General features: G+C 40.2%; 1 protein-coding gene across 6 annotated transcripts in view; it reads left to right on the top strand.

Moving 5' to 3' along the window:
* The window catches only part of CREB1 (cAMP responsive element binding protein 1), a 448,507-nt gene extending 447,574 nt beyond the window's left edge, over positions 1-933 (top strand). For all 6 annotated transcript variants that reach the window (XM_053698635.1, XM_053698634.1, XM_053698636.1 and 3 more), the window contains one exon: positions 1-933. This exon is cut by the window's left edge and continues 175 nt beyond it. The gene's annotated coding sequence lies outside the window, so the exon portion shown is untranslated.
* Positions 934-72,089: the final 71,156 nt, after the last annotated feature.

Consider the following 72,089-nt stretch of genomic DNA (forward strand, 5'->3'; position numbering starts at 1 on the left):
ACTGCATCTGGTGATACAGACTGATTTGACCACAGCTAGGCAAACATTATTATTTTTTATTATTATTTTTGTAAACATTTATTTTTTAAAAAAATTCCTCTTCATTATACACAAAACTTCCTGACCACAACAACAGAATTTTGCTCTTTCTTGCTTTTTGCATTAAACTGTGAAAATTTCTAACGCCTCCCACACTAAGTAAATGACGTCGCTGGCTTTCAGGACCCTTAAGATTATCAAGAGGAAAAGACTTTATTTTATTTTTTTGTACCAGTTTTGTTCGATACCCCATGCTGTTCTTACTATGTTTGCTAAGCACTGTTTGTGCAGGAAGGGCTTGTATACAATGCATTTCAGGCCACTTGACTTGGCTGTGTATAATTATACTGTAGAGTGCGGACTGTTGAGTGAAAAAAGGACCTCTTTTATCTCCCATGTTGCATCCATCACTTATACTCTTGTATTTGTGAGTATACATCATCTGTAACATTGAGTTGGTATGAAGAAATGGTAAGCTTGATAAACTACCAAACCTGATTAACCATACTTTATGTCTGTTAAAAATCCACAAGTGGAGAAAAGGAGCTTTTATAGCCTTCTCTTTCAAATGGAGGAGTCTTCATGTTTTGTTCTTTTGGCTCGAATCGCGATCATATCATCCCAGTGGGAGGAATACCTTCTAAGCACATTTAGGTACAATTAACAAAGTTCTGAGACTGGAAAACTGAAAAAAAACACTCCTCTTTAAACCTATGAAACAAGCTAAATTTTTGTAAAATTTGGCATACAAGTTTCTACAAAACCAAACAATTTCTGAGAGCAGAAAAGAAAAACAACTGTGTGATTTTAAACGTGTGCAATTCTTCTTTATGTACTTTTTCTTTAAACACAAATCCCTATCACCAGCAACCCACCATAAAAATATTTGATGGATTTCTGTGTATATGTTTATGGAAGTTGTATGTTTCCATCCCTACCAAGCTGGCATGAAGAAAATGAAAATGTGTAAAAACTGAAAATATTGACTTTTACCTTTCCTTAAATTTGTTATTTTGTAAATATCCTCACTTGCAACAGATAACTGGTCTCTGTCTCTGCTCACAGTAACATTATATATATATATATATATATATATATATATATATATATATATATATATATATATATATATATATATATAGGAAGAAAAAAAGTTTATAGAAGATTTGTGTTTGGGATTGTATGTCTTGTAAAATATTTTATGTTAAGTAGAATTATGTACTATTTGAAATACATTTTGTATTTTAAAACTATGATGTACTGTGTGCATCAGATTATTTGTTTCTTTGCATGTACAGATTTCTTTATGCTGTACTTCTTTATTTCTGTGTATGTATATATACATGCACATATATAAAATAAATGTGTGTGTGTGTACATACACATGCACACAATTATGACATTTCTTACCATGTTTTATTGAGTATCTCAAAACCAATTAATAGTGTTGTTTTGGTAATTTTAAGGTGGTTATTACATGTATTTCTCATACTCTTCTATTACTATTTTCAGAGCTGTTGGGTATATGTTTTTGTGCTTTCTTGGGTTAGGTAAGAATTGAAGAGTTTATTTTTTCCCTCCTGATTATTAATGAAGAAAGAAAATACTACCCCCTGCCCTTATTTACTGATACTACAAAGATTCACCCAGCCTCAAGTAGTACTGCCTGCTTTGGATCCTAACATTCAGGGCACTGACAAAAAAAAAAATGTCCTGAATTTTAACCTGAGATGTATTAAGAGTGGACTCACTGTCAGTGGTCTATTCCTTCCTTAGGTATCTCTTAGTATTGTTTAGTTTTTTTTTTATTTTTATGTGGGTTATATTTAAGTTGGAAGATATCTATGTACTGCAAACATTTTCCATTTTAATATTTTTATTTTCACTCATCCCAGAAGCCTAATTTTCAGCTGTTCTATATATTATTTGTTTTATAGGTGTCCATGTTCAATTTAGATATGGTTTATAATTTAGTTTCATGCCCTATAACACAATGTCAGCCACTGGCAGGTTAAGGATGTAGTGGGTAAGCTGGATTTGCTGCTCTGACAGACATTTTTGGCATGTACAATAAGCGGCTCCAGTTTTCCTCATCTTACTCATGCAGTATTCCTTACCTGTACATATAAACATGATACCGAATGTTAAACAGTTTGGCTTTTGTAGAGAGCTTGTTTGACTTGTTTTGTAATATGTTACAAGAAAAAGAAACTTGGTATTTTAACGATCATTAAGGATGATTAACAGTGAAAATCCACTTTGTGTGTTAGAATGTGTTGCTTGTTATGATGAACTCCTAAGAGGAAAGCTAGTGTAAGTAATGTAATACTGTTGTCCTTCACAGGTTTAAAGGGATATAAAGCAGTCTGTTTCATTGTTGTAATAAAAAAAACACTAAGCTGTGACTTATAGTTATTAATAGAAATCATTGTAGTATGTGTTATTAATCATTTTAAAAGGATTTTACGTTTTTGTTCACTTCATTTGTTCAGTGTCCATTATTTCCTGTCACAGCCCATCAAAGTGGCTGGGGTCTCTACAGGAAGGCTTAAAGGGATAGTCTAGTCAAAATTAAACCTTTATGATTCAGATAGAGCAGGCAATTTTGAGCAACTTTCTAATTTACTCCTATTATCAATTTTTCTTTGTTCTCTTGGTACCTTTATTTGAAAAAACAAGAATGTAAGTTTAGGAGCCAGCCCAATTTTGGTTTAGCACCTGGGTAGCAAAAATGGTCTGCCTCCTAAGCTTACATTCAAATAAAGATACCAAGAGAACAAATAACTAATAATAGGAGTAAATTAGAAAGTTGCTTAAAATTACATGGTCTATCTGAATCATACAATTTTAATTTTGACTAGACTATCACTTTAACTAGCTTGATGTGATAAATCTTGAGCTGGTTTAGGGAATGCAAGAGAAACTGGAAGTTCAATTTGCCCATGCTTAAAGGGACAGTCTACAATAGGATTGTTATTGTTTTTAAATATAGATAATCCCTTTATTACCCATTCCCCAGTTTTGCACAACCAACACAGTTCTATTAATATAGTTTTTACCTCTGTGATTACCTTGTATCTAAGCATCTTCTGGCAGCCCCCTGATCACATGACTGTGACTATTTAAAATCTATTGAGTTGTATTTAGTACTGTGTTGTGCTAAATCTTAAATAACTCCCCGGGTGTGAACACAATGTTATCTATATGGTCCACATGAACTATCAGTCTCCTGTTGTGAAAAACAAATACACAAGCATGTGATTAAGAAGCTGTCTATAGAGCCTTTGAAACAGGCAGAAATGTAGAGGTTTAAATGTTATAAAGTATATTAATCTAACAATGTTGGTTGTGCAAAGCTGGGGAATGGGTAGTAAAGGCGTTATCTATCGTTTAAAACAATAACAATTTTAATGTAGACTGTCCCTTTGAAAGAGGCAGAATACAACAAGTTCAAAACATGTCTGGTCTCTCATCTCTTAGGGCAATGGCTACACTGAAAATTTATGCTCAGTTTGCAAGAAGATAAGTAGGTTGTTTTTTAAAAAGTGTTTTTTTATGTTTACTTTGATTTAACATATTTGTGTTTACTAAAGAAACATTGTTTCATATCCCTTTAAGGTGGAGAGATCCGGGGTATTGCATTGTTATTTTTATCATTGTTCTATAACTTTTTCCTACCTCTACCTTTCAAAGTTCTAACAGGTCAAATTGAATTTAAATGCATATTGATTAAATATTTTTTATAGGTTTACTAAACAGACTAAATGTTTCTTAATTCCAAAATACACATGCACATATATACATTCTTAAAGGGACAGTCAAGTCCAAAATAAACTTTCATGATTCAAATAGGGCTTGTAATGTTAAACAACTTTCTAATTTACTTTTATCACCAATGTTGCTTTGTTCTTTTGGTATCCTTAGTTTAAAGCTAAACCTAGGTAGATTTGTATGCTAATTTCTTAGACCTTGAAGGCAGCCTCTTATCTAAATGCGTTTTGACAGTTTTTCGCCACTAGAGGGCATTAGTTCATGTGTCATATAGATAACATTGAGCTCACGCACGGGAAGTTACCTAGGAGCCAGGACTGATTGGCTAAAATACAAGACTAAAGAACTGAAATAAGGGGGCAGTTTGCAGAGGCGTAGATACAAGGTAATTACAGAGGTAAAACCTGTATTATTATAACTGTGCTGGTTAGGCAAAACTAGGGAATTGGTAATAAAGGGATTTCTATCCTTTTTAAACAACAAAAATTCTGGTGTTGACTGTCCCTTTAACTTAATCACATTGTGAAATTTATCCCACAGAGTATGCTACATAAAATGATGTTACAGTGGTCTGTTTAACCACAAACACAGTAAAGGTATTTGCAGTATGAGATGGAAACAGCTTCTTTTTTTTTGCCACAATGGGAAAGATATTAAGGGGCCTATTTATGAAAGGCTTGTCAGACGTGATGTGCGGATCAAGTCCGACAAACCTCGCTGAATGCAGAGAGCAATACGCTCTCCGCATTCAGCATTGCACCAGCAGCTCTTGTGAACACGGGCCCTCAAGCTCCATACGGAGCTTGATAAATAGGCCCCTAAAGCTTGTTTACACCATTATTTCTTCTTAAAGACACGATGAGTCCACGGATCATCTTCATTACTTATGGTATATTCACTTCCTGGTCAGCAGGAAGAGGCAAAGAGCACCGCAACAGAGCTGTTAAATAGCTCCTCCCTTCCCTCCCACTCCAGTCATTCTCTTTGCCTACCTTAGTGATAGGAAGCAGGCAAAGTGAGGTGTTAGTTTAGATTCTTCAATCAAGAGTTTTTTGTTTTATGAATAGTGCCAGAGAGTGCTACTTTGTTCTGGGGGGTGTAGCCTAGTCCATATCAGGCTCTACAGTAGAGCTCTGGTGGCTTTAGGGCTATGGGAACTGGTGGGACATAATTCTCACTGCGCCTCCCATTTTCAGCTGCCCCATATCCTTCAGCCTGAGATTATTACTGACTCAGCATTGCTTATCTCTCAGGCCAATGTGAGGGAGAGGACCTCTCAAGCTTGGGAACTGCCCTACTGCCAGGCAGTGTTTGAGGTAAGTGCTGCCTTTTTCTGGGATCTAAGGAGTCTCAGTGTTTGTTTCATTAGCACTACGGTACATAAGGGGTTAATGGTAAACCTTATGTGGGGACAGTTTCAGACTTTCAGAAAAGAAGTCTTACTTGGGCAGTGGTTAGGTGCAGTTATGTTGCTAAGTTTATTTTCACTAAAATGGAGGGCTCTGGTGGTTTCACTTTAGTTTTTTCCCTGAGAGGGAAGCAGAGACTTGCAGCACGCCCACAAATGGCGGGACTTCCTGTTTTTTGGAGCCTCTGCTTGTAGCACCATTTCCAAGCATTTGCAGGTCTTCAGATGTGCTGTACTGGGGTTTATCTGGGCTAGAGCAGCATGTAGAACACTTTTCATGCGCTTTTAGCACAGATGCGGTCCTAGTTCGTTTTTTTCTGGCAGGTTGCAGTAACGGATCGTTTCTATAAGGGATCCGGTAGCATTGGTTAAGGTAGGAGCACCTCAGCAGGTTGCTGTGGTGCAGATCTTTAATTATTGCTTAAATTTTCTAACCGTTTTGTAACTACAGCAAAATTAGCAGTTTGTCAAGAGAAAGAAAAAACGTTTAAATTTAAAGAGACAGTAACGGTTTTTGATAATTTTATTTTGTTATTCCCAGTATTTTTTCTGCTCAATACCAATATTTTATGTGAAAAAATGGACCAAGATGAGGTGCAAGCTGTTTCATGTGCTTTATGTCTTGATGTAAATGTGGAACCACCAATCCCTGTATTGGAAGGACTGTGAATTTTAGGGATAACATTTTTGCTGAGCCAATCTCCTCTCAGACAGTTGTTGTCCAAGAGTCCTCTGATGAGGGTCAATTTCTGCAGCAACTTTCTCCCCAAGTGTCCCAAAAATTATCGCCTTCACCAGCAGGGCCCTGCATGTCTACTGTAGTTCCTTCTGGAGTTTCCACTACATGACATAGCTTCTCTTATGTCTACTACTATCTCTGATGCTCTGTCTGCCTTTCCAATGTTGCATGGCCATCGCAAGAGAGATTCCATTTCTGCAGTTAGCGAGGTTTCTGATGCTGTGGTAGCTATCTCAGAAGTCTCTTCTCATAGATCTGAGGAAGAGGTTCCAGCTCTGGCATCTTAAGGAGAAATCTAAGATACAGAGGAGGTGTTTCCTTTGACCGACTCAGAAGTGGTATCTTTCAGGTTTAAACTGGAACATCTTCGTCTCTTACTTAGAGAGGTTTTAATTACCCTAGATGATAGTGACTCCACAGTGATGGTTGTCCACCCAAAGTCTAGCAAATTAGACAGATATTATGAGGTACCTTCCTTTACAGATGTTTTTCCAGTTCCTAAGAAGGCCTCTGAAATTATTAATAGAGAATGGGAGAGACCTGGTATTCCTTTCTCTCCTTCTATTTTCAAGAAGATGTTTCCTATAGCTGACTCAGTTAAAGAGGTTTGGCAAACTGTTCCTAAGGTAGAAGGAGCTGTTTCAACCTTGGCTAAGAAAACTACTATCCCTAGAGGATAGCTGTGCTTTTATAGATCCGATGGACAAAAAATTAGAGGGTCTACTCATGAAAATGTATGTTCACCAGGGTATGCAGTGGCAACCGGCGGTCTGTATAACTACCTTCACAAGTGCGGCAGCCTACTGGTTTGATGCTCTGGCTGATGCCCTCAGGTGAGAAACTCCCTTGGACGAGATCCAGGACAGGATAAAGGCTCCTAAGCTAGCTAATGCCTTTATCTCGGATGCCACCCTTCAAGTTATTAAGTTGGGGGCCAAAATTTCAAGCTTCTCTATCTTGGCTCGCAGGGTCTTATGGCTGAAACCTTGGTCTGCGGATGTTTCATCTAAGTCGAAGCTTCTAGCTGTCCCTTACAAGGGGAAGACCCTGTTTGGTCCTGAGCTGAAATAGATTATTTCTGACATTACAGGAGGTAAGGGTCACCTTCTCCGTCAGGACAAAAAGATTAGGCAGAAAGGAAGACAAAGTAATTTTCGTTCCTTTCGCAACTTCAAGGGATTCTCTTCCTCTTCTCCCTCAACTAAGCAGGAACAAGCTAAATCTAATTGGAGACCCACCCAATCTTGGAATAAGGGTAAGCAATCCAAGAAGGCGGCCAATGACAACAAAACAGCATGAAGGTTTTTCCCCCGATCCAGGACAAATGGATCTGGTAGGGGGCAGACTTTTTTTGCTCAAGCCTGGGTTTGGGACGTTCAGGATCCCTGGGCTATAGAAATAGTGTCTCAGGGATACAATCTGGAGTTCAAAATTTGTCCTCCCAGGGGCAGGTTTCTTATTTCAAGGTTATCTGCAGACCAGACAAAAAGAGAGGCGTTCTTACATTGTGTAGAAGACCTCTTAGCTCTGGGAGTGATCGTTCCCGTTCCACCTCAAGATCAAGGTATGGGATTCTATTCCAATCTGTTTGTGGTTCCCAAGAAGGAAGGAACCTTCAGACCAATTCTACACCTCAAGTTTCTCAGAGTGCCATCCTTCAGGATGGAAACTATTCGTTCCATCCTTCCCTTGATCCAGGAGGGTCAGTTTATGACAACAGTAGATTTAAAGGACGCGTACCTGCATGTTCCCATTCACAGAGATCATCACAGGTTTTTAAGGTTTGCCTTTCTAGACAAGCATTTCCAGTTTGTGGCTCTTCCTTTCGGTCTTGCCACGGCTCCCAGAATCTTCACAAAGGTTCTGAGGTCTCTTCTTATGGTGCTTCGTTCAAGAGGCATTGCGGTGGCGCCGTATCTGGACGATATCCTAGTTCAGGCGCCGTCCTTTCAGCTAGCAAAATCACACACTGACCTGGTAGAGGCTTTCCTAAGGTCACACGGGTGGAAGGTGAAGAGAAAAAGAGCTCTTTAGTTACTCATACAAGAGTGACCTTTCTAGGGACTATCATAGACTCTGTCTATGAAGATGTTTCTGACAGAAGTCAGGAACTTAAAGATTATCGATACTTGTCGAGCTCTGCAATCTTCTCCTCGTCCTTCTGTGGCCCAGTGCATGGAGTTAATAGGTCTGATGGTAGCGGCAATGGACATCGTACTGTTTGCTCGCTTTCATCTCAGAGCTCTGCAGTTGGACATGCTCAAACAATGGAACGGAGCTTATTTGGACTTCTCCCCTCGACTTCTATTGGCACAGGAGACAAGGGAGTCTCTTCTTTGGTGATTGTCTCTAGATCATCTCTCCCAGGGAACATGTTTTCGCAGACCATCCTGAGAGATTGTGACAACAGATGCCAGCCTTCAGTTGTGGGGAGCAGTTTGTGGCTCCCTAAGGGCTCAGGGGATATGGTCTCAGAGTTTCTTTTGACCATAAACATTCTGGCACTGAGAGCGATCTACAATGCTCTCCTAACCTGGCCTCAGCTAGCTTCGGTTCAGTTTATCAGGTTCCAGACGGACAACATAACGTCAGTGGCCTACATCAATCATCAGGGAGGAACAAAGAGTTCCTTGGCGATGACAGAGGTTTTCAAAATAATTCAGTGGGCGGAGGCCCGTTCTTGTTGTCTGTCGGCAGTCCACATCCCAGGGGTGGACAACTGGGAGGCGGATTTTCTGAACAGAAAGACCTTTCATCCGGGGGAGTGGGAACTTCATCCGGACATGTTCTCCAGTCTGATCCTCAAATGGGTTCAGCTGGAGTTGGATCTCATGGCATTCAGGCAGAATGCCAAACTTCCCAGGTACGGGTCGAGATCCAGAGATCCTCAGGTGGAGCTGATAGATGCTCTGGCAGCCCCTTGGTCCTTCAATCTAACATATCTGTTTCCTCCGTTTGCTCTCCTTCTGCGAGTGATTGCCCGGATCAAACAGGAAAGGGCTTCAGTGATTCTCATAGCACCGGCCTGGCCTTGCAGGATCTGGTATGCAGACCTGGTGGAGATGTCGTCTCTACCTCCTTGGAGGCTTCCACTTCGAAAGGACCTTCTAATTCATCCAAATCTAGATTCTATGAAGCTGACTGCTTGGAGATTGAACGGTTGATTCTAGCCAAGCGAGGTTTTTCTGACTCAGTCATAGACACTTTGGGGCATATTTATCAAGCTCCCAATGGAGCTTGATGCACCGTGTTTCTGACGAGCCCACAGGCTCGCCAGAAACAGCAGTTATGAAGCAGCGGTCACAAAGACCGCTGCTCCATAACCTGTCCGCCTGCTCTGAGCAGGCGGACAGACATCACTGCAATTCAACCCCATCGGGTTGATTGACACCCCCCTGCTGGCGGCCCATTGGCCGCGAGTCTGCAGGGGGCGGCGTTGCACCAGCAGCTCTTGCGAGCTGCTGGTGCAATGCAGAATACTTTGAGCGTATTGCTCGCCGTATTCAGCGAGGTCTGTCGGACCTGATCCGCACTGTCGGATCAGGTCCGACAGACCTTGATAAATAGAGGCCTTTGATTCAGGCTCGTAAGCCTGTCACTAGAAAGATTTATCACAAGATTTGGCGTAAATACCTTTATTGGTGTGTAGCCAAGGGCTACTCCTGGAGTAGAGTTAGGATTCCTAGGATTTTATCTTTTCTCCAGGAAGGATTGGAGAAAGGATTATCTACAAGTTCTTTAAAGGGTCAAATTTCAGCATTATCTATCCTGTTACACAAGCGTCTAGCTGATGTCCCTGATGTTCTGTCTTTTTGTCAGGCCTTAACCAGAATTAGGTCTGTGTTTAGACCAGTTACTCCTCCATGAAGTCTTAATTTAGTTCTCAAGGTTCTACAAGGGGTTCCGTTTGAACCTATGCATTCCTTAGATATCTAGTTGTTATCTTGGAAGGTTTTATTTTTGGTAGTGATTTCTTCTGCTCGTAGAGTGTCTGAGCTTTCAGCATTACAATGTGAGCCCTCTTACCTTATTTTTCATGCGGATAAGGTTGTCTTACGTACGAAATTTGGATTTCTTCCCAAGGTTGTTTCTGATCGGAACATTAATCAGGAAATTGTTGCACCTTCCTTGTGTCCTAATCCTTCTTCAAAGAAGAAGCTCTTACAAAATTTGGATGTAGTTTGTGCTTTAAAGTTTTATTTACAGGCGACTAAAGACTTTCGCCAGTTTTCCTCTTTGTGGTATTTTCAGGCAAACGTAGGGGACAGAAAGCTACGGCTGTTTATCTTTCTTTTTGGCTGAAGAGTATTATACGTTTGGCTTATGAAACTGCTGGACAGCAGCCTCCTGAGAGGATTTCGGCTCATTCCACTAGGGCTGTTGCTTCCTCATGGGCATTCAAAAATGAAGCTTCTGTGGAACAGATTTGCAAGGCTGCAACTTGGTCTTCTCTTCACACTTTTACAAAATTTTACAAATTTGATACTTTTGCCTCGGCTGAGGCGGCTTTTGGGAGAAAGGTTCTTCATGCAGTGGTGCCTTCCGTTTAGGTATCCTGTCTTGTCCCTCCCGTATCATCCGTGTACTCTAGCTTGGATATTGGATCCCATAAGTAATGAAGATGATCCGTGGACTCATCGTGTCTTTAAGAAGAAAAGAACATTTATGCTTACCTGATAAATTTATTTCTTCTTGGACACAATGAGTCCACGGCCCGCCCTGTCATTTTTAGACAGGATGTTTTTTATTGTAAACTTCAGTCACCTCTGCACCTTGGTTTTTCCTTTCTCTTCCTAACTTCGGTCAAATGACTGGAGTGGGAGGGAAGGGAGGAGCTATTTAACAGCTCTGCTGTGGTGCTCTTTGCCTCCATAAGTAATGAAGATGATCCTTGGACTCATTGTGTCTAAGAAGAAATAAATTTATCAGGTAAGCATACATTTTCTTTTTTCTGATCTCTGCTCTTTCAATTTTCTTTCTGAGGAAGATCTTTCCAAGCTCAGGAAAGTTGTCCTGGTTGCAAGCATAGCATTTCCATGGAAACTGAACTTTGTCTGTGCAGTTGTTGTAACATTTTTTTGCATAACGTGCCGTTGAAATTTCAAAACTATCTACTGTTTATTTTTTCGCTTTGATGTCAGTTTTCAGACTATTCCAATATTAATGTTCTAATTCTGTTCAATTGTAATGTAATAACAAGAAACTTTACTTTACATGCTTGAACTAGTCAAGACCGTTAACATTTGTTGAAAGTTACCAAGTATACTAGGAAGTCTGAGTTTACTATTCATTAGAATTCCAGAATCTTCTTTGGCCTGTTGGTTTTATTTTGCAATTATTATGGCCTCCGAGTTAAAGTGATGGTAAAGCCCAAATTAATTCTTAATGAATCAAATAGAGTGCAATTTTAATGAAGTTTCCAATTTACTTCTATTATCAAATTGTCTTTGTTCTCTTGATAACATTTGTTGAAGGGTAAGTCTAGGTAGGCAGATAAGAGCTTAGAAGCGTGCACATGTCTAGCAGTTGATGAAAGCAGTGTTTGTAATAATGTATATCATTGCTCACCTAGGATTCCACTTTATCAAAGGCTACCAAGGGAACTCAGCAACTTTTTTAATAGAAATAAATCAAAATTGTCAAACATTTAATGCTCTAGCCAATATATTTAAACAAACATGAAACTTTTTTCTTTCATGATTCAGATACAGCATAAAGTTTTAAATAAGTTTCCATTTAACTTCTACTATGAAATTTGCTTCATTTTCTTGGTATTCTTTGTTGAAGGAGTAGCAATACACTACTGAGGGCTAGATGTCCTTTTAAGGTTACACTTTTTTAAAAGAGAACTCAGTCTTTTATCTTAATCATCAAAGGTTAGGTAGATTAATTCTGCATGGTAACCACTCTTGAGATACTTTCCCAAATCCTATTCGATGCATTGGTGTCTTCATAGTTAGAATGTTGTAGGAACGTCTGGTAAAAAATGTTTGCCCCAGACCTATGCAAACTCTTCTTTTCTTATAAACCATTCATTATGGTTTTCTCACAGCTTATCATTATGTATTGTGTGTATATATGTAAAGTAATCTACTGTTTGTTAAATCCATGGAGTGTGACTAGTTTGTGGACATTACATTATTATTCCTCTGCACCTTGGTACGGATAATGGAAGTGTGAATGCACGGATTTGGTGTTGGAGATATATATATATATTTATATATATATATATATATATATATATCCTCTCTCTTCTCTCTCTCATATATATTATATATATATATATATTATATATATCTATATGATATGTGCATCTATATTAGACATGCATTCATTAGTTTTTGATGGAAACAAATGCGTACGAAGGCAGCCAATTGCAGCATTCGACTCTTTAGAGCCAGATTTCTTCTTGTGAAAATGCAAAACACTAAGATCTGTGCAAATCCAATACACTTTACCAGTCAAGAGAGAAGTTAGTAGCCCAGGTATTTCCAATCACCTGAACATTACAATAATTAGCCTCCTTTTCATGCCTCTCTTCAGTTATTGGTAGTCTGCCAGATCAGCAGAAGTGGGATATGGATAGAAGGTTATTGGCTTTACTCCATTAGTGCCCAGCTCATGTATAATATGGAAATACAGGTGCAAATCCCCAAATCTGGTATTCCAATATCCAGACTTTATTATTATTATTTTTTTTAAATATAAAAAATGTACTATTTGTCTCTACCAGTAAGTCAATCTTTTCTGCCTGTGTCTTTGGTTTGGTTTTTGTTATAATATGCAAATGCTAGTCTATATTTATTTAAACAACTTCCACCTTTCTAGTTAAGAGTACTGTCCTATCTTTTTGATGGTACAATGTATACACAAAGTTTAAAAAAATTATGAAACTGCCTTTGTATAAACTGTATTATGACATGTAAATGTTGCTTAAATAGCATAAAATATTGTTGTTTACACTTAACCCTATCCTCTTTCTAAGCTGTCCCATTTTACAGATGCAAATATACAAATCACTGTTCTGGTCCCAAGCAGTTTGGATAACGGGTTTTGTACCTGTACTGATTTGTCTGCATTTTCACATTACATATGCCCTGAACCTGTAGTGCACATCCCAGACTGAGTGCTCTAAAGGTGCCTATGTCAATCCTCTCTGCCCAGTAAGATCATGTTGAATGGAAAGGTGTCTATAGGGACATGTTGCGTATATGCTAAAGTAATGCAGCATATCTCAAAAAAGAAAAATAGAGAAGACTTTATCTATATGTAAAAAAAATTATACTTTACCTAAAAAAAAAATTCAGCTCACTAGAGTAAGTGCTCAATGCTGAGCTCACACTGTGCTTTACTGTGATCTTGTGGGATTTCATAGTAACTTTCCTCAAACTGAAGAGGGAAATAAGTTAACTGTTCCTGCATATGCCAGATGCATGCTCCTTTGCAATTCCCAGACAGGCATTCTGACTGGATGCATAAAGTTTCTTAAAGGGGACAGTCAACACCAAAATTGTTATTGTTTAAAAAGATAGATTACGCCTTTACTACTTATTCCCCAGCTTTGCACAACCCAACATTGTTATATTAACATATTTTATAACATTTACACCTCTAAATTTCTGCCTTTTTCTAAGCCACTACAGACAGCGTCTCATCACGTTTTTTTATTAGCTTTTCACAACAGGAAACTGCTAGTTCATGTGGGCCATATAGAAAACATTGTGCTCACGCCCGTTTGTTTATGAGTAATTGGCAAAAATGCACGTTATAGATAATAAATAAAAAGCCATGTTATCAGGGGGCTGTCAAAAGAGGCTTAGATACAAGGTAATCTCAGAGGTTAAAAGTATATTAATATAACTGTTAGTTGCGCAAAACTGGGGAATGGGTAATAAAGGGATAAGCTATCTTTTTAAACAATAACATTTTTGGAGTAGACTGACCTTTTACAATGGGATTTGGCTTCTGAGGAAATTTTGAGGTAAAATATCGAGAGATGTTCATGTGATATTTTCTAGCCAGCATTTTTGTTTTCAGATATGTTGCATCACCGTTAAGTTATTCAACTTTTGGGTAACGTACCTTTTAATCAAGTTTAAGGTTCAAGTAATGAGATTTTTTATAAGACAATATATTAATACATTGTTTTAGAATGTTTTCCCTTCACAATGCATCAGAATAGAAGTTATAAGCTATAACTAAGATTTGTAAAGTTTCTAACATACGTTTTACATTAGCACAGCATAATTTTTTTAATGACTGTTAAATATCTCACGCTGTGTAAGACTGATTATATATTTTTAAGCATTATCAGATGGATGGTGTTTTATATTCTACTACATAAATAGTGACCCTAGAATTGGTAAAATACAGAAAAAATATGCAAATTATTAAAATGGGCTTTTTTAAATAATGTACTGTTACAATCTTTCTTTTGGGAAATGTTGAGCTTTTAGTTGTTATGTTTTATGCATCTAGATCTATGATGTTTTACTGTCTAGACTGTAAGCTACTTTTTTTTTTTTTTTGCATAATAATATGAAAGGTAAACTTCTTTTTGTTACCCACCAAGGCAGCATTCTCAATTTGGTTTTTATTACTGTTTTATTGCTTTGCTTTCATTTTAATAACCATGAATACATAATACTTTTATAGATCATACTTTTACCAGATATGCACCAGAAGCTTGTTACTGTATGAATTTGTTTAAACTTTCTGTTGCATTGCTTCCTATGTGCTCACTCCTATTGTTATATTTTAGCCTTGTTTTTTTTTTTTTTCTTTCTTTTTTTTTAAGCAAGACCATCACCAACCATTGCAGTATTAAGTGTTGTCCTATTCATTACACATATTCAAGAATATTAACCCCACTGTCAAAGTCTGAAAAGCCATACCTAAACATAAGTTATAAACTTGATGACAACAATGAGAAAGTTGTATGTAAACAAATGGAAATTCCTCTTTAAAGCAGAGCTTCTTAACACATTTTTTTTTTTTTAACCTGGGGCCCCTTTTTGGATTATAATATAGTCAAAAAACCCTTTTTAGATTGCATTAGATTTTTGTAAAGTTTTTTTTTGTATATATACATCAATATACCACACAACTTATAGGGGGTTATTAGTCAATTCGACATTTGTAGCCATTGCTATTCACAAACGGTTAGATTTTGTCTAATTCCATGTAGGCTTCTCTGAAGCATGTGGCGATGATCAGTGCCAAGAATTTAAAGAGGTACAGAATTGGTTATGTGCCTACCTCACAATAAGCAAAATATTACTTATAAATACACAAACACACACTGTACAATATCAAATTTTGTGGGGACCACCAAAAATGTTTAAGGGATCTCCCTGGGGGTCCCAAACTCCTGTTTTAAGAAGCACTGTTTTAGAGGATCATGGTTTCTCTGTATTTTAGGGCTTGCTCGGCTAACATTTTACCTAAATAGATCACTCAGACACATTTTAACATATTTTATACATTTGTCCTGTTTTGTTTTCACTATATATATATATATATATATATATATATATATATATATATATATATAAAATGTATTTAATCTGTAGCCATTTTGTGAATATATTGAATTTTTTTGTATGTATATGCAAGCAATGTTTTTTTAATATAAGCATTTCAACTGCCTGTGTCTTTTAAGAGAAAAAAATTAAAAGAAAAAAAAATCAAATGTCTCTTGTTTACAAAAACAAGTATTTTGAAATGCCCTCTTTCAATGACTTTATATCTATGATTGATGGTCTAGCTATTAGTTAAGTTGCAGTTTTCAGAGTATGCATATAAACACCTTGCACAATACTGCCTATAAGTGTCTTGAACATAAACACCCCTGTTAAATACCCCTGTTAAAAAGTCAGGTTTCTGTGATGTAAAAAATGAGACAAAGATAAATGATTTCAGAACTTTTTCCACCTTTAATGTGACCTATAAACTGTACAACTCAATTAAAAATACAAACTGAAATCTTTTAGGTAGAGGGAAGAAAAAATATAAAAAATAAAATATGGTTGCATAAGTGTGCACACCCTTAAACTAATACTTTGTTGAAGCACCTTTTGATTTTATTACAGCACTCAGTCTTTTTGGGTATGAGTCTATCAGCATGGCACATTTTGACTTGACAAGATTGGCCCACTCTTCTTTGCAAAAACACTCCAAATCTGTTAGATTGTGAGGGCATCTCCTGTGCACAGCCCTCTTCAGATCACCCCACAGATTTTTAATCAGATTCAGGTCTGGGCCATTCCAAAACTTTAATCTTCTTCTGGTGAAGCCATTGCTTTGTTGATTTGGATGTATGCTTTGGGTCGTTGTCATGCTGAAATATGAAGTTCCTCTTTATGTTCAGCTTTCTAGCAGAAGCCTGAAGGTTTTGTGCCAATATTGACTGGTATTTGGAACTGTTCATAATTCCCTCTAGCTTAACTAAGACCCAGTTCCAGCTGAAGAAAAATAGTCCCAAAGCATGATGCTGCCACCACCATGCTTCACTGTGAGTATGGTGTTCTTTTGGTGATGTGCAGTGTTGTTTTTGCGCCAAACATATCTTTTGGAATTATGGCCAAAAAGTTCAACTTTGGTTTCATCAGACCATAACACCTTTTCCCACATGCTTTTGGGAGACTTCAGATGTGTTTTTGAAAAATGTAGCCTGGCTTGGATGTTTTTCTTTGTAAGAAAAGGCTTTCGTCTTGCCACTCTACCCCATAGCCCAGACATATTAAGAATACGGGAGATTGTTGTCACATGTACCACACAGCCAGTACTTGCCAGATATTCCTGCAGCTCCTTTAATGTTGCTGCAGGCCTCTTGGTAGCCTCCCAGACCAGTTTTCTTCTCGTCTTTTCAGCAATTTTGGAGGGACGTCCAGTTCTTGGTAATGTTACTGTTGTGCCATATTTTCTCCACTTGATGATGACTGTCTTCACTGTGTTCCATGGTATATCTAATGCCTTGTAAATTCTTTTGTACCCTTCTCCTGACTGGTACCTTTTAACAATGAGATCCTCTGATGCTTTGGAAGCTCTCTGTGGACCATGGCTTTTGCTGTGGGATGCGACTAAGAAAATTTCAGGAAAGACCAACTAGAGCAGCTGAACTTTATTTGGGGTTAATCAGAGGAACTTTAAATGATGGCAGGTGTATGCTGACTCCTATTTAACATGATTTTGAATGTGATTGCTTAATTCTGAACACAGCTACATCCCCAGTTATAAGAGGGTGCGCACACTTATGCAACCACATTATTTTAGTTTTCTCTTACATTGGTGTATCCAGTCCACGGATTCATCCTTACTTGTGGGATATTCTCAATCCCTACAGGAAGTGGCAAAGAGAGCACACAGCAGAGCTGTCCATATAGCTCCCCTCAGGCTCCGCCCCCCCAGTCATTCTATTTGCCGCTCTAACAAGTAGCATCTCCACGGGAGTGTAAAGGGAATGTGGTGTTAGTTTGTAGTTTTTTATTTCTTCAATCAAAAGTTTGTTATTTTAAAATAGTGCCGGTTTGTACTATTTACTCTGAGGCAGAAAATGATGAGGATTTCTGCTGAGAGGAATAGGATTTTAGCACCTTGTAACTAAAATCCATTGCTGTTCCCACGCAGGACTGTTGAGTACCAGAGAACTTCAGTTGGGGGGAACAGTTTGCAGGCTTAACTGCTATAAGGTATGTTCAGTCAATATTTTCTAGTCAAGACTTAGTAATGCTGGAAGACTGACAGAATCCCCATGCGGGGAGGAAGGTAAGCCATATTCTGAGACTTAGTATAGAAGGAAGGCTTATTGAAAGGGCTCAATACACTGGTGGACACTGTTAAGGGGCAATCGATAATTTTTTAAGATAATCTGACATTATACAAGTTTTATATTGCATTTAAAACACTTTTTGGGGTTTTATTCCGCATGGCATATATTTAGACACCTATTTTGGCTTGGGAAGGCCCCACAAACTCCTGAGGGAAGATGGATGGGGCCTGAATTTCGCGCCTCAGTTGCGCAGTTGATTTTACAAACTGCTTCATGCAGATACATGTGAAGGGTCCAAAGATTACTTGAGGACTTCAGAGAGGCTTATTTTCGATCAAAACTAATCCCCAAGGAAGGTAGGACCACAGCAAAGGCTGTGGCATGGTTAATTTGCTCCGGTTTGGGCAGTAGGGGGTTAATTGACTTGAAATTTACTGTGCAATCATTTCAAAGCATTAGGATCATATGGTGAAAATTTCATAAAGATTGGATGATTTTTGGAGGTTTAGTAAAAAAGTATGCGCTTTTTATTATTTAAAGGCACAGTACGGTTTTTAAAAAATTGTATTTTACTGTATTTGAGTGCTGTCTAAGTCTGTTTAACATGTCTGAGCCTACAGATAGACCTTGTTCTATGTGTTTAAAAGCCATGGCGGTGGGGGCGGAGCCAACATGCAATGAGACAAGACGCAGATCCTTGAAGCTCCTGAAAACAAGCTTAAAAATGTTTAATAATTTAGGGTAATTTACCCCAGGAACATATAATCTTTTTAGCGAAAGCACCTCCTATGAAACTAGCACCCTGTGGCAGTGGAAATATGAATGGGAACCCTTTGCATCTGCTTGCCAAGAAACTCACAGGGCAAACTACCGCTAGGTCTGAGAGGCTGAGAGGCGCCATTTGAAACTCATGTGTCTATATTTCTGAGACTTTCCCGAGGTGAGATACTCCACGTTTGTTCCATACTACAACACCCGGATTAGTGATTGCAACGTCACCTCTTAGCCTCGGCTACTCCGACAGTACCTACTATATACAGAGAGCAATGGTGACCCCCGTCGCCATTCTAGAAGTGATTGGCTCACTGCTGCAGGAGTACCGATTAGCCTTTCTGGGTACCTTGCAAGAGAAAGTTATACCCCTAGAGCTGAATACTATCAGAGCGCATGGCGGAGGTGGCAGGGCGGAAGGGCCCCCGCCATTGCTACCTGCCGCCCCTACAAACATCAGTCAGCCGACAGGAGAACACGGAACCACGTGGGACTATCGGCTAGTCTCTAGCTCGGCTTTTCTGAAGAGGTCAACTTTTTCAGATCCAACGGCTCAAGCTTTCAATAGACATACTAACCTTCTTGCCGTTCAGCCATATAACCCGTGTGCCGTCGAGTTGCAGGCGCTCCTGGAACAGGCTTCTGAGAAGGTAACGGTGAGAGCGCAGCTGGTTCTGTTCTCCATCGAATCCCGGTTCCACAACATGGCTCCTACTGCTGGAAAAAGAATCTTTGCACACTTTGTAACATCAAGGCTCCAATGTGATGTCCCTAAATATTGGCAGAAATGCGGAATTGGATAAAATGGTCTAAGGACTTCGCTCCCTTGCAGAATACCCTTTTTTATTTAGCTCGGGACGCTTCTATTGACTGCTTTCCACATTACAACAGCCATTTCATGATAAACTCAGGTTGGAAACATTTGGCTGCCCCCCTAATTACTGCCCTAATAGGTTTTAATTCCCCAACAGCCTGTTTTTCTGTGTAGGTTACTGTTCTAGACCTATGTTTATATTTCCCTACCTCTAGGTTTAGCGTTTGATTACTCCTATATAATCTCTCAGGGTTTGCAAAAGTTCTCATTTAGTTGAATAGGGTACATTTAATACATTTTCCTTGCACGTTCTCTACAATATCCCCACAGCTGTCTCTCCCAATATATTTGAAATATAGGTTTGTAGGGTCCTGCTGTATGCTGCATCAGTTCTTGTCTTGTTCTAATCACCAAACAGGGTGCTCTACAGAGATATAATTTACCATTCTCAGAATTCAACTCACAAGTTCACATAAAGTTGATTGTCATATGTTACCCATTGCTCCCACCTACTTAGCATTAGTCCAGCATAGGAACTCGCATGCAGCAGGTTACTATATGTTAATCAATGATCTCACCTGCTCAACATTTTATGGAGTAGTGATCTCCTTGTGAGATCTCTCAAAGCCTGTGTAATTGTAGCAACTAGATTACCTTGAGTATTTTAGAGAGAGTTAGTGAGAAGGTTCAAGTAAGTATTTTTTGGATATAGTCTATTTTCATATGTCCATAGTAGAGGACGCTACCCACATTTATTGCTTTAACTGTTTTGTCCTTAAGGCTGTGAACCGAAATATGAAACTCCTCCTTATGGCGTTGAGAAACTGTTGTATTCTTTGTCTGTTTGTCTCTTATATGTCTGACTGGTGGTTCATATACAACAATCTGTGCACACTTAGCTTTTGTAGTTCGTACCCTCATTAAGTACTTCATGCAACAGGGATGATTCTTGGTTTAATTAGTTTGGAGCTTCTTTTTTTGAACATTGAGTAATCTATTTATGTTAGTTCTTATTATCTGCTATGCTTGAGTACTCACCTCCCCCCCCACCAAATAATGTGCCTCCTTGACTAGGAGGACTGCTGAGGCGGTTTATCTCGTCTATACCTCAACCCGTCCTATTCTCTGTACTTATACAATTCATAATAACTCTTCAACTGTTATAATATGTCAATCTAAATGTTTCTCACCTTGGTTAACAAAATCTATTAGCACCACTTATTAGCTCAGTTTAAAATTTCTTCCCACAATTTTCAATACTACCCCCAAATTGGGCTAAAGCTTCTTGATTCTAAACTACTACTTATCATATTCTCTTTACAGATAATTATAAAATAGCGTGGTCCTTGAGTGGCACAAGGCAACTTGAAAGAGACTTATATCGTATCTTAGTGTATATTATTATATAGTAGTACTCAAAAAAAGAGGTTTCAGTTTTGATTGTTTATTGTTATAACTACTGTGATATCTGTTTACAATATTTTTGTACCATATCTCATTGTCTTAATTGAAAGAAGTGACATTGAACAGATGTATTACATGTATATCTAATTTTTGTACCATTTAATAACCTCAAAAAAAAAAAAAAAAGCCATGGCGGTCCCCCCTTTACATTTGTGTTTAAAGTGTGCTAACATATCCAAACATTTTAAAGACCATGCAGTGACACTTAAAAATGTGGCCCAAGATGATTCTTTAACGGAAGGTAATTAGGATAGCCCTCCTTCCTCTCCCCATGTGTCGACACCAGTTACGCCCGCGCAAGCGATGCCTAGTACCTCTAGCGCATTGGCCCCTATTACATTGCAACAATTAGCAGCAGTCATGGATAATTCCCTTGCAGCATTTCTATCCAAACTGCCTGTTTTTCCTAAAAAGCGTGATAGCTCAGTTTTAAGAACAGAGGATGAGCAATCAGAAGTTTTGGATAATTTATCTGTTGTACCCTCACAACCCTCTGACATGGCGGTGAGGGATGTACTGTCTGAGGGAGAAATTTGTGACGCAGGTAAAATTTCTCAGCAGGCAGAATCAGATTTCTTAGCGTTTAAATTTAAGCTGGAACACCTCCACGTACTGCTTAAGGAGGTTTTCGCTACGCTGGATGATTGTGACCCTATGGTGGTCCCAGAAAAATTGTGTAAAATGGACAAGTTTTTAGAAGTCCCTGTATACACTGATGCGTTTCCGATCCCTAAGAGGGTGGCAGATATTGTGACTAGGGAGTGGGAGAGACCAGGCGTACCTTTTGTTCCCCCCCCCCCTATCTTTAAGAAAATGTTCCCCATAACTGACCCCAGGCAGGACGCATGGCAGGCGGTCCCTAAGGTAGAGGGAGCAGTTTCAACACTAGCTAAGCGCACAACTATACCAATAGAAGACAGTTATGTTTTCAAAGATCCTATGGATAACAAATTAGAAGGGTTACTAAAGAAAATATTTGTTCATAAGGTATCCTCCTTCAACAAATTGCCTGCATTATTCCTGTAACTACTGCAGCGGCTTTTTGGTTGAGGCGCTGGAGGAGTCGCTCCAGAGGGAGACTTCATATGACGAAGTCATGGATAGAATTCATGCTCTAAAGCTGGTTAATTCTTTCATTACAGATGCCGCTTTACAATTAACTAAATTAGCGGCGAAAAATTCTGGTTTTGCCATTGTGGTCGGCTGACGTGTCGTCCAAAACAAAATTACTTAATATTCCTTTCAAGGGGAAGACCCTATTCGGGCTAGAGTTGAAAGAAATTATTTCAGATATCACTGGGGGAAAGGGCCATGCCCTTCCACAAGATAGACCTTTTAAAGCTTAAAACAAGGCTAATTTGCGCTCCTTTCGCAACTTCAGGAGCGGACCTGCTTCAACCTCTGCAACCGCAAAGCAAGAGGGTAACGTTTCCCAGCCCAAAGCAACATGAAAGCCTTTGCAGGGCTGGAACAAGGGTAAACAGGCCAAGAAGCCTGCTGCTGCTACCAAGACAGCATGAAAGGGTAGCCCCCGCTCCGAGACCGGATCTAGTAGGGGGCAGACTTTCTCTCTTTGCTCAGGCTTGGGCAAGAGATGTTCCAGATCCCTGGGCATTAGAAATTGTTGTTCAAGGGTATCTTCTAGAATTCAAAGACTCTCCCCCAAGGGGAAGGTTCCACATTTCTCGTTTGTCTTCAGACCAGACAAAGAAACAGGTGTTCTTACGCTGTGTAGAAGATCTTCTAAAGATGGGAGTGATACACCCAGTTCCAACTGCAGAACAAGGACTGGGTTTTTACTCAAACCTGTTTGTAGTTCCCAAAAAGGAAGGAACTTTCAGGCCAATCCTGGATTTAAAAATTCTAAACAAATTCCTCAGAGTTCCATCATTCAAAATGGAAACCATTTGGACAATCTTACCATTTATCCAGGAAGATCAATATATGACTACAGTGGATTTAAAGGATGCGTACCTACATATTCCTATCCACAAAGATCACCATCAGTTCCTAAGGTTCGCCTTTCTGGACAAGAATTTTCACAAAGGTGCTAGTGTCCATTCTAGCGGTACTAAGACCGCGGGGCATTGCAGTAGCACCTTATCTGGACGACATATTAATTCAGGCGTCGTCTTTTCAAAGAGCCAAGGCTCATACAGAAATAGTTCTGGCCTTTCTAAGGTCTCACGGGTGGAAGGTGAACATCGAAAAAAGTTCTCTGTCCCCGCTCACAAGGGTTCCCTTCCTGGGAACGCTAATAGACTCGGTAGAAATGAAAATATTTCTGACGGAGGTCAGGAAGTTAAAACTTTTAACTACTTGCCGAGTTCTTCATTCTGTTCCTCTGCCTTCTGTGGCTCAGTGCATGGAGGTAATCGGGTTAATGGTTGTGGCAATGGACGTTGTTCCCTTTGCCAGAATTCATCTCAGACCACTGCAGCTGTGCATGCTCAAACTGTGGAAGGGAGATTATGCAGATTGTCTCCTTAGATACAAATGGACCAGAAAACCAGAGATTATCTTCTCTGGTGGTTGTCTCAGGATCACCTGTCTCTGGTAATGTGCTTCCGCAGACCAGAGTGGATCATTGTCACGACCGATTCCAGTCTGTTAGGCTGGGGTGCGGTCTGGGACTCCCTGAAAGCTCAGGGCCTATGGTCTCGGGAAGAGTCTCTTCTCCCGATAAACATTTTGGAACTGAGAGCGATATTCAACACGCTCCAGGCATGGCCTCAACTAGCGGAGGCCAGGTTCATCAGGTTTCAGTCGGACAACATCACGACTGTAGCGTACATCAATCATCAGGGAGGAACAAAGAGTTCCCTAGCGATGAAGGAAGTATCCAAGATCATCAAATGGGCGGAGGATCACTCCTGCCATCTATCTGCAATTCACATCCCAGGAATAGACAACTGGGAGGCAGATTTTCTCAGTCGTCAGACTTTTCACCCGGGGGAGTGGGAACTCCTTCCGGAGGTTTTTGCTCAGCTTACCCAGCTATGGGGTATTCCAGAGTTGGATCTGATGGCGTCCCGTCGGAACTCCAAATTTTCTCTTTACGGATCCAGGTCCAGGGACCCCAAGGCGGCATTGATAGATGCTCTAGTAGCACCGTGGTACTTCAATCTGGCTTATGTTTTTCCACCGTTTCCCCTTCTCCCTCGTCTGGTAGCCAGAATCAAATGGGAGAAGGCTTCGGTAATTTTGATAGCGCCTGCGTGGCCACGCAGGACTTGTTATGCAGACCTAGTGGACATGTCATCTGTTCCACCATGAACACTGCCATCGAGGCAGGATCTTCTAATTCAAGGTCCATTCAAGCATCCAAATCTAGTTCTCTGCAACTGACTGCTTGGAGATTGAACGCTTAATTCTATCTAAGCGTGGGTTCTCTGGATCAGTTATAGATACATTGATCCAGGCTAGAAAGCCTGTCACCAGGAAAATTTACCATAAGATATGGCGGAAATATCTTTTTTGGTGTGAATCCAAGGGTTACTCGTGGAGTAAGATTAGGATTCCTAGGATTTTGTCATTTCTCCAAGAAGGATTGGAGAAAGGATTGTCAGCTAGTTCCTTAAAGGGACAGATATCTGCTCTGTCTATTCTGTTACACAGGCGTCTGGCGGAAGTACCAGACGTTCAAGCGTTTGCATAGGCTTTAGTCAGAATCAAACCTGTCTATAAACCTGTGGCTCCTCCATGGAGTCTAAATTTAGTTCTTTCAGTCCTTCAAGGGGTTCCGTTTGAACCTTTACATTCCATAGATATTAAGTGATTATCTTGGAAAGTTTTGTTTTTGGTAACTATTTCTTCTGCTCGAAGAGTTACAGAATTGTCTGCTTTGCAGTGTAATTCACCCTATCTGGTGTTTCATGCAGATAAGGTTGTTTTGCGTGCAAAACCTGGTTTCCTTCCGAAAGTGGTTTCTAATAAGAATATTAACCAGGAAATCATTGTTCCTAATTCAGTTTCTAAGAAGGAACGGCTGTTATACAATCTTGATGTGGTTCGTGCTTTAAAATTCTATTTAAAAGCAACTAAAGATTTCAGACACACATCATCCTTGTTTGTTGTCTATTCTGGTAAGAGGAGAGGTCAAAACGCTATCCCTTCCTCTCTTTCCTTTTGGCTGAAAAGCATTATCCGATTGACTTATGAGACTGCTGGACAGCAGCCTCCTGAACGAATTACAGCTCTTTCCACCAGAGCTGTGGCTTCCACATGGGCTTTCAAGAATGAGGCTTCTGTTGAACAGATTTGTAAAGCAGCGACTTGGTCTTCACTGCATACTTTTGCCAAATTTTACAAATTCGATACCTTTGCTTCTTCGGAGGCTATTTATTTGGGAGAAAGGTTTTGCAAGTAGTGGTGCCTTCCGTTTAGGTTACCTGACTTGTTCCCTCCCTTCATCCGTGTCCTAAAGCTTTGGTATTGGTTCCCACATGTAAGGATGAATCCGTGGACTGGATACACCAATGTAAGAGAAAACAGAATTTATGCTTACCTGATAAATTTATTTCTCTTACGGTGTATCCAGTCCACGGCCCGCCCTGGCAATTAAGTCAGGTTCAAATTTATTTTTTGTAAAACTACAGTCACCACTGCACCCTATGGTTCTCCTTTTTCTCCTAACCGTCGGTCGAATGACTGGGGGGGCGGAGCCTGAGGGGAGCTATATGGACAGCTCTGCTGTGTGCTCTCTTTGCCACTTCCTGTAGGGATTGAGAATATCCCACAAGTAAGGATGAATCCGTGGACTGGATACACCGTAAGAGAAAGAAATTTATCAGGTAAGCATAAATTCTGTTTTCTTCCCTCCACCTAAAAGATTTCAGTTTGTTTTTCAATTGCGTTGTACAATTTATAGATCACATTAAAGGTGGAAAAAATTCTGAAATGGTTTATCTTTGTCTCTTTTTTTTTACATCACAGAAACCTGACATTTTAACAGGGGTGTGTAGACTTTTTATATCCACTGTATATGTAAATTATCTGTAGCCCTAAAAATACCTTATGAATCTTTGTTACAAGTTCCTTCGAATTTAAAAGATGTCTCACATTCCAATGTCACTGTTGATGATCAAGTTAACACAAAGTGAGACAAACTTTACAGAATATAACACTGTGCCCTGGTTGAAAGGTCAATGCATCTAAAATACAATTTCTTTCTTTCATGTAATTGGCAAGAGTCCATGAGCTAATGACGTATGGGATATACAATCCTACCAGGAGGGGCAAAGTTCAAACCTCAAAATGCCTATAAATACATCCCTCACCACACCCACAATTCAGTTTTACAAACTTTGCCTCCTATGGAGGTGGTGAAGTAAGTTTGTGCTAAGATTTCTATGTTGATATGCGCTTCTGAGCATTTTTGAAGCCCCATTCCTCTCAGAGTACAGTGAATGTCAGAGGGATGGGAAGGGAGTATTGAATGCAATGGTTTTCCTCACAGGGATCTGTTTCATAGGTTCTCTATTATCGGTCATAGAGATTCATCTCCTACCTCCCTTTTCAGATCGATGATATACTCTCATATTCCATTACCTCTACTGATGACCGTATCAGTACTGGTTTGGCTATCTGCTATATGTGGCTGGGTGTCTTTTGGTAAGTATGTTTTCATTACTTAAGACACTCTCATCTATGGTTTGGCACTTTATGTATTAATATAAAGTTCTAAATATACGTATTGTACTTATATTTGCCATGATATAGGTTTCAGTATATTTTCTTTTGCAGACTGTCAGTTTCATATCTGGGAAATGCATTTTTTAGGTTAAAATTATTTCTTACCTGGGGTATAGTCTTTTTTTTAATTGACTTTTTTAAATTCGCGGGCAGAATTAGGCTCGTGAGGGCGCAAAATGCCAAAGTTTATTGCGTCATTTTTGGTGCAAGATTTTTTTGGTGTGAAGTTACGTTCATTGACGCAAATTTGTAATTTCTCCAACATTGGTGTGTCCGGTCCACGGCTTCATTCTTACTTGTGGGATATTCTCTTCCCCTACAGGAAATGACAAAGAGAGCACCCAGCAAGTGCTGTCCATATAGCTCCCCCTTTGGCTCCGCCCCCAGTCATTCTCTTTGCCGCTCTGAACAAGTAGCATCTCCACGGGGATGGTAAAGAGTATGTGGTGTTAGTTGTAGTTTTTTATTCTTCTATCAAGAGTTTGTTATTTTAAAATAGTGCCGGTTTGTACCATTTACTCTAAAACAGAAAAATGATGAAGAGTTCTGTTTAAAGAGGAGTATGATTTTAGCAGCAGTAACTAAAATCAATTGCTGTTCCCACGCAGGACTGTTGAGCCCAGAGAACTTCAGTTGGGGGGAACAGTTTGCAGACTCTTCTGCTCAAGGTATGATCAGTCATATTTCTAACAAGACATGTTAATGCTAGAAGACTGTCAGTTTTTCCCTTAAGGGGTAAGTAAGCCATTTTCTTAGACTCATAACAGATTAAGGCTTACAAATGGGCTCTACACTGGTTGACACTATTGTGGGCTAAATCGATTGTTTTATTTCATATTTTAATGGCATTTAGAGTGTTTTGGGCACTTAAAAGCACTTTTGGGAAAGTTTTTATCGCCTGGCATTTAGTTAGACTACTATTTCAGTCAGAAAGGCCCCTTCACTCTGGTATGCAGAGGAAGGAGGCCCCGTTTTTGCGCCTCAATTGCGCAGTTTACTTCCATGGCAGTGCATGCAGCTTCATGTGAGGGGTCCTGTGGCATACTAAAACGGACTCTGGAAGGTTTATTTCATTGCTGAATAACTCTCAGGGAAGGTAAAAAGCTGCAGCAAGGCTGTGGCTGTGATTGTAGTGTACTAAAATTGTCTAAATAAACAAATAGCTCCGGTTTGCTCATTTTAAGGGTTAAAGTCTTGAAACTTGGTGTGCAATACTTTCAAGGCATTAGAATTTGTAAAAATCGGACATTGCCTTCATTGTTTTTCAATATATCAGAAATAAAGTGTGCCTGTTTATTATTTAAAGGGACAGTAACGCTTTTCTTTAAAAACGCTTTTATTGCATTATTAGCCTCCCAAATTCTGTCTAACATGTCTATACCTTCAGATGGCTTATGTTCTGTGTGTATGAAAGCCAAGGTGGTTCCCCCAATTAATGTATGCGCAAATTGTGTCATAGCGTCCAAACAAAGTATGGACAGTACTGCCACATTGAATAAGATTGCCCAAGATGATTCTTCTAATGAAGGTAGTAGGGATAGTTCTTCATCCTCTCCTTCTGTGTCAACACCAGTTTTGCCCGCGCAGGCGATACCTAGTACATCTAGCGCGCCAATGCTTGTTACTATGCAACAATTAACAGCAGTAATGGATAATTCTATAGCAAATCTGTTATCCAAACTGCCATCCTACCCTAGAAAGCGTGACAGCTCAGTTTTAAATACAGAAGATGAGCAGGTTGGCGCTGAGGACAATTTATCAGTTATACCCTCACATGAATCTGAATTGGCAGTGAGGGAGGGCCTGTCTGAGGGGGAAATTTCTGATTCAGGAAAAGTTTCTCAGCAGGCAGACACTGATGCCCTGCTTAAGGAGGTCCTAACTACTCTTGATGACTGTGATTCTTTGGTAATTCCAGAGAAATTGTGCAAGATGGACAAATTCTTAGAGGTCCCAGTGCACGCTGATGCCTTTCCGATACCCAAGCGGGTGGCGGATATAGTGACTAAGGAGTGGGAAAAGCCAGGTATACCTTTTGTTCCACCTCCTATATTCAAGAAAATGTTCCCCATTGTTGACCCCAGAAGGGACGCATGGCAAACGGTTCCTAAGGTTGAGGGGGCAGTGTCAACGTTAGCTGAGCGCACAACTATTCCTATTGAGGACAGTTGCGCTTTTAAAGATCCTATGGATAAAAAATTGGAAGGATTGCTAAAAAATATATTTGTTCAGCAAGGTTTCCTGCTTCAACCAATCTCGTGCATTATTCCTGTCACCACGGCAGCGTATTTTTGGTTCGAGGAACTAGAAAATTCGCTCCAAAAAGAGACTCCATATGATGAAGTCATGGACAGAATTCACGCACTAAAGTTGGCTAATTCCTTTATTTTGGATGCCGCTTTCCAATTGGCTAAGTTAGCGGTGAAAAATTCAGGGTTTGCAATAGTGGCGCGCAGAGCGCTTTGGCTAAAATCCTGGTCGGCGGATGTGTCGTCCAAGAATAAATTGCTTAATATATCCTTTCAAGGGTAAGACCCTTTTCAGGCCGGAATTGAAAGAGATTATTTCAGACATTACTGGTGGAAAGGGACATGCCCTCCCACAGGATAGGCCTTTCAAGGCTAAGAACAAATCTAATTTTCGTTCCTTTCGCAATTTCAGGAACGGACCGAATCCTAACTCTGCGGCCTCCAGACAAGAAGGCAACTCTTCCCAGCCTAAGCCAGCATGGAAACCATTGCAAGGCTGGAACAAGGGTAAACAGGCCAAGAAGCCTGCTGCTGCTACCAAGACAGCATGAAGGGGTAGCCCCTGATCCGGGACCGGATCTAGTAGGGGGCAGACTTTCTCTCTTCGCTCAGGCTTGGGCAAGAGACGTTCCGGATCCCTGGGCACTAGAAATAGTCTCTCAGGGGTATCTTCTAGAGTTCAAGGAACTTCCTCCAAGGGGAAGGTTCCACATGTCTCGCTTATCTTCAGACCAGATAAAGAGACAGGCATTCTTACATTGCGTAGGAGACCTATTAAAAATGGGAGTGATAAACCCAGTTCCAACAGCGGAACAAGGTCTGGGGTTTTACTCAAACCTGTTTGTAGTTCCCAAAAAAGAGGGAACTTTCAGGCCAATTCTGGATCTAAAAATTCTAAACAAATTCCTCAGAGTTCCATCATTCAAAATGGAAACCATTCGGACAATTTTACCAACAATCCAGGAGGGTCAATATATGACTACCGTGGACTTAAAGGATGCGTACCTACATATTCCTATCCACAAAGATCATCATCAGTTCCTGAGGTTCGCCTTTATGGACAAACATTACCAGTTCGTGGCTCTTCCGTTCGGTTTAGCCACTGCTCCCAGAATCTTCACAAAGGTGCTAGGGTCTCTTCTAGCGGTTCTACGACCGAGGGGCATTGCTGTAGCACCTTACCTAGACGACATTCTAATCCAAGCGTCGTCTCTTTCCAAAGCAAAAGCTCATACAGACATTGTTCTAGCCTTTCTCAGATCTCACGGGTGGAAGGTGAACGTAGAAAAGAGTTCCCTGTCCCCGTCAACAAGGGTTCCCTTTTTGGGAACAATAATAGATTCTTTAGAAATGAAGATCTTCCTGACAGAGGTCAGAAAGTCAAAGCTTCTAAACGCTTGTCAAGTTCTTCACTCTATTCTTCAGCCTTCCATAGCTCAGTGCATGGAAGTAGTAGGATTGATGGTTGCAGCAATGGACATAGTTCCTTTTTTGTAGACCATTACAACTGTGCATGCTCAATCAGTGGAATGGGGACTATGCAGACTTGTCTCCCCAGATTCAAGTAGACCAGGTAACCAGGGATTCTCTCCGCTGGTGGTTGTCTCACGATCACCTGTCTCAGGGAATGAGTTTCCGCAGACCAGAGTGGATCATTGTCACGACCGACGCCAGTCTCTTAGGCTGGGGTGCGGTCTGGGACTCTCTGAAAGCTCAAGGTCTATGGTCTCGAGAAGAGTCTCTTCTTCCGATAAACATTTTAGAACTGAGAGCGATATTCAATGCGCTCCTGGTGTGGCCTCACCTAGCAAAGGCCAAATTCATAAGGTTCCAGTCGGACAACATGGCGACTGTAGCGTACATCAATCATCAGGGGGGAACAAAGAGTTCCTTAGCGATGAGAGAGGTATCCAAGATCATCAAATGGGCGGAGGATCACTCCTGCCACCTATCTGCAATTCACATTCCAGGAGTGGACAACTGGGAGGCGCATTATTTGAGTCGTCAGACTTTTCATCCGGGGGGCATTCCAGATATGGATCTGATGGCGTCTCGCCAGAACGCAAAGGTTCCTCGATACGGGTCCAGATCCAGGGATCCCAAGGCAACACTGGTGGATGCATTAGTGGCGCCTTGGTCGTTCAACCTAGCTTATGTGTTCCCACCGTTCCCTCTCCTTCCCAGGCTTGTAGCCAGGATCAAACAGGAGCAGGCCTTGGTGATTCTAATAGCCCCTGCGTGGCCACGCAGGACTTGGTATGCAGACCTGGTGAATATGTCATCGGCTCCACCATGGAAGCTACCTTTGAGGCAGGATCTTCTAGTACAAGGTCCGTTCGAACATCCAAATCTAGTCTCTCTCCAACTGACTGCTTGGAAATTGAACGCTTGATCTAACTAAGCGTGGGTTTTCAGATTCAGTCATAGATACTCTGGTTCAAGCCAGCAAACCTGTAACTAGGAAAATTTACCATAATATATGGCAAAAATATATCCGTTGGTGTGAATCCAAGGGATTCCCTTGGAGCAAAATTAAGATTCCTAGGATACTTTCCTTTCTCCAAGAAGGTCTGGATAAAGGTTTGTCAGCTAGTTCCTTAAAAGGACAGATATCTGCTCTGTCTGTTTTGTTACACAAACGTCTGGCAGCAGTACCAGATGTACAGGCGTTTGTACAGGCGTTAGTTAGAATCAAGCCTGTTTACAGACCCATGACTCCTCCTTGGAGTCTAAATTTAGTTCTTTCAGTTCTTCAGGGGGTTCCGTTTGAACCCATGCATTCCATAGATATTAAGTTACTATCTTGGAAAGTTCTGTTTTTGGTTGTTATTTCTTCTGCTAGAAGAGTTTCTGAATTATCTGCTTTGCAGTGTACTTCTCCCTATCTGGTATTCCATACAGATAAGGTAGTTTTACGTACCAAGCCTGGTTTTCTTCCAAAGGTCGTTTCCAACAGGAATATTAACCAGGAAATTGTTGTTCCTTCTCTGTGTCCGAATCCAGTTTCAAAGAAGGAACGCTTGTTACACAATCTAGATGTGGTCCGTGCTTTAAAGTTCTATTTAGAAGCAACAAAGGATTTCAGACAGACATCATCCTTGTTTGTTGTCTATTCTGGTAAGAGGAGAGGGCAGAAGGCTACTGCTACCTCTCTTTCTTTTTGGCTGAAAAGCATCATCCGATTGGCTTATGAGACTGCCGGACGGCAGCCTCCTGAACGAATTACAGCTCATTCTACTAGAGCTGTGGCTTTCACATGGGCCTTCAAGAACGAGGCTTTTGTTGATCAGATCTGTAAGGCAGCGACTTGGTCTTCTCTGCATACTTTTGCCAAATTTTACAAATTCGATGCTTATGCTTCTTCGGAGGCTATTTTTGGGAGAAAGGTTTTGCAAGCCGTGGTGCCTTCCGTTTAGGTAACCTGGTTTGCTCCCTCCCTTCATCCGTGTCCTAAAGCTTTGGTATTGGTTCCCACAAGTAAGGATGAAGCCGTGGACCGGACACACCAATGTTGGAGAAAACAGAATTTATGTTTACCTGATAAATTTCTTTCTCCAACGGTGTGTCCGGTCCACGGCCCACCCTGGTTTTTAATCAGGTTTGAAAAATTTCTTTCTTTATACATTACAGTCACCACGGCACCCTATAGTTTCTCCTTTTTCACCTAACCGTCGGTCGAATGACTGGGGGGCGGAGCCAGAGGGGGAGCTATATGGACAGCTCTTGCTGGGTGCTCTCTTTGCCATTTCCTGTAGGGGAAGAGAATATCCCACAAGTAAGGATGAAGCCGTGGACCGGACACCGTTGGAGAAAGAAATTTATCATTTAAACATAAATTCTGTTTTCCGACGTCTTAGTCGACGCCGAGTCCTTCACAAAGTTGCGTCATCTGTGTCATTTCTGGAAGCTTTTGGCACCAAAAAATATTTTTCAGTTTGTTGTGCATCATAATTGGCGCCAAATATTTTCATTATTTAAGACCCCATTCCTATTTGCCTCCTGCCTTTTTTTCTATGTCAGAGGGCTATTCTGTTTGCATTTTTTCCCATTCCTGAAACTGCCATATATGGAAATTGATCATTTTGCTTTATATGTTGTTTTTTCCTCTTACATTTGCAAGATGTCTCAATCTGATCCTGTCTCAGAAATCACTGTTGGAACCCTGCGGCCTGATAACAGTTCTACCAAAGCTAAGTGCATTTGTTGTAAGCTTGTGGAGGTTGTACCTCCAGCTGTGGTTTGTAATAGTTGTCATCATAATCTTTTATATGCAGAGAATGTATCCATCAGTAGTAGTTCATTACCTGTTGCTGTTCTCTCAACATCGAATGCACAAGATATAGCTGTAAATTTAAAATAATTTATTTCTGATTCTATTCAGAAGGCTTTGTCTGCCATTCCGCCTTCTAATAAACGTAAAAAGTCTTTTAAAACTTCTCATAAGGTTGATGAAATTTTAAATGAACAGCAACATACTGAATTATCCTTCTCTGATGAGGATCTATCTGATTCAGAAGATCCAGCCTCAGATATTGACACTGACAAATCCTCTTATTTATTTAAAATGGAGTATATTCATTCTTTGTTGATTACGTTAGATATGGAGGGAACTAGTCCTTTTGATATTAAAACTAGTAAACATTTAAATTCTGTTTATAAACCTCCTGTGGTTATTCCAGAGGTTTTTCCAGTACCTGATGCTATTTCTGATATGATTTCTAAGGAATGGAATAGGCCTGGTACTTCTTTTATTCCTTCTTCAAGGTTTAAAAAGTTGTATCCTTTGCCAGCAGTTAGATTGGAGTTTTGGGAAAAGATCCCCAAAGTTGATGGCGCTATCTCTACTCTTGCTAAACATACTACTATTCCTACGGAAGATAGTACTTCTTTTAAAGATCCTTTAGATAGAAAACTTGAATCTTATCTAAGGAAGGCTTATTTATATTCAGGTCATCTTCTTAGGCCTGCAATTTCTTTGGCTGATGTTGCAGCTGATTCAACTTTTTGGTTGCAAACTTTAGCGCAACAAGTATCGGATCATGATTTGTCTAGTTGTTAAGTTGGTTCAACATGCTAATAATTTTATTTGCGATGCCATTTTTGATATTATCAAAATTGATGTTAAATCTATGTCTAAGAGCTTTATGGCTCAAATCTTGGAATGCTGATATGACTTCTAAGTCCAGATTGCTATCTCTCTCGTTCCAAGGTAATACATTATTTGGTTCTCAGTTGGATTCAATAATTTTAACTGTCACTGGGGGGAAGGGAGTTTTTTTGCCTCAGGATAAAAGACCTAAGGGTAAATCTAAAGCTTCTAACCGTTTTCGTTCCTTTCGACAAAATAAGGAACAGAAGCCTAATCCTTCCCCCAAGGAATCTGCTTCCAATTTGAAGCCTTCTTCAACTTGGAATAAATCCAAGCCATTTAAGAGATCAAAGCCAGCCCCCAAGTCCGCATGAAGGTGCGGCCCTCACTCCAGCTCAGCTGGTAAGGGGCAGATTAAAATTTTTCAAGGATGTTTGGATCAATTCGGTCCAAAATCATTGGATACAGAATAGGATTCAGAGTAAGACCGCCTGTGAGATTTTTTTCTCTCACGCATTCCAGCAAACCCAGTAAAGGCTCAGGCTTTCCTGAAGTTTGTTTCAGACCTGGAGTTATCAGGGGTAATCATGCCAGTTCCGTTTCAGGAACAGGGTCTGGGGTTTTATTCAAATCTATTCATTATCTCAAAGAAAGAAAATTCATTCAGACCAGTTTTGGATCTAAATATTTTGAATCGATATATGAGTACCAACTTTCAAAATAGTGACTATAAGGACTATTCTGCCTTTTGTTCAGCAAGGGCATTATATGTCCACTATAGACTTACAGGATGCATATCTTCATATTCCGATTCATCCAGATCACTATCATTTCCTGAGATTCTCTTTTCTAGACAAGCATTACCAATTTGTTACTCTTCCTTTTGGCCTAGCGACAGCTCCAAGAATCTTTTCAAAGGTTCTAGGTGCCCTACTCTCTGTAATCAGAGAGGGGGATATTGCGGTATTTCCTTATTTGGACGATATCTTGGTACTCGCTCTGTCTTTACGTTCTGCAGAATCTCACACAAATCAACTAGTGTTGTTTCTTCTAATACATGGTTGGAGGATCAATTTACCGAAAAGTTCTTTGATTCCTCAGACAAAGGTAACCTTTTTAGGTTTCCAGATAGATTGTGTCCATGACTTTGTCTCTAACAGACAAGAGACATTTGAAATTGGTTGCAGCCTGTCGGAACCTTCAGTCTCTGTCATTCCCTTCATTAGCTATGTGCATGGAAGTTTTAGGTCTCATGGCTGCAGCATCGGAAGCGATCCCCTTTGCTCGTTTTCATATGAGACCTCCAGCTCTGTATGCTGAACCAATGGTGCAGGGATTATACAAGGATATCACAATTAATGTCCTTAAATCCCAATGTTCGACTATCTCTGACTTGGTGGTTAGATCACCATCGTATAATTTTAGGGGCCTCTTTCATTCGTCCAACGTGGACTGTGATCATAACAGATGCGAGTCTTTCAGGTTGGGGGGCTGTTTGGGGATCTCTGACAGCACAAGGGGTTTGGAAATCTGAAGTGGCGAGATTACCTATCAATATTTTGGAACTCCGTGCGATTCTCAGGACTCTTCAGTTTTGGCCTCTGTTCAAGAGAGAACCGTTCATTTGTTTTCAGACAGACAATATCACAACTGTGGCATATATCAATCATCAGGGTGGGACTCACAGTCCTCAAGCTATGAAAGAAGTATCTCAGATACTTGTTTGGGCGGAATCCAGCTCCTGTCTAATTTCTGCGGTTCATATCCCAGGTATAGACAATTGGGAAGCGGATTACCTCAGTCGTCAGACTTTACATCCAGGAGAATGGTCTTTCCACCCAGATGTGTTTTCTCAAATTGTTCAGATGTGGGGGCTTCCAGGAATAGATCTGATGGCATCTCATTTAAACAAAAAACTTCCCAGGTACCTGTCCAGGTCCAGGGATCCTCAGGCAGAAGCAGTGGATGCATTGACACTTCCTTGATGTTGTCAACCTGCTTATATTTTCCCGCCTCTAGTTCTCCTTCCAAGAGTGATCTCCAAAATCATCATGGAGCAATCGTTTGTGCTGCTGGTGGCTCCAGCATCGCCTCACAGGTTTTGGTATGCAGATCTTGTTCGGATGCCCAGTTGCCATTAAGGCCAGACCTTCTATTTCAAGGTCCGTTTTTCCATCAGGATCTCAAGTCATTAAATTTGAAGGTATGGAAATTGAACGCTTAGTACTTAGTCATAGAGGTTTCTCTGACTCAGTGATTAATACTATGTTGCAGGCTCGTAAATCTGTTTCTAGAAAGATTTATTATCGAGTTTGGAAGACATATTTCATGGTGTTCTTCTCATAAATTCTCTTGGCATTTTTTTAGAATTCCTTGAATTTTACAGTTTCTTCCGGATGGTTTGGATAAAGGTTTGTCTGCAAGTTTCTTGAAAGGACAAATCTCTGCTCTTTGTTTTATTTCATAGAAAGATTGCTAAATTTCCTGATATTCATTGTTTTGTGCAGGTTTTGGATCATATCAATCCTGTCATTAAATCAATCTCTCCTCCTTGGAGTCTTAATTTGGGTTTGAAGGCTTTACAGGCTCCTCCGTTTGAGCCTATGCATTCTTTGGACATTTAACTACTTTCTTGGAAAGTGTTGTTTCTTTTGGCCATTTCTTCTGCTAGAAGAGTTTCTGAATTATCCGCTCTCTCTTGTGAATATCCTTTTCTGATTTTTCATCAAGATAAGGCAGTTTTGCGGATTTCATTTAAATTCTTACCTAAGGTTGTGAATTCTACAAGGTCAGTTTTTTTTTCTGTGCTTTTCAGAATGTAGTTTATGTTGATCACATTTGTAAGGCAGCCACTTGGCTAGCGCGGGTAGCTTATCTGTTTTTCAAGCCGAAGGTAGCATGTTTGAGCACACTGGTGCTAGTTCTTATTGCGTATCTTTTCCAACTTCCTTTTCAATATTTTTTCTTCTTCTGAAATGGCTTTTGGTAGGAAAGTCTTTCAAGCTGAAGTTTCTATACATTAGGTATTAACAAAAGAGGGTTTTGATTTAAAGGATATATATAAGTAAAAATAAAAATTTCCCACCCACATTACTTGTTGATTTTACAGCTTGCATATTAGTTTCCCAGGAGTAATTGCTCGTTGCAATTCACCACCTTTATGAAAGAAAATATATTTTAAAAAAAATTAAATGAGCTTTATTAAGAGATTAATATTATTGTATGGAAAAAAATAACATTAAAAAAAATACAATATTAATAGCAAAGTATCATCCATACGATGTGTGAAGAAAGGAAAGTCTGGTTCTTTAGAAATGATCAGTTCAGAGGTTAAAAGCTACAGATTGCATCTCCAATCAAGCTCCAAAGTTTTACAAACTTTAACTTGGATAAAATATATGACAAACTTAATAAACATTAGAAAATAATAAGTTGCATGGTATATTGAGTTTGTATAACGAAGGAAAGTAATAACTGTTTGAAATATATCGTTATTAAAACTTGGAATATAAAGGAAAACTAAAGCTTATTGACAATCATATCATATAAAAATTCTGAAATAAATATGTATATTTTTGGGACTATTGGGAAATAGTTTGATAACATAAGAAGAAATAAAAGGTTAATAAAGGGGGGAAGGTATTAAGTAAGGGGCTCATTATCATTAATGGGACAGTTTACTCAATATCTCCCCTTTAATTTGTTCCCAATTATCCACTTAACCTGCTGAAGTGTATTAAATGGTCTACAAGTATTTCCATTACCCTTATATTGTTATTTTAAATAGTTTATTTCTTTCATGTAATTGGCAAGATTCCATGAGCTAGTGACGTATGGTTTATACAATCCTACCAGGAGGGGCAAAGTTTCCCAAACCTCAAAATGCCTATAAATACACTTGTGCTAAGATTTCTACGTTGACATGCGCTTCTCAGCATTTTGAAACCCGATTCCTCTCAGAGTACAGCGAATGTCAGAGGGATGTGAAGGGAGTATCACCTATTGAATGCAATGGTTTTCCTCACGGGAGATCTATTTCATAGGTTCTCTGTTATCGTTCGTAGAGATTCATCTCCTACCTCCCTTTTCAGATCGACAATATACTCTCATATACCATTACCTCTACTGATAACTGTTTCAGTACTGGTTTTGCTATCTGCTATATGTGGATGGGTGTCTTTTCGGTAAGTATGTTTTTATTACTTAAGACACCCCAGCTATGGTTTGGCACTTTATGCATTTATATAAAGTTCTAAATATATGTATTGTACTTATATTTGCCATGAGTCAGGTTCATGTATTTCCTTGTGCGGACTGTCAGTTTCATATTTGGGGAAAATAAACATATTAAGAAATATTTTTTTCTTACCTGGGGTATAGTCTTTTTTTCAAAATTGACTACATTTTTCTTGCAAATTGCGGGCAGTATTAGGCCCGCGGGTGCGCCAAATGCTAGACTTTATTGCGTCATTTTTGGCACGAAAGTACATCCGTTGACGCAAGTTAGTCATTTCCGGCATCGTAGTTGATGCAGAGTCTTTACACAGGGTTGCATTGTTAGTGACGCGAGTGTGTCATTTCCGGATGTTGTTGGTGGCAAAAAAAATTCAGTTACGTTGTGCGTCATACTTGGCGCCAAAATTTTTCATTTATTTTATACCCCATTGCTTTTTGCCTCTTGCCTTTTTCTGTCAGAGGGCTATGCTATTTGCATTTTTTCCCATTCCTGAAACTGTCATATAAGGACATTGATCATTTTGCTTTATATGTTGTTTTTTCTTTTACATTTTGCAAGATGTCTCAATCTGATCCTGTCTCAGAAGTATCTGTTGGAACTTTGCTGCCTAACATCAGTTCTACCAAAGCTAAGTGCATTTGTTGTAAGATTGTGGAAATTATATCTCCGAATGTCATTTGTAATAGTTGGCATGATAAACTTTTACATACAGATAATGTGTCCATCAGTAATAGTACATTGCCGGTTGCAGTTCCTTCAACTTCTAATGTACATAATATACCTATGAATTTTAAAGAATTTGTTACTTCTCCTTTTCACACGGCTTAGTCTGCATTTCCACCTTCTAATAAACGTAAAAGGTCTTTTAAGACTTTTCATAAAGTTGATGAAATTTCAAATGACCGACAACATAATGATTTATCCTCCTCTGATGAGGATCTATCTGATTCAGAAGATCCTTCCTCAGATATTGACACTGACAAATCTACTTATTTATTTAAAATGAAGTATATTCGTTCTTTGTTAAAAGAAGTGTAAATTACTTTGGATATTGAGGAAGCCAGTCCTCTTGACGTTAAGACTAGTAAACGTTTAAACGCTGTTTTTAAACCTCCTGTGGTTACTCCAGAGGTTTTTCCTATTCCTGATGCTATTTCTGATATGATTTCTAAGGAATGGAATAAGCCGGGTACTTCTTTTATTCCTTCTTCAAGGTTTAAAAATTGTATCCTTTGCCAGCAATTTCAATTTTTTGGGAAAAGATCCCCAAAGTTGATGGGGCTATTTCTACTCTTGCTAAACGTACCACTATACCTATGGAAGACCGTACTTCTTTTAAAGATCCTTTAGATAGGAAACTTGAATCTTATCTAAGGAAAGCCTATTTATATTCAGGTCATCTTCTCAGGCCTGTAATTTCTTTGGCTGATGTTGCGGCTGCATCAACTTTTTGGTTGGCGAATTTAGCGCAACAAGAATTGGATTCTGACATATCTAGCATTGTTCACTTGCTGCAACATGCTAATCATTTTATAGGTGATGCCATTTTTGATATTATCAAAATTGATGTTAGATCCATGTATTTAGCTATTTTAGCTAGAAGAACTTTGTGGCTTAAATCTTGGAATGCTGATATGACATCTAAGTCTAGATTACTATCTCTTTCTTTACAAGGTAATAATTTATTTGGTTCTACTTCAACTGTTACTGAGGGAAAGGGAGTTTTTTTGCCTCAGGATAAAAAACCTAAGGGTAAATCTAAGGCTTCTAACCATTTTCGTTCCTTTTCGTCAAAATAAGGAACAAAAATCTAATCCTTCCCCCAAGGAATCTGTTTCCAATTGGAAGCCTTCCTCAAATTGGAATAAATCCAAGCCAGTTAATAAAGTCAGCCCCTAAGTCCGCATGAAGGTGCGGCCCTCATTCCAGCTCAGCTGGTAGGGGGCAGATTAAGGTTTTTCAAGGATATTTGGATAAATTGTGTCCAAAATCAATGGATTCAGAGCATTGTCTCTCAGGGGTATTGAATAGGATTCAGAGTAATACCTCCTGTGAGAAGATTTTTTCTCTCACGTATCCCAGCAAATCCATTAAAAGCTCAGGCTTTCCTGAAGTGTGTTTCAGACCTGGAGTTTTCAGGGGTAATTATGCCAGTTCCTTTTTAGGAACAATGTCTGGGTTTTTATTCAAATCTATTCATTGTCCCAAAGAAGGAAAATTCATTCAGACAAGTTCTGGGTCTGAAATTTTTTGAATCGTTATGTAAAAGTACCAACTTTCAAGATGGTCACTATAAGGACTATTCTGCCTTTTGTTCAGCAAGGACATTATATGTCCACACAGGATGCATACCTTCATATTCCGATTAATTTCAATTCCAGATCTTTTTTCTAGACAAGCATTACCAATTTGTTGCTCTTCCATTTGGCCTATCAACAGCTCCAAGAATCTTTTCAAAGGTTCTCGGTGCCCTGCTCTCTGTAACCAGAGAGCAGAGTATTGCGGTGTTTCCTTATTTGGACGATATCTTGGTACTAGCTCAGTCTTTACGTTCTGCAGAATCTCACATGAATCAACTAGTGTTGTTTCTTCGAAAACATGTTTGGAGGATCATTTTACCAAAAAGTTTATTGATTCCTCAGATAAGGGTCACCTTTTTAGGTTTCCAGATAGATTCAGTGTCCATGACTCTGTCTCTCAAAGACAAGAGACGTTTGAAATTGGTTGCAGCCTGTCGGCACCTTCAGTCTCAGTCATTCCCTTCAGTGGCTATGTGCATGGAAGTTTTAGGCCTCATGACTGCAGCATCGGACGCGATTCCTTTTGCCCTTTTTCACATGAGACCTCTCCAGCTTTGTATGCTGAATCAATGGTGCAGGGATTTTACAAAGATATCACAATTAATATGCTTAAATCCCAATGTTCGACACTCTCTGACGTAGTGGTTAAATCACCAGCGTTTAGTTCAAGGGGCTTCTTTTGTTCGGCCAACCTGGACTGTGATCACTACAGATGCAAATCTTTTAGGTTGGGGAGCTGTTTGGGGATTTCTGACAGCACAAGGGGTTTGGAAATCTCAAGAGGCAAGATTACCAATCAATATTTTAGAACTCCGTGCAATTCTCAGAGCTCTTCAGTTTTGGCCTCTGTTGAAGAGAGAACCGTTCATTTGTTTTCAGACAGACAATATCACAACTGTGTCATATGTCAATCATCAGGGTGGGACTCACAGTCACCAAGCTATGAAAGAAGTATCTCGGATACTTGCTTGGGCGGAATCTAGCTCCTGTCTAATCTCTGAGGTGCATATCCCAGGTGTAGACAATTGAGAGGCGGATTATCTCAGCCGTCAGACTTTTCATCCGGGGGACTGGTCCCTCCCTCCAGATGTGTTTTCTCAGATTGTTCAGATGTGGGGTCTTCCAGTGATAGATCTGATGGCCTCTCATCTAAACAAGAATTTTACCAGATACCTGTCCAGGTCCAGGGATGTTCAGGCGGAAGCAGTGGATGCGCTGACACTTCCTTGGTGTTATCAACCTGCTTATATTTTCCCGCCTCTAGTTCTTCTTCCAAGAGTGATCTCCAAAATCATCATGGAACAATCGTTTGTGTTGCTGGTAGCTCCAGCATGGCCTCACAGGTTCGGCTGTCCAGTTGCCAACCTTGACCACTTCCATAAAGGCCGGACCTACTGTCAAGGTCCATTTTTCCATCAAGATCTCAAATCATTAAATTTGAAGGTATAGAAATTGAACGCTTAGTGCTAATTCATAGAGGTTTCTCTGACTGAGTGATTAATACTATGTTACAAGCTCGTAAATCTGTCTCTAGAAAGATTTATTATCGAGTTTGGAAGACTTACATTTCATGGTGTTCTTCTCATAAATTCTCTTGGCATTCTTTTAGAATTCCTAGAATTTTACAGTTTCTTCAGGGTGGTTTGGATAAGGGTTTGTCTGCAAGTTTCTTTAAGGGACAAAGCTCTGCTCTTTCTGTTTTATTTCACAGAAAGATTGCTAAACTTCCTGATATTCACTGTTTTGTACAGGCTTTAGTTCGTATTAAGCCTGTCATTAAATCAATTTCTCCTCCTTGGAGTCTTAATTTGGTTTTGAGGGTGTTACAGGCTCCTCCATTTGAGCCTATGCAATCTTTGGACATTAAACTACTTTCTTGGAAAGTGTTGTTCCTTTTGGCCATCTCTTCTGCTAGAAGAGTTTCTTAGCTATCTGCTCTTTCTTGTGAATCTCCTTTTCTGATTTTTCATCAGGATAAGGCGGTTTTGCGGACTTAATTAAAATTTTTACCTAAAGTTGTGAATTCTAACAACATTAGTAGAGAAATTGTTGTCCCTTGTGTCCTAATCCTAAGAATTCTTTGGAAAGGTCCTTACATTCTTTGGATGTGGTGAGAGTTTTGAAATATTATGTTGAAGCTACTAAAGATTTCAGGAAGACATAGTCTATTTGTTATATTTTCTGGTCCTAGGAAAGGTCAGAAGGCTTCTACTATTTCCTTGGCTTCTTGGGTAAAGCTTTTGATTCATCAAGCTTATTTAGAGTCGGGTCAGGCCCCATCTCAGAGAATTACAGCTCATTCTACTAGATCAGTCTCCACTTTGTGGGCTTTTTAGAATGAAGCTTCAGTTTATCAATTTGCAGTGCGGCAACTTGGTCTTCTTTACATACATTTACTAAATTCTACCGTTTTGATGTATTTGCTTCTTCAGAAGCAGTTTTTGGTAGAAAAGTTCTTCAGGCAGCTGTTTCAGTTTGATTCTTCTGCTGATGTTTTAAGTTTTCTTCTACAAGATATGACGAGTCCACGGATTTCATCCTTACTTGTGGGATATTATCCTCCTGCTAACAGAAAGTGGCAAAGAGCACCACAGCAGAGCTGTATAATATAGCTCCTCTCTTCCTTCCACCCCCAGTCATTCTCTTTGCCTGTATAGTAATAGGAAGAGGTAAAGTGAGGTGTTAGTTTAGGTTCTTCAATCAAGAAGTTTTTTATTTTCAAATGGTGCCAGTGAGTACTATTTTTCTCAGGGAGAGTGAGGAATCTTTCTGCCCTGATGTTGATGATCTTAGCAAACATTTTCTAAGATCCATGATGGTTTCCACAGCAGCTGAAGGTAGTGTAAGAAAATCTTCAGTGTGGAGAACGGTGTGTTGCTACAAGCAACTTTGAGGTATGTTCAGTCTTTGTTTCTGGGGAGACTTGATGCACAGAACAGGCTGAAATTTTCCCCTTTATGGGTAGGGGTAAGCAGTATACACATGTGTAAAGAAATGGTGTACCTTGAATCCCTTTCTCTTTATTACCAAAGTATGTAAAATATTTTTTGTCTGATTAAGAGGGGCTTGGCGCTGGGAGTTGCGGTTCTGTTTAATAACGGTCATGTTATGTGCACATGGCTTAGTGATTTGACATATTTGTGCAGGGTTTTCACTTGCTATATAGGGTGTATATAAGAAGGCACATGGCTTATGCTTAGGGGACATGTTTAATTTTTTGTTATGACCCATGCGGGTCTTACCGAGCCTGCATAACACCCACGGTGAGCGGGGCCTATTTCGCACGCTCGGACGCGCAGTTCAGCTGGATCGCATGGGCAACAGAATACTGTTCTCTGGTAAGGCTTACATTATCCGGACTTCCAAAGGGCCTGAATAGCTTCTCGAGCAGCAGCAGTTACATTCTAGGGCAGGTAGGTGCCTAATTAGTTATAATACATATTTTAATTGTTAACATCGTTATTATATTGGTTTACCATATTTCAGCAAGTGGATGCAATACTGTTAGAGTTTTTGAACACTTCCAAATAAATTTCACTGCTAAAAACACGTTTTTGAACGTCTCAGAAAAATAGTTGCGCTTTTGAAATTTAAAGGCGCAGTACAGTATTTTTTTCTGCATTAACTTTGGACTATAATTGAATTCAGAGCTAAAAATTTTAATAAAAGAACGACTATTATAATATTGCTAGTCTGTTTAACATGTCTGACACTGAGGAGGAAACTTCTTGCTCTGTGTTTAGATGCCACTGTGGAACCCCCTCTAACTTTTTGTCCCTCGTGTACTGAGAGGGCCTTGCAGTGCAAAGCACAGATTTTATGTAAAGAAAATGTGTCTAAGGATGATTCTCAGTCTGAGGAGAATCAGGGTATACCGCTAACTTCTCCCCAAGCGTCACAACCTTTAACTCCCACCCAAGTGACGCCTGGTTCTTCAACCGCGTCTAATTCTTTTACTCTGCAGGATATGGCTGCAGTTATGTCAACTACCCTTACAGAGGTATTATCAAAGTTGCCAGTGTTACAAGGTAGGACAGAAGTCAATGTAAATACTGAGTCCTCTAATGCTTTATTAGCTATTTCCGATGTACCCTCACAGGGATCTGATTTGGGGGTCAGGGAACTTTTGTCTGCGGGGGATCTTTCCGATTCGGGAAGTGCGGTACCTCAGTGTGATGCTGGTGATAATTATAAGTCTCTGAAATATAAGTGAGTGTTATAGGTGAACCACAACTGCTGAGATATGTACAAATATTGTAAAGTTGTAGTAGAGATAGTATTGGGTAGTGACATCAATTACAAAGTATGCAATGTGAAAACCCACATAGAATCACAGCAATTATTAGATGGTAGAATGATGCTGATATTATTCTATGGCTACCACAAAGAAATGCAGCAGTATAATCACAGCAAGCTACCAAGAAAGTAGTGTTAACACAGAGGTAATATGGATTAGGTATACCTTAACAACTAAGTTAGTATGCAGATCGATTGTATAGCAGAATAAGCATTAGAAATATACCATATAAAGTAGTCTTTAAGTACCTAGAGAGTAAGTATCCAGAAAACTGAAGTTATGATCAGGGAGTTAATGATCAGTGAAAGTACACAAGTTGCGGCAAAAGTTGGCGTGTGACGTCACCGCTCCGACAGTTCCGGCTGCAGAGAAACAGCTGACAGGCGGCTGAGAGTTGCGATGCAGAGCGGAAGGCTCTGGAGGCACAGACCAGTTTGAGAGTAGCTGGGAAGGAACACAGTAACAGGAAACCACGATCCAATACCAAGCAATGTGTAAGTTGGGAGGAGGCTATTTATAGGCTGAATAGTAGCGGTTTTAAAGGGACAGTAATGTTAAGCAATGAATGGGGGTTAGTGACAGCATAGAAGAACGACAGAATGGGTGTGATCATGACAGGACTCCCCCCTCAAGGAGCCACTTCGGTGCTCATGGATGATGTCTGTCAGGGTTTATTTGATGGAAAAGAGAAATGAGCCGCGGAGCCGAGATATTACTTGCAGGTTTCCAAGAATCATCCTCCTCTTTGTATCCTTTCCACCTACTAAGATACTGTAGGACTCCATGGTAGAGTCTAGAATCAAGGATGGATTGAACCTCATACTCAATATTTGGGTCGATGGATACTTGGGGTAGGGATTGCAGGGAAGAGACCCCACGGACTGTCCAATATGATTTTAAGAGCGATACATGGAAAGTGGGATGGATTTTAAGGTTGGTGGGTAATTGAAGACGTACTGCATTGTCATTGATGATCTTGATGATAGGGAAAGGTCCTATAAAAAGAGGTGAAAGTTTCTTATATGGAGTGTTAAGTCGTAAATTTTTTGTGGATAACCAGACGAGGTCTCCAGTTGCATAATGTGGAGCAGGAATTCTTCTATTGTCGTAGTATCTTTTATGCAGTAGTTTGGGTTCCTCAATTGCAGTACGTACCGTGGCGAAATTTGAAGTAATGACTTGTGTTAAATCACTAATATGGACTGAGCTGTTATTCCCAGGTAATAGTTGAAAAGTTGGGTGATATCCATAATTAATAAAGAATGGTGTTTGTTTTGTTGTTGCATGAATGGTATTATTAAAAACGAACTCTGAGTAGGGGAGTAAACTTGACCAGGTATCTTGGTTAGAGTGGGAGTATGATCGTAGAGACTGTTCAACCCATTGGTTACACCTCTCGGTTTGACCATTGGTCTGCGGATGATAGGATGACGAGAGTTTTTTTATCAATTGAGAATGTTTTACAAAATTCTGCCCAAAGCATACTGGTAAATTGCGATCCACGGTCAGTGAGAATTCTTTGCGGTAATCTATGTAGTTTGAAGACATTAGTAAGGAGGATTTGTATAGTTTCTGCGGCTGTTGGAAGTTTATGATATGGAACTAGATGTATCATTTTGCTAAACAGATCTACAATTACAACTATGGTAGTGTTGTTAGAAGATCTGGGTAAATCCACAATGTAGTCCATTGTGATATCAACCCATGGTCTGGTAGGTGTAGATATCGGAAGCAATAAACCATAGGGTGATTGCTTTGTTCGTTTTGAAGTAGCACAAATCGAACAGCTGTTTATATAATTTTAGATGTCAGTGGTCATGTTAGGCCACCAGTATGATCTTTTTAACATCTCCTGGGTCTTATGTATACCACTGTGTCCAGCTAGCTGAGATTCATGTGCAGAATGCAACAGTGTTTCTCTTATGGAAGGTGGTATATACAATTTACCCTCATGTTGGTATAAGGATCCAGAGTTTTGTTGTAATAAGTGAAGAGGTTTGGTTATATCTTCCTGTTGCTCTTGTCGAAGTAGTGGAGTGGAATCCACTAGAAATAATAAGAATTTCTCTTTGGGTATCACAGACTGAGGAGAATGAGTATAGCAATCTTTTGGTGGTAGGCAAGAACCGCCTTACGATTCTTGGCAGCTGGTCTATAGGTTATGAGAAAATCGAATCTTGAGAAATACAGGTTCCAACGAACCTGCATGGCAGTGAGAGTTTTGGTAGACTTTAAATATTGCAGGTTCCGGTGGTCAGTATAAACTATGGTTGGGTATGTAGCACCCTCCAATAAATGTTGCCACTGTTCAAATGCTACCTTAATGGCTAAAAGTTCTTCATCACCAACTGGATAGTGGGATTCAGGTATAGTTAAACATCTTGAGAAAAAAGCGACAGGATGGAGTGGTTGTTGTAGTTGTTCTCTTTGAGATAAGATAGCTCCAATAGCATGGTCGGAAGCATCAACCTCTAAGATGAATTGTAATTGAGTGTTGGGGTATCGCAGTATCAGTGCAGATGTGAACTTCTTTTTTAAGAGATCAAAAGAGCTTTGTGACTCTTCTGTCCAAATAAATCTGTTATCTTTTGTTAGGTTAGTCAGTGGTTTTGCGACTGAGGCGAAGTTGTGTATAAACTTGCGATAGAAGTTCGCAAAACCTAAAAAACTTTGGACCTGCTTTTTGATAGTAGGTCTGGGCCACTTGAGTATGGTTTGTATTTTTGTGTCATCCATCTGGATGCCATTTTCAGAAATTTGATATCCTAGAAAGGTAATACTATGCGAGTTGAATATGCACTTCTCTGCTTTTGCAAAAAGGGAATGACTTTGCAGTCAAGACAGAACCTGTCTGACATGATTAACATGTTGAGATGGTGTTTTTGAGTATATGAAAATGTCGTCAAGGTAAATGACTACGAAGATATCCAAAACATCATGTATAAAGTGTTGGAAGGTTGCTGGGGCGTTACAGAGTCCGAATGGCATGACGGTGTACTCGTAGAGGCCGTAACGAGTACGGAACGCCGTCAGCCATTCGTCTCCAGCCCTCATGCGGATGAGATTATAATACTCCCTTAGGTCTAACTTAGTGAAAATGGTTGAACCTTCCAATCTTTCTATTAACTGAGGGATAAGAGGTAAGGGGTAGCGTTTTTTTATAGTAATCTTATTTAACTGCCTATAATCAACAATAGGTCTCAATGAGCCATCTTTGTTCTTGACAAAGAACATTCTGGCGGCTGCAGGGGAAGTTGAGGGTCGTATGAACCCCTTCTTCAGGTTATCGTCTAGATATGACTTTAGATGTTGCAATTCAGGATTAGATAAGGGGAATACATGGCCACAAGGTATGACTGCACCTGGTAAGATGTCAATAGGGCAGTCATATGGGCGGTGTGGTGGTAAATTTTCGGATTCCTTTTTACTAAAGACATCCGAAAAGTACATGTATTCCTGGGGTATGCTATGTTCCTGGGAGTCAGGAGTAGGTTGAAGCAATAGGGTAGGAAAGCAAGTGGTGTTGCAGTATTCAGAGGTAAATTGTAGACTAAGAGTAGACCAACATATGTGTGGGTTATGTAAGCGCAACCATTGCAAACTTAAGATTACGGGGAAAGCGGGTGAAGTGATCACATCGAAAGTTACGTATTCCCTATGGTGGTCTTGAGTAGAGACTAAGAGTGGAATAGTTTAAAATAGGACTGGTCCTGATGACAAAACCTCCCCATCAATTCCCCTTAAAGGTACAGGAGACAATTTTTTTTATCAGTGGAATTTTATTCTTACTAGTGAAGCACACATCTATATATGAGGCGAAAGCACCGGAGTCAAGAATCCCTGTGACGTTGGTCCCACTGCAATAGAAAGGATAATTTACAATAACAGGATGAATTACTAGCAGCATTGATAAAATGATATGTAGGAAGAGTCTTACCCTGTTTTTGTCTTTGTAGAATTGGACAGGCATGTACCAGATGCTCGTCAGAGGCACAGTACATACATAAATTTTGTGTGCTGAGTTTCTCCTGGGTGGTTAATGGCCCTTTAAGAAAACCGATCTCCATAGGCTCACTTGTATTTTTTGGAGCAGTTTAGTTGGAGCTTGTGGGAGTTGTTCTTTTAGTACTACCATCATGAGATGATCTTTCACTTTGTCTCTCTCTTAGACGTCTGTCAATGCTGATGCTTAGGTTTATCAACTCTTCCAAGGTTGGTGGAAGTTCAGTGCGAGAGAGTTCATCCTTTATGGCGTCTGAAAGCCCTAGGCGGTACTGGTTTCTCAATGACAGGTTGTTCCATTGCATATCTTTTGCCCACCTCTTGAAGTCTGTAATATATTCCTCTACGTCCCTTCTCCTCTGCTTTAGAGACCTCATGGCTGTTTCAGCTGTCAACTGCTTGTATGGGTCGTCATATAGTTGGCCCAAAGCAGAGAAGAAGGAATCCAGAGGAATTAGAATATCAAGGAAATTGTTTGCCCAGCTTCTGGGTTCGGCTCTTAAATAGGAAATAGTGGTCATGACTTTAATTCTGTCTGTGGGGTAAGTATAAGGCTTTAAGGTAAAAAGCAATTAACAGGCATTTTTGAAATCCCTGAACATTCTCCTATACCCTGTGAAAACATCTGGTAAACTAACTTGAGGTTCCTGAAAACGTGACTTAGTTTCTACATAGTCTTTGATGTAGGCTTTTAGCGCATAATTTTCTTGTTTTAAGGTATTAAGGCCATCAGTTAGCATTTTCACATTTTGAGTGAGTGAATTTGTGTAGTGATCTCAGCTGGGTCCATATTTTAATGGCTTGGTATTCTGTGATGCTGGTGATAATTATAAGTCTCTGAAATATAAGTGAGTGTTATAGGTGAACCACAACTGCTGAGATATGTACAAATATTGTAAAGTTGTAGCAGAGATAGTAGTGGGTAGTGACATCAATTACAAAGTATGCAATGTGAAAATCCACATAGAATCACAGCAATTATTAGATGGTAGAATGATGCTGATATTATTCTATGGCTGCCACCTGTGATATTCTCACCAAAGAAATGCAGCAGTATAATCACAGCAAGCTACCAATAAAGCAGTGTTAACACAGAGGTAATATGGATTAGGTATACCTTAACAACTAAGTTAGTATGCAGATTGATCGTATAGCAGAATTAGCATTAGGAATATACCATATAAAGTAGCCTTTAAGTACCTGGAGAGAGTAAGTATCCAGAAAACTGAAGTTATGATCAGGGAGCTAATGATCAGAGAAAGTACACAAGTTGCGGCAAAAGTTGGCGTGTGACGTCACCGCTCCGACAGTTCCGGCTGCAGAGAAACAGCTTACAGGTGGCTGAGAGTTGCGATGCAGAGCGGAAGGCTCTGGAGGCACAGACCAGTTTGAGAGTAGCTGGGAAGGAACACAGTAACAGGAAACCACAATCCAATACCAAACAATGTGTAAGTTGAGAGGAGACTATTTATAGGCTGAATAGTAGCGGTTTTAAAGGGACAGTAATGTTAAGCAATGAATGGTTGTTAGTGACAGCATAGAAGAACGACAGAATGGGTGTGATCATGACAGGACTCCCCCCTCAGACAGACTCGGATTCCATGTCCTTTAAATTTAAGCTTGAACACCTCCGCCTGTTACTTCGGGAGGTTTTAGTGACTCTGGATGACTGTGACCCTATTGTGGTGCCACCAGAGAAATTGTGTAAGATGGACAAATACTTAGAGGTACCTACCTACACTGATGTTTTTCCGGCTCCTAAGAGAATCTCAGAGATTATTAAGAGGGAATGGGACAGACTGGGTATTCCGTTCTCAACCTCTCCTAATTTCAAGATGTATCCCATATCTGACACTGTTCGGGACTCGTGGCAAACAGTCCCTAAGGTGGAGGGAGCTATGTCTACCCTGGCGAAGCTTAACACTATTCCTATTGAAGACAGTTGTGCTTTTAAAACCCTATGGATAAGAAATTGGAGGGTCTTCTCAAGAAATTGTTTATTCATCAGGGTTTCCTCTTACAACCAACGGCCTGCATTGTACCAGTTACCACTGCGGCAGCCTTCTGGTTTAATGCTTTAGAAGAGTCTCTTAAGACTGAGACTCCCTTAGAGGATATCTTAGATATAATTAAGGCTCTTAAGCTGGCTAATTCTTTTATTACAGATGCCGCCTTTCAGATTGCTAAATTGGCGGCTAAGATTGCTGGATTTGCTATTTTAACGCGTAGAGCATTATGGTTAAAATCTTGGTCTGCTGATGTGTCATCTAAGTCAAAGCTTTTGGCTATTCCTTTCAAGGGGAAAACCCTATTTGGGCCTGACTTGAAGGAAACATTTCTGACATTATGGGAGGTAAGGGTCATCTCCTACCTCAGGATAGAACTACTAAACTGAGGGGTAAACAAAATAATTTTCGTTCCTTTCTGAACTTTAAAGGGGTCCCCTCTTCTTCCTCATCTTCCGTCAAGCAGGAAGGGAATTTTGCCCAGACCAAGTCTGTCTGGAGACCCAACCAGACTTGGAACAAGGCTAAACAACCCAAGAAGCCCACTGCTGCTACCAAAACAGCATGAAGGGGCGGCCCCCGATCCGGGACCGGATCTAGTAGGGGGCAGACTTTCTCTCTGCCCAGGCTTGGGTAAGAGATGTTCAGGACCCCTGGACGCTGGAAATCGTGTCCCAAGGGTATCAACTGGAATTCAAAAATTCTCTCCCAAGGGGGAGGTTTCTTCTTTCACGATTGTCTGTAGACCAGATAAAAAGAGAGGCGTTCTTACGTTGTGTAAAAGACCTCTCTACTATGGGAGTAATTCGTCCCGTTCCAATACTGGAACAGGGGCAGGGGTTTTACTCAAATCTTTTCGTGGTTCCCAAAAAAGAGGGCACGATTTTAGATCTAAAAAGTCTAAACAAGTTTCTCAGAGTCCCATCCTTCAAGATGAAGACTCTTCGAACAATCCTGTCATTGATACAGGAGGGTCAATATATGACTACCGTGGACTTGAAGGATGCATACCTTCATATTCCTATCCACAGGGATCATCATCAATTCCTAAGGTTTGCCTTCCTGGACAAACATTTTCAGTTTGTGGCTCTTCCCTTCGGGTTGGCCACAGCACCCAGGATCTTCACAAAGGTTCTATGGTCCCTTCTAGCGGTTCTCAGGCCGCGGGGTATTGCAGTGGCGCCTTATCTGGACGATATTCTGATCCAGGCGTCATCCTACCATCTGACAAAGTCTCATACATACATGGTTCTGTCCTTTCTGAGGACTCACGGGTGGAAGGTGAATCTAGAAAAGAGTTAATTAATTCCACAGACCAAGGTTCCCTTCCTGGGAACTCTAATAGATTCCATATCCATGAAAATTTTCTTGACAGAGGTCAGAAAGTTAAAGATTCTGAATACATGCCGAGCCCTTCAGTCCAATCTTTGGCCATCAGTGGCCCAGTGCATGGAGGTAATTGGATTGATGGGGGCGGCAATGGACATCATTCCGTTTGCTCGCTTTCATCTCAGACCACTACAGCTGAGCATGCTCAGACAGTGGAATGGAGATTATGCAAATTTGTCTCCTCAGATAGATCTGGATCAGGAGACAAGAGACTCTCTTCTTTGGTAGTTGTCTCTGGATCATCTGTCCCAAGGGACATGCTTCCACAGACCCTCATGGGTGATAGTGACAACGGACGACAGCCTTCTAGGTTGGGGTGCGGTCTGGAATTCCCTGAAGGCTCAGGGTGTTTGGACTCAGTCGGAGTCAATTCTTCCAATCAATATTCTGGAATTGAGGGCAATATTCAATGCGCTTCAGGCGTGGCCTCAGTTGGCTTCGGCCAAATTCATTCGCTTTCAGTCGGACAACATCACAACTGTGGCGGACTTTTTTTTTTTAAATATATTTTTTTATTGAAGTTTCAACAAGCAATGAAATACAAAATACAACATTTGCCCATTCATTAGATTAACATCTACGTATAACACACAGTATTATGACATATGGGTTATCCATGCGGCTAGTAAGGGAGTAACTGTTCCAGGCAGAGAATTGAGTCAAGAGTTTTAGGGCTTACAAAGATAATCATAACAGTAGCAATATTAAAAGGTCAGCCTGAACCAATAGAAACCCATTCTATGTCTAGAGAGGTGTCAAATATAAGTTTGGGCAAACAATGATGAGACTTCATTTTATATTTTAGTGATTGGAATCTGATCTCCACACCTATAGGATGAATAAAGCGGAAATTGATCTGTCTTGATGTGGGGAGTTAGTATTAAGAATGCCCCCAAGTAGGTCAGAGAGAACATGAAAGAAGAGGGGTTGCAGTGGGCCAGAGCCACTTGAATTATGGAGGGGGAGGAAAAAGAAGGGAGGGCGGAGCCTACTGTGATAGGGCAACAGGATGAGTTTATTTATGGGACTATGTAAGTTATAGATGTACAGAAAGCGATGACCAAAATGGGGATCTGCGGGAAGCATCTTGCGTGCAATGTGAACCTATGAGATAGAGATAGAAGTATCAATGGTGGCTGGGGTGGTGGGTCAGAACTTTCTATTTGGACCCTAGGGGGAGTCATGTTGTAAAAGAGAAGCAATTGATATAGCAAATAACATTGGTTGTGGGTATTGATATGGGGGTGCCAAATCTGGGTTACTAGCCTAGGGATGAATAGCTCTACTGTAGTTTCAGTCCCTATGAGGGACTTGAAGGGGGAGGGTATTTAAATCAGAATCATCGGTTCAATAGCGGAGTCTAGTAGTTAAAAAAAAAAAAACGTATATAGGGATTTCCCCATATGTACATTCTAGGACCTAGAAAACATAATCTCAACACTGTATAGAAAACCAATATTTCTCTTGTAAAGGTGTATCCAGTCCACGGGTTCATCCATTACTTGTGGGATATTCTCCTTCCCAACAGGAAGCTGCAAGAGGACACCCACAGCAGAGCTGTCTATATAGCTCCTCCCCTAACTGCCACCCCCAGTCATTCTCTTGCAGCTCTCGACAAGAAAGGAAGTATCAAGAGAGATGTGGTGACTTAGTGTAGTTTTTACCTTCAATCAAAAGTTTGTTATTTTTAAACGGTACCGGCGTTGTACTGTTTTACTCTCAGGCAGAAATTGGAAGAAGAATTCTGCCTGGAGGTTGATGATCTTAGCGGTTTGTAACTAAGGTCCATTGCTGTTCTCACACATAACTGAAGAGTATGGAAAGAAAACTTCAGTTGGGGGGACGGTCTGCAGATTGCCTGCTTTGAGGTATGCTCAGTATATTTTTTTCTAGAGAGGTGATAAGGTCTAGAAAATAGGCAAAAAGGTAGTGGATAAAAGAAATCCACTGAAAGAATGCATGCAGCACTCTATGCCTAGACTTAAAGGCGTGCAGACCGGATGTAATTAAAATATAACTTTTATTGATAATATGATAAAAACACATAAACACACATATAAAAGTTAAAATTTAAACTCTGTTAAATACTATTACTATATCAAGGTGATAGCTATTGTGTACCAGATTATGGCCTATAGTAAATTCCACTATCACACAAATAATAGGTATAGTTTGCTCAGTTGAGTTCAGTGGGGGGCTCCCAATGGCCACCTAGAATCAATAACTGAACTGAAAGTTGTCAGGCTGTGAAGTTGGGTGCTAATATCACTAGTAAGTGCTAATACCTCATCTCAGCTCATGGAACTATGTCAGATTACATGTGTTTTACCCAGAAGATACCTAGTAACTCCACTCCTTACTATTGTGAAATAAAAATATGGGTCTAGAATACTACAGTTTCTATTGTATTTAATGATTCTGCACCGTAATATATGTATAATGGAAAATTGTATTTTCGTTATACCTGTGGGGTAAAATTAAGGTATAACGAAAATACAATTTTCCATTATACATATATTACGGTGCAGAATCATTAAATACAAAAGAAACTGTAGTATTCTAGACCCATATTTTTATTTCACAATAGTAAGGAGTGGAGTTACTAGGTATCTTCTGGTTGGGTAAAACACATGTAATCTGACATAGTTCCATCAATCATGAGGGTTACACCCTGATATCGTAAAGAAAAATAATCTCATTTGTAGTGATGAGAATTCCACTTGTCCTTCTCACTGAACGTGCCTGATACCAGGATATTCATAATCTTAGTGATCCCCCATCTAGGGATACCCCACTAACTGAGCGACATATTGGTAGTTACTCTGGAACCTAATAGTGATCCACACGATGTTTATACATCCCCAACTTGGATAAATCCATATACAGAACTGAGTTAGGATGAGATGAGGTATTAGCACTTACTAGTGATATTAGCACCCAACTTCACAGCCTGACAACTTTCAGTTCAGTTATTGATTCTAGGTGGCCATTGGGAGCCCCCCACTGAACTCAACTGAGCAAACTATACCTATTATTTGTGTGATAGTTGAATTTACTATAGGCCATAATCTGGTACACAATAGCTATCACCTTGATATAGTAATAGTATTTAACAGAGTTTAAATTTTAACTTTTATATGTGTGTTTATGTGTGTTTTTATCTTATTATTAATAAAAGTTATATTTTAATTACATCCGGTCTGCACGCCTTTAAGTCTAGGCATAGAGTGCTGCTTGCATTCTTTCAGTGGATTTCTTTTATCCACTACCTTTTTGCCTAAATTCAATTTAATGCATAGCACCAACCCACATTCTCTGATAAAGTACACTCTATTTATAGCATAATTGAGAGGCTATAAACAGGACTGAGTTAATTAGATATTTACTTGTGGGGACTGCCACAGTAGTGCCATTGTAAACCTTTGTTGTGTAGATAAGGTCTAGAAAATGCTGACAGTGCCTGGTATATTTGAGGTAAGCCTGATACAGTGATTTAACAGCAACTGGGATCATGCTTGCAAAAAAGGGTAATATTCATGTTAATACTCATATTACTTCGTGTAAAAACAATTGCATGTTTTATAGTAAAAACGTTTTTTCTCTGAGGGTGATAAATCTTTATTTGGGGCCTAGTTTTCCACATGGCTGTTATTTTACTCCTAGGAGTAGTTTTTTAAGGCCCTCTGAGTTTGAGGGCATGGCGGGAGGGGCCTATTTTCACGCACTTTATGCGCAGTTGATATACAGACTGAGACATCCAGCTTCCCTAAAGGAGTCCTCTGGCATCTAGGACCACTATAGAGGGTGTTTTTATGGCAAAAAATCGTGTTTAAGGGCAGGTAGGGCCACAGCAGAGCTGTGGCAGTGTATTTGACTGTTTTTTTAACGTTTTTTCCTTTTTTCTAATCCGTTTTGGGGCCTAAGGGGTTAATCATCCATTTGCAAGTGGGTGCAATGCTGCTTTAGTCTCTTATACACACTGTAAAAATTTCGTAGAGTTTACTACTTTTTATCACTGTTTTGCAGTTTATGGGGAAGTTTTTTTTTTCTCTTAAAGGCACAGTACCGTTTTTGTTTAATTGCTTTTTCACATTTATTAAAGTGTTTTCCAAGCTTGCTGGTCTCATTACTAGTCTGTTAAACATGTCTGACATAGAGGAAACTCCTTGTTCATTATGTTTAGAAGCCATTGTGGAACCCCCTCTTAGAATGTGTGCCAAATGCACTGACCTTTCTATAAGTTATAAAGACCATATTATGGGTTTTAAGGATTTATCACCAGAGGTCTCTCAGACTGACAAAAGGGAGGTTAAACCACCTAGCTCTCCCAATGTGTCAGAACCTATATCTCCCGCGCAAGTGACGCCAAGTACATCTGGTGCTTCCAATGCGTTTACCTTACAAGACATGGCGGCAGTTATGAATCATACCCTCACAGAGGTATTGTCCAAGCTGCCAGGGTTACAAGGAAAGTGAGACAGCTCTGGGGCTAGAACAAATACAAAGCTTTCTGACGCTTTAGTAGCTATGTCTGATATACCCTCACAATGTACAGAAGCCGAAGCAGGAGAGCTTCTATCTGTGGGTGACATTTCTGATTCAGGGAAGGCGTTACTTCAGTCTGACTCTGAAATGACAGCATTTAAATTTAAGCTTGAACACCTCTGCTTGTTGCTCAGGGAGGTTTTAGCAACTTTGGATGACTGTGACACCATTGTAGTCCCAAAGAAATTGTGTAAAATGGACAAATACTTTGCAGTGCCTGTTTACACTGATGTTTTTCCAATACCTAAGAGGTTTTCAGAAATTATTACGAAGGAATGGGATAGACCAGGTGTACCGTTCTCTCCCCCTCCTGCGTTTAAAAAGATGTTTCCCATAGATGCCGCTACACGGGACTCGTGGCAGACGGTCCCTAAGGTGGAGGGAGCAGTATCTACCCTAGCTAAGTGTACAACTATCCCCGTCGAGGGTTTCCTTAAGAAAATCTTTATACAACAAGGTTTTATTCTCCAGCCTCTTGCATGCATTGCCCCAGTCACTGCTGCAGCGGCTTTCTGGTTCGAGTCTCTTGAAGAGGCTCTACAGGTGGAGACCCCGTTGGATGATATCCTAGACAGGCTTAAAGCTCTTAAGTTAGCCAATTTATTTATTTCTGACGCCGTTTTTCATTTAACTAAGCTAACGGCTAAGAATTCAAGTTTTGCCATTCAGGCGCGTAGGGGGCTATGACTTAAATCCTGGTCAGCTGACGTTACTTCAAAGTCTAAGCTTCTGAACATCCCCTTCAAAGGGCAGACCCTATTTGGGCCTGGACTGAAGGAGATAATTTCTTATATTACTGGAGAGAAAGGCCACGCCCTTCCCCAGGATAGGTCCAACAAATTAAGGACCAAACAGACTAATTTTCGTTCCTTTCGGGAATTTCAAGAGTGGCGCAAGCCAGTCTGGAGACCTAACCAGGCTTGGAGCAAGGGAAAGCAGGCCAAAAAACCTGCTGCTGCCTCTAAGACAGCATGAAGGAGTAGCCCCCGATCCGGGACCGGATCTAGTTGGGGGCAGACTTTCTCTCTTTGCCCAGACTTGGGCAAGAGACGTCCAGGATCCCTGGGCTCTGGAGATTGTTTCCCAGGGATATCTTCTGGATTTCAAAGCCTCATCTCCAAAGGGGAGATTTCATCTCTCACAATTATCTGCAAACCAGATAATGAGAGAGGCATTCTTACGTTGCGTTCAAGACCTTCTGGTTATGGGAGTGATCCACCCAGTTCCACGGGAGGAACAGGGGCAAAGATTCTATTCAAATCTGTTTATAGTTCCCAAAAAAGAGGGAACTTTCAGACCAATCTTGGATCTCAAGATCCTAAAAAAATTTCTCAGGGTCCCATCCTTCAAGATGGAGACTATTCGAACCATCCTACCTTTGATCCAGGAGGGTCAATATATGACTACCGTGGACTTAAAGGATGCTTATCTCCACATTCCGATACACAGAGATCATCATCGGTTTCTCAGGTTTGCCTTCCTAGACAGGCATTACCAGTTTGTGGCTCTTCCCTTCGGGTTAGCCACGGCACCAAGAATCTTTACGAAGGTTCTAGGGTCCCTACTGGCATTTCTAAGGCCACGGGGCATAGCGGTGACCCCTTACCTAGACGACATTCTGATACAGGTGTCGACTTTTCAAATCGCCAAGTCCCATACAGACATTGTTCTGGCCTTTCTGAGGTCTCACGGGTGGAAGGTGAACGAAGAAAAGAGTTCTCTCTCCCCACTCACAAGAGTTTCCTTCCTAGGAACTCTGATAGATTCAGTAGAAATTAAGATTTTTCTGACAGAGGTCAGGGTTGTCAAAGCTTCTAACTTCCTGCCATGCTCTTTATTCCACTTCTCAGCCGTCAGTGGCTCAGTGTATGGAAGTAATCGGCTTAATGGTAGCGGCAATGGACATAGTTCCGTTTGCCCGCCTACATCTCAGACCACTGCAACTTTGCATGCTCAATCAGTGGAATGGGGATTACACAGATTTGTCCCCTCTGCTAAATCTGGATCAAGAGACCAGAGATTCTCTTCTCTGGTGGCTATCTCGGGTCCATCTGCCCAGGGGAATGAGCTTCCGCAGGCCAGAATGGACTATAGTGACGACAGATGCCAGCCTTCTGGGCTGGGGCGCAGTCTGAAACTGCCTGAAGGCTCAGGGTTCATGGTCTCAGGAGGAAGTCCTCCTTCCGATAAACATTCTGGAACTAAGAGCGATATTCAATGCTCTTCAGGCTTGGCCTCAGCTAGCTGCGGTCAGGTTTATCAGATTTCAGTCAGACAACATCACGACTGTAGCCTATATCAACCATCAGGGGGGGACAAAGAGCCCCCTGGCGATGTTGGAGGTTTCAAAGATAATTCTATGGGCAGAGGTTCACTCTTGCCATCTCTCAGCTATCCATATCCCAGGAGTAGAGAACTGGGAGGCGGATTTTCTAAGTCAGCAGACTTTTCATCCGGGGGAGTGGGAGCTCCATCTGGAGTTATTTGCCCAGCTGATTCTCTTATGGGGCAAACCAGAACTGGATCTCATGGCGTCTCGTCAGAACGCCAAGCTTCCTTGTTACGGGTCCAGGTCCAGGGATCCCAAGGCAGCGCTGATAGATGCTCTAGCAGTGCCCTGGTCCTTCAGCCTGGCTTATGTGTTTAAACCGTTTCCTCTGCTCCCTCGTCTGATTGCTAAGATCAAGCAGGAGAGAGCTTCAGTGATTTTGATAGCTCCTGCGTGGCCACGCAGGACTTGGTATGCAGATCTGGTGGACATGTCATCCTTTCCACCATGGACTCTGCCGCTGAGACAGGACCTTCTACTTCAAGGTCCTTTCAAACATCCAAATCTAATTTCTCTGCGTCTGACTGCTTGGAGATTGAACGCTTGATTCTATCAAAGCGTGGTTTTTCCGAGTTGGTCATTGATACCTTAATTCAGGCTCGATAGCCTGTCACCAGGAAAATCTATCATAAGATATGGTGTAAATATCTTCATTGGTGTGAATCCAAAGGTTACTCATGGAGTAAAGTTAGGATTCCTAGAATCTTATCCTTTCTCCAGGAGGGATTGGAGAAAGGATTGTCTGCTAGTTCCTTAAAGGGACAGATTTCTGCTCTGTCTATTCTTTTGCAAAAACGTCTGGCTGAGGTTCCAGATGTTCAGGCGTTTTGTCAGGCTTTAGTTAGAATTAAGCCTGTGTTTAAACCTGTTGCTCCGCCATGGAGTTTAAATTTAGTTCTTAAGGTTCTTCAAGGGGTTCCGTTTGAACCTCTGCATTCCATAGATATTAAACTTTTATCTTGGAAAGTTCTGTTTCTAGTAGCTATCTCCTCGTCTCGAAGAGTTTCGGAGTTATCGGCTTTACAGTGTGATTCCCCTTATCTGATTTTCCATGCAGATAAGGTAGTTTTGCGTACCAAACCTGGGTTTCTTCCTAAGGTAGTATCTAATAAGAACATCAATCAGGAGATTGTTGTTCCTTCATTATATCCTAATCCTTCCTCAAAGAAGGAACGTCTCTTACACAATCTTGATGTGGTTCGTGCTTTAAAGTTTTATTTACAAGCTACGAAGGATTTTCGTCAAACATCTGCTTTGTTTATTGTCTACTCTGGACAGAGGAGAGGCCAAAAGGCTTCGGCAACTTCTCTTTCTTTTTGGCTAAGAAGTATAATACGCTTAGCTTATGAGACTGCTGGCCAGCAGCCTCCTGAAAGAATTACAGCTCATTCCACTAGAGCGGTAGCTTTCCATGGGCTTTTAAAAATGAGGCTTCTGTTGAACAGATTTGTAAGGCTGCGACTTGGTCTTCGATTCATACTTTTTCTAAATTCTACAAATTCGATACTTTTGCTTCTTCGGAGGCTATTTTTGGGAGAAAGTTCTTACAGGCAGTGGTGCCTTCCGTTTAAGGGCCTGCCTTGTCCCTCCCTTCATCCGTGTCCTAAAGCTTTGGTATTGGTATCCCACAAGTAATGGATGAACCCGTTGACTGGATACACCTTTACAAGAGAAAATAAAATTTATGCTTACCTGATAAATTTATTTCTCTTGTGGTGTATCCAGTCCACGGCCCGCCCTGTCATTTTATGGCAGGTGTTTTTTATTTTTTAAACTACAGTCACCACTGCACCCTAGAGTTTCTCCTTTTTTCTTGCTTGTCTTCAGTCGAATGACTGGGGGTGGCAGTTAGGGGAGGAGCTATATAGACAGCTCTGCTGTGGGTGTCCTCTTGCAGCTTCCTGTTGGGAAGGAGAATATCCCACAAGTAATGGATGAACCCGTGGACTGGATACACCACAAGAGAAATAAATTTATCAGGTAAGCATAAATTTTGTTATTAACATGTATAATAACTAAATAAATCTATGTGTGGATATAAGGCCATACGGGATATGTGTCTGTATTACTACAGATGCAGTGTTAGGATTAATACATAGCAATGTCCTGTATAGGAGAGAATAATTAGCAGGGAAAATTAACCTCTATAGTTTGACTGAGCTTTGTGCAAATAGCTGATGATGACACACGGACCACCGTGGTGAGAAAGAAGTATGACAGGGCTAAAACAATTCTCTAGGTAATCCAAAGCTTGTCGTGTACAATATATTTGCTAAACTGGGAAGAGTGGGAGAGAGAAATCATGATAGCTTGACCAAATTAGCGCAACGCACAGTGAATGCATGGCACTCCTTAATGTTTTATGTTTAACAATTTCTCAAGGGCTATATTATGTAGGGGGTAAGTTATTGGAGTTCGTAGACCTAATAGCCCCCCATATATATATATTAGTTAAGTTTAGGCAGTTGTAAAGTGCTTCTTATCCAGAGGCAATGCTGCAGAAGTAAACAGGCAGACTGTCATTATCTATAGTGGTCAGGACAAGCTCCCTCAGCGTACAAAAGTATCATATCTTAAAAGTCCATCAAATATATGTAAGATGGAGATAGCAACGTGTAACAAATATAATCCTGCCTGTAATTTACATAGAAAGCCTTTATGACATATGTAGGGACCTTAACAGCAGTCTTCATTTCACACAAGGAGTAATAAGGGAATTCAACCGCATGGCTGCAAAATTAATTATCCCTCAATAAACAGGAAGCACATTTTATGCATTAAATCTCTACAAATATGTCTAATATTCTCCCACAATATCCCAACAAGAAAAGAAAAAATAATATCTTGTTAAGAAGTGAAATAACCAGAGTCACAAAACTATTTACCACTTGGATATACTCTAAATGAGGGTGAGGTACAGTGAAAGCTTTTATCACCCAATGCCCATCTTTCGGCGTAGTCTTGATTGAGGATCATGAAGGGCACTACAAGTCTGTATGATACGCACTGCAATATGTCTCCGGACCAGTGAGTACTTCAGATCGTAAGCCAGGGAGAAGTCAAAGCACATGATTGCCCGAATATTCCTTCTGTTAACCATTCTGGGTAATGGCGACGCTGGGCATAGTTGAGAAAGGCAATGTGACACATCTACTACCCAGTCTGATGACTTGTACATACGGTAGGGTCCATTCGCAGTGAGAGTCGCGATATTGACTGGAGGGGTAAATGGGCGGATGTCACTGTTCATGTCCAGCAGGTTCAGCTGAGCGGTTCCGGGAGAGCCATATGCCCCAATGTCCATATGCTTTGAACTGTCCATCTGAGGAAGCGAGTCCTCGTCGCATAGCTTCTGGGTTAGTGGTGAGTAGTTAGTTACTTCAGGTGAGACGCAGCTAGGTGCCAACAGAGCCTCCGCTTCCTCCGCTAAGATCTTGAAAAGCCTCTTGATGTCGAGGTAAGTGTCGGTAGCTGTGTGTTCACCACAGGTCCCCATGCTGATACCGTGGGCATTGTCGCTCCCCTGAGAGTCGGTAGCTGCCATGACAGTAAAGAGGTTGCCGAACTTGTATTACCACATGTGTCTAACTTAATGGCTCACTGCTGCATCATAGCCAGTGTTTCATAGTTGCCAGGTAGTGCTGTAAACGGCTAATCTTGTCCTGCGTGAGCCTTCTCGTGTAGCTAAAATGGCTGCCAGCATGGGACCTAATAGATCTCACATCATGATTACATAGAGTGGCTTCGTCCTGGTATACTCCAAAGTCTTCAGATTTCTCCATGAAAAGCTATGGGTTGTTAGATATTCGGTGATAGACACTTCCACAGAGCCGAACGGTCAGATATTTTGATTTTAGTAGTAAATAGCCGGAGCTATGATGTTATGCGACCGCTCAGGCTCAGTGCCGGCTCCGCCCCCCGTGATGGACTTTTTTTTTTTTTTTTTTTTTTTAGTTTTGGAAGTAGTTTTCTTTCATGTAATTAGCAAGAGTCCATGAGCTAGTGACGTATGGGATATACATTCCTACCAGGAGGGGCAAAGTTTCCCAAACCTTAAAATGCCTATAAATACACCCCTCACCACACCCACAATTCAGTTTTACAAACTTTGCCTCCGATGGAGGTGGTGAAGTAAGTTTGTGCTAGATTCTACGTTGATATGCGCTCCGCAGCAAGTTGGAGCCCGGTTTTCCTCTCAGCGTGCAGTGAATGTCAGAGGGATGTGAGGAGAGTATTGCCTATTTGAATGCAGTGATCTCCTTCTAAGGGGTCTATTTCATAGGTTCTCTGTTATCGGTCGTAGAGATTCATCTCTTACCTCCCTTTTCAGATCGACGATATACTCTTATATATACCATTACCTCTGCTGATTCTCGTTTCAGTACTGGTTTGGCTATCTGCTATATGTAGATGAGTGTCCTGGGGTAAGTAAGTCTTATTTTCTGTGACACTCCTAGCTATGGTTGGGCACTTTGTTTATAAAGTTCTAAATATATGTATTCAAACATTTATTTGCCTTGACTCAGAATGTTCAACTTTCCTTATTTTTCAGACAGTCAGTTTCATATTTGGGATAATGCATTTTAATTTAACATTTTTTACCTTAAAATTTGACTTTTTCCCTGTGGGCTGTTAGGCTCGCGGGGGCTGAAAATGCTTCATTTTATTGCGTCATTCTTGGCGCAGACTTTTTTGGCGCAAAAATTCTATTTCCGTTTCCGGCGTCATACATGTTGCCGGAAGTTGCGTCATTCTTTGACGTTATTTTGCGCCAAAGATGTCGGCGTTCCGGATGTGGCGTCATTTTTGGAGCCAAAAAGCATTTAGGTGCCAAATAATGTGGGCGTCTTATTTGGCGCGAAAAAATATGGGCGTCACTTTTGTCTCCACATTATTTAAGTCTCATTTTTTATTGCTTCTGGTTGCTAGAAGCTTGTTCTTTGGCATTTTTTTCCCATTCCTGAAACTGTCATTTAAGGAATTTGATCAATTTTGCTTTATATGTTGTTTTTTTCTTTTACATATTGCAAGATGTTCCACGTTGCAACTGAGTCAGAAGATACTTCAGGAAAATCACTGCACAGTGCTGGAGCTACCAAGCTAAGTGTATCTGCTATAAACTTTTGGTATCTGTTTCTCCAGCTGTTATTTGTATTGCATGTCATGTCAAACTTATTAATGCAGATAAAATTTCCTTTAGTACTGTTACATTTCCTGTTGCTGTTCCGTCAACATCTAATTTTCAGAGTGTTCCTGATAACATAAGAGATTTTATTTTTTAATCCATTAAGAAGGCTATGTCTGTTATTTCTCCTTCTAGTATACATAAAAGTCTTTTAAAACTTCTCTTTTTTCAGATGAATTTTTAAATGAACATCATCATTCTGATACTGATAATGGTTCTTCTGGTTCAGAGGTTTCTGTCTCAGAGGTTGATGCTGATAAATCTTTGTATTTGTTCAAGATGGAATTTATTCGTTCTTTACTTAAAGAAGTGTTATTTGCATTAGAAATAGAGGATTCTGGTCCTCTTGATACTAAATGTAAACGTTTAAATAAGGTTTTTAAATCTCCTGTAGTTATTCCAGAAGTGTTTTATCTCCCTGATGCTATTTCTGAAGTAATTTCCAGGGAATGGAATAATTTGGGTAATTTATTTACTCCTTCTAGACGTTTAAGCAAATTATATCCTGTGCCATCTGACAGATTAGAGTTTTTTGGGACAAAAATCCCTAAGGTTATGGGGCTGTCTCTACTCCTGCTAATGTACTACTATTCCTACGGCAGATAGTACTTCATTTAAGGATCCTTTAGATAGGAAAATTGAATCCTTTCTAAGAAAAGCTTACTTATGTTCAGGTAATCTTCTTAGACCTGCTATATTTTTAGCGGATGTTGCTGCAGCTTCAACTTTTTGGTTAGAAGCTTTAGCGCAACATGTAACAGATCATAATTTTATAGCATTATTATTATTCTATAACATGCTAATAATTTTGTTGGTGATACCATCTTTTGATATCATTAGAGTTGATGTCAGGTATATGTCTCTAGCTATTTTAGCTAGAAAAGCTTTATGGATTGAACTTGGAATGCTGACATGTCTTCTAAGTCAACTTTGCTTTCCCTTTCTTTCCAGGGTAAATAATCGTTTTCGTTCCTTTCCTCACAAGGAACAAAAGCCTGATCCTTCATCCTCAGGAGCGGTATCAGTTTGGAAACTATTTCCAGTTTGGAATATATCCAAGCCTTATAAAAACCTATAGCCAGCTCCTAAGTACCTATGAAGGTGCGGCCCTTATTCCAGCTCAGCTGGTATGGGGCAGATTACGTTTTCTTCAAAGAAATTTGGATCAATTCCGTTCTTAATCTCTGGTTTCAGAAACATTGTTTCAGAAAGGTACAGAATTGGCTTCGAGTTAAGGCCTCCTGCTAAGAGATTCTTTTCTTTCCCGTGTCCCAGTTAACACAGCAAAGGCTCAGCATTTCTGAAATGTGTTTCAGATCTAGAGTTGGCTGGAGTATTTATGCCAGTTCCAGTTCTGGAACAGGGGCTGGGGTTTTATTTTATCTCTTCATTGTACCAAAGAAGGTCAATTCCTTCAGACCAGTTCCGGATCTATCATTATTGAATCATTATGTTAGGATACCAACATTCAAGATGGTTACTGTAGGACTATCCTGCCTTTTGTTTAGCAAGGGCATTATATGTCTACAATAGATTTACAGGATGTGTATCTGCATATTCCGATTCATCCAGATCACTTTTAGTGTCTGAGATTCTCTTTTTAGACAAGCATTACCAGTTTTTGTGGCTCTACCGTTTGGCCTAGCCTCAGTTCCAAGAATTTTTTTCAAAGGTTCTCGGTGCCCTTCTTTCTGTAATCAGAGAATAGGGTTTTGGTATTTCCTTATTTGGACGATATCTTGGTACTTGCTCAGTCTTCTCATTTTCGAAGAATCTCATACGAATCGACTTGTGTTGTTTCTTCAAGTTCATGGTTGGAGGATCAATTTACCAATCAGTTCATTGATTCCTCAGACAAGGGTAACCTTTTTAGGTTTCTAGATAAATTCAGTGTCTATGACTCTGTCCTTGTCAGACAAGAGAAGTTTAACATTGATATCAGCTTGTCAAAACCTTCAGTCACAATCATTCCCTTTGGTAGCCTTATGCATGGAAATGTTGGGTCTTAGGACTGCCGCATCAGATGCGATCTCTTTTGCTCGTTTTCATATGCGACCTCTTCAGCTCTGTATGCTGAACCTATGGTGCAGGGATTACTCAAAGATATCTCAATTAATATCTTTAAACCGATTTTACAACACTCTCTGACATGGTGGCAGATCACCATCGTTTAGTTCAGGGGGCTTCTTTGTTCTCCGACCTGGACTATAATCTCAACAGATGCAAGTCTTACAGGTTGGGGAGCTGTGTGGGGGTATCTGACGGCACAAGGGGTTTGGGAATCTCAGGAGGTGAGATTTCCGATCAATATTTTGGAACTCCGTGCAATTTTCAGAGCTCTTCAGTCTTGGCCTCTTCTGAAGAGAGAGTTGTTCATTTGTTTTCAGATAGACAATGTCACAACTGTGGCATACATCAATCATCAAGGAGGGACTCACAGTCCTCTGGCTATGAAAGAAGTATCTCGAATTTTGGTTTGGGCGGAATCCAGCTCCTGTCTAATCTCTGCGGTTCATATCCCAGGTATGGACAATTGGAAAGCGGATTATCTCAGTCGCCAAACGTTGCATCCGGGCGAATGGTCTCTTCACCCAGAGGTATTTCTTCAGATTGTTCAAATGTGGGAACTTCCAGAAATAGATCTGATGGCTTCTCATCTAAACAAGAAACTTCCCAGGTATCTGTCCAGATCCCGGGATCCTCAGGCGGAGGCAGTGGATGCATTATCACTTCCTTGGAAGTATCATCCTGCCTATATCTTTCCGCCTCTAGTTCTTCTTCCAAGAGTAATCTCCAAGATTCTGAAGGAATGCTCGTTTGTTCTGCTGGTAGCTCCGGCATGGCCTCACAGGTTTTGGTATGCAGATCTTGTCCGGATGGCCTCTTGCCAACCGTGGACTCTTCCGTTAAGACCAGACCTTTTGTCTCAAGGTCCTTTTTTCCATCAGGATCTGAAATCCTTAAATTTAAAGGTATGGAGATTGAACGCTTGATTCTTAGTCAAAGAGGTTTCTCTGACTCTGTGATTAATACTATGTTACAGGCTCGTAAATCTGTATCCAGAGAGGTATATTATAGAGTCTGGAAGACTTATATTTCTTGGTGTCTTTCTCATCATTTTTCTTGGCATTCTTTTAGAATACCGAGAATATTACAGTTTCTTCAGGATGGTTTAGATAAGGGTTTGTCCGCAAGTTCCTTGAAAGGTCAAATCTCTGCTCTTTCTGTTCTTTTTTTCAGAAAGATTGCTATTCTTCCTGATATTCATTGTTTTGTACAAGCTTTGGTTCGTATAAAGCCTGTCATTAAGTCAATTTCTCCTCCTTGGAGTTTGAATTTGGTTCTGGGGGCTCTTCAAGCTCCTCCATTTGAACCTATGCATTCATTGGATATTAAATTACTTTCTTGGAAAGTTTTGTTCCTTTTGGCCATCTCTTCTGCCAGAAGAGTTTCTGAATTATCTGCTCTTTCTTGTGAGTCTCCTTTTCTGATTTTTCATCAGGATAAGGCGGTGTTGCGAACTTCTTTTGAATTTTTACCTAAGTTGTGAATTCCAACAACATTAGTAGAGACATTGTGGTTCCTTCATTATGTCTTAATCCTAAGAATTCTAAGGAGAAATCGTTGCATTCTTTGGATGTTATTAGAGCTTTGAAATATTATGTTGAAGCTACTAAGTCTTTCCGAAAGACTTCTAGTTTATTTGTTATCTTTTCCGGTTTTAGAAAGGCCAGAAAACTTCTGCCATTTCTTTGGCATCTTGGTTGAAATCTTTAATTCATCTTGCCTATGTTGAGTCGGGTAAGACTCCGCCTCATAGGATTACAGCTCATTCTACTAGGTCAGTTTCTACTTCCTGGGCGTTTAGGAATGAAGCTTCGGTTGATCAGATTTGCAAAGCGGCAACTTGGTCCTCTTTGCATACTTTTACCAAATTCTACCATTTTGTTGTATTTTCTTCTTCTGAAGCAGTTTTTGGTAGAAAAGTACTTCAGGCAGCGGTTTCAGTTTGAATCTTCTGCTTATGTTTTTCATTAAACTTTATTTTGGGTGTGGATTATTTTCAGCAGGAATTGGCTGTCTTTATTTTATCCCTCCCTCTCTAGTGACTCTTGTGTGGAAAGATCCACATCTTGGGTAGTCATTATCCCATACGTCACTAGCTCATGGACTCTTGCTAATTACATGAAAGAAAACATAATTTATGTAAGAACTTACCTGATAAATTCATTTCTTTCATATTAGCAAGAGTCCATGAGGCCCGCCCTTTTTTTTTTTGTGGTGGTTATGATTTTTTTGTATAAAGCACAATTATTCCAATTCCTTATTTTATATGCTTTCGCACTTTTTTCTTATCACCCCACTTCTTGGCTATTCGTTAAACTGAATTGTGGGTGTGGTGAGGGGTGTATTTATAGGCATTTTAAGGTTTGGGAAACTTTGCCCCTCCTGGTAGGAATGTATATCCCATACGTCACTAGCTCATGGACTCTTGCTAATATGAAAGAAATGAATTTATCAGGTAAGTTCTTACATAAATTATGTTTTTTTTTTTTGTTTTTTTTCCAACAAGCTTTATTGAGAAAATTAAAGGTTTTACAATTGCCATGGAAAACATCCGGCAGAGCATGGTTACATCAATCATAAAAGTAACAAAATCAACTGATATTCAGAGTCCTGTGATGCATGATAAAACTGACCTCATGGATGCATTTCAATGGAACCAAATAGCTTGTGAAAGAAAAAAAATATATATTTTTTTTTTTATTTTTCAAACCGTGTGGATTCAAAAAAACCACTGAACAAATGAATGAATAGTCTACGCTACGCAACATAATTCTAGGGATATGAAGTCTTGCAAATACTTATACGCTCAAATAGATAATTGTCAACAGGGTGAAGAATGTGTGGTAGGATCCAAGTTCCAAAGCACCCAAAAGAGGTATTCCCTATATGATATCTAAAGTAATAGTAATTAAATTAAGCAAGTGCTGGTGTCTCGCTTTTGGTCTTAGCTGGTCGGGGGAGTGATCTGGTGTGTGTGTGTGTGAATGTATGTTTCCCAGAATAGCAACATGGCACAATAAAAGTCCATCCTGCTCGTGTTTTGGTAGTGGAATTTTTCTAGGGACAAGAGAAGCGTAACATTTTGTGACCATGCTTTCTGAGTTGGTACACTGCGCTGTTTCCATAGTCTGGGGATTAGCTGTTTTGCTCCGCTTAACATAATATATAGTAAGACTTGTCTATATTTACATTTGATCTTGGGAGGTTTATTAAATAGAAACGTTAAGGGATTGAAAGGGATGTCTATTGAGAGAGCCTTTTGGATTTCTCTATGGATGTCTCGCCAGAAGGGCTGGATTAAGGGGCAATCCCACCAAATATGCAGAAGTGTCCCATTTAGTTTGCAATCTCTCCAACATAGTGGGTCTGAGCGGGGATAAATCTTAGCAAGCCTACTAGGGTAGAGATACCACCTTTCCAAGAGTTTTAAATTTGTTTCTGTGATACTCATTGAAGAGGGTGCCTTTCCCATTTGCTGAAATATAGTTCCCCATGTTTCAGGGGACACCTGGAACCCCAGTTCAGTTTCCCATGCTTTAGTATACTGAGGTAAATTTTTAGAGTGTAGGGCAATTAGGATTTTGTAAATTTTAGAGAGGGTGCCCCTAACTGATTGTGTGGAGTGACATAGTGTCTCAAAAGGATTTAGGCTTCTTATCATGTTAGATTTGTCTTTGTGGCCGGAGAAAAAGTGGGATAGTTGCAGGTACTCGAACCATCTATCAAAGAGGGTTATATGCTTATCTCTTAAGGCTGCTTTTTGTAAGACCGTTCCCTTGTCTAGTACTAGGTGACATGGTAATCCCACTGATAAAGTGTAGGGATCATCCGTCCATTTCTGCGAAAGTGGAGGAAAGTCGTTGTTATGTAGTAAGGGGGTTAGTGGAGAGGGGATAGTGGATATGCCTCTGTGGGGGTGCGTGAGATGGTCCCAGGAAGAAAGTGTGTCCGATACTAGCGAGGGGGTAGAAGCTGGTAAGATCCTGTGTTGTCTATACATCCAACACATGGAGCCCAAACTTTTGGACTTAACTAGGTCGTGCTCAAGCTTTACCCATTCTTTGGGTTATTCTTGCACCAGTCGACCACTCTGGTTAACTGTGCTGCTTGCAGATACAACGAAAGGTTGGATACACCCAGTCCCCCATCATCCCTATTTCTATACATAGTGTTTTTGGCTATTCTGGGACGTCTATGCGCCCAGATAAAGTTATTTATAGTGGATTGCGCGGAATGAATGAACTGTGAGGGTGGCTGTATGGGTAGTGTCTGTAACAAATATAAGAAACGGGGCAGAATGCTCATTTTTAAGGCTTGTATCCTCCCTAGCCATGAGAGGTATTTGTTTCGCCAAGCTCCCATGTCCAATTTTATAGAATCTAAAAGATGCTGGTGGTTTAAGCGGTATAGGGATTCTTTAGAATTTGTTAGGTTTATTCCCAGGTACTTTATGGAGGTGTGCTGTGAACGAAACTGGTATCGGGTGGTAAGTCTGTTCAGTTAAACCTACACCTAGGAATTCCGATTTCTGCATATTGATTTTGAAGTTGGAGAGGCTACTGTAGGTGTCTAGGACTGGCATTAGGGCCGCGAGGGACTGTAAGGGGGAGGTCAGTGAAAAGAGGATGTCGTCCGCGTAAAGTGTGGATTTATATTGAGTATCTGCTATGCGTATTCCATGGACCCCTTCCTCCCTCCTGACACCGGAGGCCAAAACCTCCATAGCCAAAATAAACAATATGGGGGATAAAGGACAGCCCTGCCTCATTCCGTTTAGTATTGGGAATGCTTCCGACAGTGTGTCGTTCAATTTGATTCGGGCTTTCGGTAATCGGTATAAGGCAAAAAATGTTTCAATAAGTTTTTCACCCAGGCCAAATCGGTGCAGTGTGGATCTAAGAAATACCCAGTCCAGCCTGTCGAAGGCCTTTTCGGCGTCGACGGCCAGAAAGATCGTAGGGATCTTTTGCGCCTGGGTATATTCTATTTTTTTTTTTTTTTTTTTTTACCATTTATTTAATTTCCAGAAATGCATACAAAGTAAGTTTTAGCACATTTGCTTTTGTCGTGCACCACGCAGGGTAAATAATAATCAAAAACATAGGCATTATTCGTCTATATATAATAAAGCAAAACCCTCATTACTTTTGTGCAGACTGGAAGTTTTTTCTGTTTACCAAAAAAACAAAAAAACAAAAACAAAACAAACAAAACAAAACAAAACAAAACAAAAACAGAAACAAAAAAAAAAAAAAGGATAGGCGGTTATAATTAATTTCTATGACCCAAAGGGGCAAGGATAAGGTTCTGTATACTGACAGGATAAAGCTTAAGTATGGGATTCCAATTATTAAAAAATTCCTCAACCCTGCCTTTAGAATAGAGGCGAGTATTATATGTTTCGAAAATTATTTGTTGAAGCAACAAATTACGAAAATGTGTAAATTTAAATGCATGCGGCTCTTTCCAATTCTTAAGGATTAAAGTTCTAGTTGCCAAGATTATTGTGTTTAATACACTAATATTTTTTGGTTTCAATAATGTCTGATGAGAATGAATAAGAAAAATTACATGGAAGGCTTGAATTTTAAACTTATCCTGATAATGCTTTTTATACCATAAATTGATCTTGCCCCAAAATTGATTGACCTTTGGACATTTAAAAAACATATGAAGAACGTCCGCATTTGTACTGCTACATTTAGGACACTTTGGGGTTATGACAGCAGAGAATTTAGCTATTTTAGCTGGGGTTAAGTATGCATTGTGTAATAATTTAGTATGCGATTCTATCCAGCTAGTTGGAATATTCAATTTTCTAAGGACTGAAACGCTGCGGCTTATATTAGAGGATTCAAATTGGGGAAAAGATTTAAGCCAGAAAGCCGACAACTTATAAAGAGGCAGCTGTGCTTGTTTTGCCA

The sequence above is a fragment of the Bombina bombina genome, chromosome 1 (assembly GCF_027579735.1).
Source record: "Bombina bombina isolate aBomBom1 chromosome 1, aBomBom1.pri, whole genome shotgun sequence".
In the NCBI taxonomy this organism is placed as follows: Eukaryota; Metazoa; Chordata; class Amphibia; order Anura; family Bombinatoridae; genus Bombina; species Bombina bombina.